The sequence below is a fragment of the Quercus robur genome, chromosome 2, assembly GCF_932294415.1.
Source record: "Quercus robur chromosome 2, dhQueRobu3.1, whole genome shotgun sequence".
Lineage (NCBI taxonomy): Eukaryota > Viridiplantae > Streptophyta > Magnoliopsida > Fagales > Fagaceae > Quercus > Quercus robur.
Genome location: NC_065535.1, coordinates 80,861,298 through 80,930,842, shown reverse-complemented (window position 1 = coordinate 80,930,842; position 69,545 = coordinate 80,861,298). Strand labels below are relative to the sequence as shown.

General features: G+C 36.4%; 5 protein-coding genes across 8 annotated transcripts; 2 read left to right on the top strand and 3 right to left on the bottom strand.

The window, feature by feature from the left end:
- The first annotated feature begins 12,631 nt into the window (after positions 1-12,631).
- On the top strand, positions 12,632-18,658 carry LOC126715272 (nudix hydrolase 20, chloroplastic-like). 2 transcript variants are annotated; one of them, XM_050415806.1, is made up of 9 exons: positions 12,632-13,209; positions 13,407-13,471; positions 14,315-14,501; positions 14,696-14,776; positions 16,432-16,557; positions 16,815-16,894; positions 17,015-17,130; positions 17,291-17,411; positions 17,521-18,337. In XM_050415806.1, exons 1-9 carry the CDS (start codon positions 12,898-12,900, stop codon positions 17,576-17,578), a joined length of 1,146 nt encoding a protein of 381 aa, XP_050271763.1. In that variant the 5' UTR covers positions 12,632-12,897; the 3' UTR covers positions 17,579-18,337. The 2 variants fall into 2 exon arrangements, with proteins under 2 accessions (XP_050271763.1, XP_050271762.1); XM_050415805.1 differs by lacking the exon at positions 17,521-18,337 and adding an exon at positions 18,353-18,658 and having other exon boundaries at positions 12,641-13,209.
- Positions 18,659-21,801: 3,143 nt separating this feature from the next.
- Positions 21,802-25,748, bottom strand: LOC126704096 (3-hydroxyisobutyryl-CoA hydrolase-like protein 3, mitochondrial). The gene is made up of 4 exons (XM_050403132.1): positions 25,665-25,748; positions 22,329-22,560; positions 22,031-22,158; positions 21,802-21,903 (listed from the first exon to the last, which is right to left on the bottom strand). The coding sequence occupies exons 1-4, from the start codon at positions 25,746-25,748 to the stop codon at positions 21,802-21,804; spliced, it is 546 nt and encodes a 181-aa protein (XP_050259089.1).
- Positions 25,749-37,123: 11,375 nt separating this feature from the next.
- On the top strand, positions 37,124-42,072 carry LOC126715273 (nudix hydrolase 20, chloroplastic-like). The gene is made up of 9 exons (XM_050415807.1): positions 37,124-37,517; positions 37,687-37,751; positions 38,626-38,812; positions 38,991-39,071; positions 40,695-40,820; positions 41,077-41,156; positions 41,264-41,379; positions 41,538-41,658; positions 41,760-42,072. Exons 1-9 carry the CDS (start codon positions 37,221-37,223, stop codon positions 41,827-41,829), a joined length of 1,143 nt encoding a protein of 380 aa, XP_050271764.1. The 5' UTR covers positions 37,124-37,220; the 3' UTR covers positions 41,830-42,072.
- Positions 42,073-43,077: 1,005 nt separating this feature from the next.
- On the bottom strand, positions 43,078-48,871 carry LOC126715271 (3-hydroxyisobutyryl-CoA hydrolase-like protein 3, mitochondrial). Of its 3 annotated transcripts, XM_050415804.1 has the most exons (11): positions 48,568-48,871; positions 47,908-48,009; positions 47,555-47,601; positions 47,250-47,300; positions 45,920-46,054; positions 45,723-45,819; positions 45,330-45,459; positions 44,551-44,729; positions 44,253-44,380; positions 43,992-44,093; positions 43,078-43,530 (listed from the first exon to the last, which is right to left on the bottom strand). In XM_050415804.1, the coding sequence occupies exons 1-11, from the start codon at positions 48,827-48,829 to the stop codon at positions 43,429-43,431; spliced, it is 1,335 nt and encodes a 444-aa protein (XP_050271761.1). In that variant the 5' UTR covers positions 48,830-48,871; the 3' UTR covers positions 43,078-43,428. The 3 variants fall into 3 exon arrangements, with proteins under 3 accessions (XP_050271761.1, XP_050271759.1, XP_050271760.1); XM_050415802.1 differs by lacking the exon at positions 47,250-47,300 and having other exon boundaries at positions 47,537-47,601; positions 48,568-48,870; XM_050415803.1 differs by lacking the exon at positions 47,555-47,601 and having other exon boundaries at positions 47,250-47,302; positions 48,568-48,870.
- Positions 48,872-63,859: 14,988 nt separating this feature from the next.
- On the bottom strand, positions 63,860-66,473 carry LOC126715270 (strigolactone esterase D14). Its single transcript, XM_050415801.1, has 2 exons — positions 65,998-66,473; positions 63,860-64,500 (listed from the first exon to the last, which is right to left on the bottom strand). Exons 1-2 carry the CDS (start codon positions 66,378-66,380, stop codon positions 64,053-64,055), a joined length of 831 nt encoding a protein of 276 aa, XP_050271758.1. The 5' UTR covers positions 66,381-66,473; the 3' UTR covers positions 63,860-64,052.
- Positions 66,474-69,545: the final 3,072 nt, after the last annotated feature.

The following is a 69,545-nucleotide window of genomic DNA, read 5'->3' as shown; positions in this document are numbered from 1 at the left end:
GAGGTACTCGAGGTGGACCCCGAGTTCATAGTTCATAAGCTCAACGTGGATCCCTTGCATCCTCCTAAGAAGCAGAAGTCGAGGAGATCGGCTAAGGAGCACGTCGATGCTGCCAGGCAGAAGGTCAAGAGGTTGAAGGAAGCTGGGGCCATAAAAGAGATTTTCTTCCTAGAGTGGCATGCGAATATCGTGGTGGTAAAAAAGAAGAATGGCAAATGGAGGGTTTGTGTTGACTTCACCGACCTAAATTGAGCATGTCTAAAGGGCCCTTTTCCTATGCCAAAGATTGATCAGTTGGTAGACACTACCTATGGACACCCGATGATGAGTTTTCTGGACGCTTTTCAAGGCTATCATCAGATCGCTTTGGCTGCCGAGGATCAAGAGAAAACAGCGTTTATTTCACATGATGCTAACTATCGTTATACTGTAATGCCATTTGGGTTGAAGAATGCTGGGGCCACATATCAACGGATGATGACGAGAATGTTCAGAGACAAGATCGGGCGTACGGTTGAAGTATACATTGATGATATAGTGGTGAAATGCAAGCGGGAAATAAAACACATCGATGATCTTAAAGAGGTGTTCGAAGTACTTCAACGGCATAGGTTGCGTCTTAATGCCGATAAGTGCGCTTTCGGAGTGAGGGCTGGCAAGTTCCTAAGATATTTGATCACCAACCAAGGAATAGAAGTCAATCCCGACTAGATTGAAGCTATAAAAAGTCTCAAACCGCCAGGCAGTCCAAAGGAAGTCCAAGTACTAACCGGTATGTTAGCTGCCCTTAATTGGTTTATCTCTAAATTCGCTAACCGGTGTCGTCCATTTTACCAGTTTTTGAAGAAGTGGAAGGGGTTCCAGTGGAGTGAGGAGTGCAACAAAGCTTTTCAAGAATTGAAAGAATATTTGATGCGTGCACCAATGCTGATTGCTCTAAAACCCAGGGAGGATTTGTTCATGTATCTCTTGGTGTCAGAACATGCCGTGAGCGCCGTGCTTTTGAGGGACCAGGGAGTGCAACAGCCAATATACTACATCAGTAAAACCTTAGTTAATGCTGAGACGAGGTACTTGCCCTTGGAGAAGTTGGTGTTAGCACTAGTGCACGCCACGCAGAAGCTACCCCATTACTTTCAAGCTCACACCGTTTATGTATTGACTGAGTACCTTCTGCAGTCGTTGTTGAAGAAATCTGACTTCACAAGAAGGATAACTAAGTGGGGAACTCGGCTAGGTTCTTTTGATATTAAGTATAGGCCAAGAAGCTCAGTGAAGGGTTAGATCCTCGTTGATTTTGTTGCAGAGTTCTCCTCGAGAGGGGGAAAGGAGATGGTTTGCCTTGTGGAAGTAATCCCGTGGAAGGTATTTATGGATGGTGCGTCCAGCGTATTGGGAGCCAGGGCAGGGATCGTGGTTACCACTCCAGAGGGAATAAAATTGGAACACTCCTTTAGATTAGGCTTTAAGGCCTCCAATAATGAAATCGAATATGAGGCCTTGCTGGCCGGGTTGAGGGTTGTATCATATCTGGGTGCTAAAGAGGTAGAGATCTATTCAGATTCTCGGCTGGTGGTTAATCAGGTATAGGTAAGTTTTGAAGCCAAGGATCTCCGGATGGTGGAGTACTTACGGTTGGTGAAGCAAACTATGGACCGCTTTCTAAGTATCAAAGTGGTTCAGGTGGCAAGGGGGCAGAACTGGCACACTGACTCTTTGGCCACGTTGGCGTCATCATCAATCGAGGCAATCCCTCAATTAATAAAGGTGGAGTTGGTAGTGAAGCCAAGTATCAGTGCAGGAGTAGGTGTCTCACTAGTGGCAACGATTGAGTCGTGTTGTATAGACCCGATCATCAGTTTCTTAGCCGAGGATCGAATCTCGACTGATGAGAAGGAAGCAGAAAAATTACGCCAAATAGCTGCTCGATATTAGTTGTCTACCAATAATAAGCTATATCGAAGATCTTTTAGCGGGCCTTACCTGTAATGCTTGCACCCTAGCAAGATTGAGGAACTCCTAGCCGAGCTACATGATGGTGTGTGTGGCAGTCAAATGGGGGGGACGTTCATTGGCTCACCGGGCAATGACCCAGGGATTTTGGTGGCCATGAATGCAAAAGGATGCTAACGAGTATGCATGGAAATGTGAGCAATGTCAGAGTCACGCCCCTATGATCCACCAACCGATAGGAACCTTGAATCCCATTAGTAGCCCCTGGCCCTTTGTACAGTAGGGGCTAGATATTGTTGGTCTGTTCCCTCGGGCAATAGGAAACCGAAGGTTTGTCCTGGTAGCCGTGGATTACTTCACCAAATGGGCGGAGGTAGAGGCGTTGGCGAATATTCAGGATGTGGATGTTTAGAAGTTTGTCTAGAGGAATATAGTGAAAAGATTCGGGGTGCTAGAGTCCTTAGTGTCAGATAACGAGTTGCAGTTTGACAGCAAAGCTTTCTGCGAGTTTTACAGTGGCCTCGGCATCACAAATCGGTATTCCACCCCGGCATATCCACAGAATAACGACCAAGCCAAAGCCACCAACAAGGCCATTGTAAAGGGGTTGAAAAGGAGATTAGAAGGTGCCAAGGGCAGGTGGGTAAAGGAGTTGCCCAGTGTTCTATGGGCATACCGAACTACCCCGAGAAGGTCCACAGGAGAAACCCTATTCTCCTTAACATATGAAGCGGAAGCAGTCATACCGGCAGAAGTGAACTTGTGCAATTCCCGAGTTTCAGGATTTGGCCCTGTGAGAGACCGCACCCCCGGCCCGTTGTTATGGAATGTTGGGCCAAACCCACGTGAATGGGTGGAGTCGTATTATTGCCTCTCAAAATGGAGGTTCGACTAGTTATATTTCCCCCTTTAGATTAAGAGTTTTACAATGGAGTCGCCACTTATTTAATTATTGGAAAAATAAAAAAATCATAATTGAAAAATTCTTCATTTTATTAATTTGAAATTGAATTTATATTGATCAGAGGAAAATTACATGACTTTGGTCCTAAATACAATCTAAGATAAAGTACATGACTTTGTTTCTTAGTTACAATCTAGAAATTGAAAATTACATGGATAAGCATTTGATCTACTAATCCTTGATCTAAGCTCGGAGGCTATGTTACAAAGTGGGAAGGTGTTAGGCACCCACCTTGCCTTGTGAAACCGGTCTTCTAGACTATGGTGGCCAACATTCATATCATATCATCTAATATGTCAATCAATTTACATGTTAAATTTAAAGTGTGAGTGTGTGATAAAACCCTAATTCAATTTATTAAATATTGCATTTGGATTGAAAAATAAATTCTAGTGAATGTGTGTGTATGATGATATCCTAGATTCAAGGACTTGAAAGAATTATGAAACAAACATGTTTTTCATATTTTTTATGTGGATTTAAGATTAAATCTAGTGATATGCATGAACATGTGATAAACAACCAAGAACATGTGAAGAACACAAAAGAACAATTAAAAACATTCAAACATATTCAAGGGAATTATCATGCTTTAATCTTAAATTCTCATCATGGCAATATAAACAAACAGTTAGGGAAGGGGATTATACCTTCACGCAAAATCCATATGGTGGAGGAAGGGACTCTTGATGAAGGTCCTAAAGGTGGAGGAAAAGAAAAGTTAGGAGAGGGAGAGTGAGTCTCACTTAATATCTTGAGTTTCAAGAAGACCAAAATATGACAAGACTACTCAACTTCACTAGAACTCAAGAGAAGAGAAGAGAGGGGGGTTTTTTTGTACTTTGGAATGAAGGAGATGGGGGGTTTATATAGTAGTGGTGGAGGAAATATGAATGGAAGGTCATTTAATGAGGGTTCACAAAAAATCATGAACCTAGACCTCATTTTAGTCTTGGGAGACATCTGGTACATTAAATGGAAAGATTGGTGGGAGTGAGGAGCAAGCCAAAATTCAGTTTTCTCGTAGCTGCTGTAATAGCCTGTAGAGCCAACTTCGAATAATCATATCTGACACAATTCTGAACGGAATTGTCTTGTTCTTGTGCTCAAATTGAAGCCCTGGATGTCTAGTTTCTGGGAAAATTGACCTCATTCACAGATTCAAAATATTCTGAGAGATATCGATGAAATGGTGAGCAGAGGTCTTTTGTTAGAAACTGATTTCAGCACAATTAATAGGTTCCAAATTAGCTCCCAATTAATATTAAATGGCTCCAATCACTCCCATTTCAGACTTAATTGGTTCCAAATTTACCCTAATTAAAAGATAATTGCACAAATTACTCATTGAATAATTGATGTTTAACTATCTAGTTAATTAGGTGTGTGCAACCTTACCATAAAATGTAGTCCTAACCAATCAAATTATGACACATCATCGTTCTCAAATTGATTATACTTATAACCAATTGAAATCAATTGTTTATAATCACATATAGTCGGACTTAATTTGTGATTGTGCATCTCGGTCATTAGAACTTGATTTGATGATAACTTTCAATCTGATGGTCCGATTAGGGCTTATGAATAGTCGATTTGATCGTTACAACATCAAGATCATTTTGGTGAAATGAGATTAAGGATCTAGTGACCAGAATCAAGATGCATATTTTCAAGGTGAAATTACCCTTTTACCCTTCATGTGAGGTTAAATGCGGGTTGCAAAATAGGATGTCAACAAGCCCCGTCGAGAATTCAGAGTTGATGCTGAAACAGTTGAACCTGTTGGAAGAATGCTGGGAATCAGCAACTATACGACTGGCAAAGTATCAGCAAAAGCTTGCCCAGAGATACAACAGGAATGTGAGGAAAAGGGAATTTGGAGCGAGAGATATGGTACTTCGGAAGGTAGTGGGGAATACGTGGGACATCAATGCAGGGAAGTTAGCACCAACTTGGGAGGGACCATATAGAGTTACCGCAATTGCAGTCGCATGGGCGTATTATTTAGAGGATTTGGACAACAGACCTCTCCTCCGGCCAGGGAATGTCCACAATCTAAAGAAATTCTACCACTGATTATCAGTGCACGGGGGTACATATTGAGTATAATGTTATGTGTGTGTGTTGTTAATTAATACAAAAGCGATGTTTATCCATGTAGGTGTATTCCTACTCATAATTCCATCGTTGCTAACTTATTAGCCCTTGTCAATGTACATGAAGAAGGCTAAGGCAAATTATTCTAATGACAGAAACCTATCCTTGGTTCAATTTTCATCACCGAGCAAGTGAAAACCTTGCCCTAAATTATTCTAAGGACAGAAACCTGTCCTCGGTTTGTTTTTCATCATCGGGCAGGTGGAAACCTGGCACTAAATTATTCTAAGGACAAAAACCTGTCCTCGGTTCGATTTTTATAACCAAGCAGGTGGAAACCTGGCACTAAATTATTCTAAGGACAGAAACTTGTCCTCGGTTCGATTCTCATCACCGAGCAGGTGGAAACCTTGCACTAAATTATTCTAAGGACAGAAACCTGTCATTGGTTCAATTTAATCACCGAGCAGGAGGAACCTAATTTTGAAATTTACCTAACAGTAATCTACTTCCCGGTTAGATCTCCATCACTGGACAGGAGGGAACTTTACATTAAGTTACTCCAAGAGTTAAAGTAAGCTTCACAGCTCCATTTTGATCACTGAACACACAAAGATTACGTCGAATTATTCATGGGGCTGAAACCACTCTCTCGAATACAACCCACATCACAAGGAGGGAAATTGCCCTACATTTTCCCGAAGAGTCAACATATGTTAAATTTAATTATTTTTCCTAAAAAGTCAACATATGTTAAATGTAATTAACGCCGAGGAGTCGATTCTTCCTAGACGGAGGTGGTTTCCTGCAGGCCAGTCCCGGCCACCATACATGCCTAGATAATACCCGACCTTTTGATGATAAATAAGAAAGCAGTTTCAATCACCGAACAGAGGCAAATCGGGATTAAACTGCCCGGTCATTTCAATATGTGTATGTATAAAAGGGAAATACAAGCAAAGAACATCATTGAAAGAATAACTCAGTAACAAACATTCATAAATACAATTGAAGTAAGCAAATGAAGATTAAACTAATGTTTTGTCACCACAGCCCGGTGACTATAGGCAAATAAAACTTAGGAAATTAAGAATTAAACCATTGTTCTGTCACCACAACCCGGTGACTTAGGCAAATCAAATAAATAAAAGGGAAAAATAAACATGCATCAGAAATAAAAGCAAATTGAAACACAAGTATCAGGCGAAAGGTTTGGTGGGCAGGAGCTGAGTGGTATCGCCAGCCTATTGCCCCAGCGCATCCCCGGTTGGTGGTAGCTAGCCTTTTACATCATCGGCGGCATTAAGATTGCTAGTAACCTCGAGATCAACGTTCTTTGCATAATCATCAATCGCTCAAACCAACTCTCTTATACTAGGGGTATCTTCTTCATCTACGGCACCAGCTTGGATTTGGACAGGGAGAGGTGGAGTTGGGTATGGGATTTGCGTAGGGTTCCTCAGTGGGGAATCCTTGGGCACTCCCATAGCTTGGAGGCCTGCCAACCACCCCTCCCCAAAACCATGAGACCGGGCTTGATGGACGATAGGCTCCACGGAGTTCTCAGCGTCCGCGAAGCCCTCGTCATACCACTTGTTCTCACAGGCTTCGAAGGCCACCTTCAGGTCAACTATTTCGTCGGCCTAAGCCAAATTTAGGCTGGCTGCCTCCACCAGTTTGAGCTCCATGTCCCCTAGCTTATCCTTCGCCTCAGCCAAATTCCTCTCTGCCACCAACCGAGCTTTCTTTGTGGATTAGGCCTTTTTCTTAGCAGCCTCGGTGGCTTTGCCCTTATCTTTGGCTGTAGCGGCAACAACATCCTTCAGGGCCTTCTCCCACTCGGCATCCTCAGCGAGCTCCTTCATCATCTCGTTGAGGATGTGAGTCAATTGGGCGGCCTGATATTATAGTAGTGGTCAGTATGAAAGAATAAGGAGTGCACACGCATTAAAATAAATGTGAAAGTAAGGTAGAAAATTACCGCTATGGTATGCCATTGTAAACGCCTTGCCAACAAGTCCTTGGTCCCGTCTGAAAAGAACTGGACATCCTCGGGCAGTAGGAGGCCGTGCACCAAGCTTTCTACCACCCTCCCCCCTTGGCCCTAAGCCCAAGCCTTGATGCTAGCTGACGTAGGTAGAGGCCCATTGCTGAACTTAAAGTTGGGCTGCCAGATGTTCTTGGGCCGGGATGAGGATGCCACGTCCGTACCAACCTTGGCGGATGGCCGGGGTTCGCCCACCGGTTCTTGGATCATTATCCTGCCTCTGGGAGGAGTCTTTGTGAAGGCATCGCTAGGGACTTTAGGGGGTTGGTCACCAATATGCTGTTTCTTCTTCGGACGACTTGCGCTAGGGGAAGGGGGAGCACGGTCCCCGCCTTGAGGCTGGGTCGGGGTTTGAGTGCCAGGTATGAACTGGTCAACGATCATCTTCCCTCTGGTCACCATAGCTGCGTCTTGATCGGCCTCGGCTTCTACTGGTTTGGCTACTTGGGCAGGGGCATCAGGCACTTCAATGGGCACGTGGACTTTGTGGCTTTGAGATACACGCTCTGCCTATTCGTCTTGCACCGGAGCACGGTCCTCTGCAATAGTATACCTGGGGCCAAGATCCTAAGCTTCACCAATGGTCAAGGATGGTGGAAGGAAGTTGGTGTGCCTAACGTCAATATAGGAGAGGAGGGGACTGTCAACTAGTAAGGTCTGGCTGAACGCTTGCCAGGTGATATATATAGGATCAACGTCGAGTATTAGGTGGGATGCTCAGAGCTGTTCGTTTGAGTGCACGAAGATCTCTGACCTCAGGACAAAATTAAGATCCCTCATGTGCGCAACTCTCAAGTTCAGTTTAAATCTTTTTCCTTCTGCAGTAAATCAATAAAAGAACTAGTTAGTCCATGTGAGAGTAAGTCGAACAAAAGTGGTAAACATAAAACAAGTAAAAGCGCTCGGTACTGACCAACTTCACGAGGTGAAAGAAGGTAGGGGAGTTCATCGGCAAACCAATTGCCGCTCACCCAGACAAATTCTCCCGCCGAGTTCTTGTTTGAATTGAGAAGGCATGATATGAGCCGTACCCACATATCCCTAGTTTTCAAGTAGTAATTGGATTTGATATTGCCGCACAAACTATACATAAAGTTTATATCATGGTGGTTTAGCTCTAGCCCAAATACTTGGTTTAGTCTACTAACACAACTCACCACTCGGTAAAAGTTGGGGGGAGTTGGTCGGGACACAAGCCGTAAAATCTAAGGGTTCATATAATGAGGGGATCTATGGGAAACCTAACCCCACCCTCAAGAATGGCTATCAGAGGGAAAAAAGCTACATTTGGACCGGCACGCCTTTGGAGGGTGATATCACCTTCGTGACAATAGGCGATATCAACATCCTCTAGAACGCCATAGGCTGCTCTAAAGGCAGCCAAAGGCGCTCCAGGAGTAAGAAGGTAAGAGTAACCCATTTTTAAAAACTAAAAGAGTAAAGGAAACTTGAAAGGAAAGGGAAGAGTGTAGAGGACTTACTGAAGGCTTTAAGGAATGATGATCTGGGCTGGAGAGTGTACGCTCAAGAAAACTACGCTTAAGAAAGGTGCTTGGCAAAGAGAAAACTCGAGAGGAGAGAATGTAAAAAGTGGAGTGGGAAATCAGGAGGCAGTATTTATAGGAACCAAAGCATTTAATGCCAAAGAGGTGGGAAAACCTTTCCTATCCCCTCAAGTAACTCCCACACGCGTGGGCTTGGTTCACGAACCGTCATATGGTTTGCGAACCGGCAATTCATAATTATTGCTAAACGTGACAGCCTGGCGCGACGCTTTTTTTAAGATGGCATTGATGGGCATTCGTATTACTTGACAACCAACGGTTAAGATTCTCGGGAGACCACTACCACTGTTTGATTGTCATTGATTTGTTCTTGGTAGAGGGGCACGAATCAAGGGGGGGGCTATTGTACAGGGATTGGGCCCCTGAACTCGAATTCCTTGGGCCCAAGCCCCACAGCACATCATATGATTGTCCTCATTCTTGGACCTTAAGCCTCAGCCCAGATACCTCCGAGCCCAATATGGGCCCAAAAACTGAAATAAGATTGCATTAACTTGAACACTGTTTGCTCACTCCCAAGTGCAGGAGATCGTAGCAATATAATTCTCGGAGTACCAAGATCGAACCACAAGGAGCAGGGTAAATTCAAAGACAATATAATTAAATAACACAATTTGGGTGAAGAAGAAAAATATTTTTGCTTGGTGAGTGTTAACAAGAATAATGATAAAAACTAATTTAAATCAATAATGTAAATACTAGGGCATCGGGGCGTTTCCCTATATCGATATGAAATTCTTTGTGATTTAGAAAAATATCTATTTCATAATTGATTGTTCTTGTACAATTAAAAACTTATGATTCGGTTGAACTGAGACAATTTAAGAACGCATGATAACCTCGATTAATAATGCGGTTAGAAAAGTTTTCGGAAAAACTCATTCACTTTAAAACCTGATTTCTATTTGAAACTATTAGAAATTCATCTAAACAATAAGAAAAACATGATTGAACTTATTTGAAGCATGGAAGAACTAATACATCAAAAGAAATCTAATTGAACAATCAAATATGTTATTGATAAAATCCTAGAAAGAATCACATTGAATATTCATACCATATAGAAGAAACATAACCCCTAGCCTTGGCAAAGCGTTTAGGCTGCCATTAGAGAAAGGAAAATACAATTTTTTCTCTCCAAAATTCGTTCTCCACAGCCTCCCTTCAAAACCCTAATGTCTAAGTGTCCAAAGAAAATAAAACATTTACTATTTTAATTTCCGTCCCGGTTTACAGTGGTAACTTGTGAGTTAATTTCGGCCTTCAAAAATTGAGAATTTCGAAAAACTCAAAATTGGAAAGTTGTAGATATTTAAGTCACAGTTCCAACTCATCTGGCCTTGTGTCAATTGGATTTTTGAGGAGAGAGATACGCCCAAAAAACTGATCAGTGCTCAAATCAGATTTTTCCTTTTCAGATTCTGCTTCTTTGATTTCTTTCCTTATTTGAAGCTTCCAATCATGGTAGACGATCCAAGCACTCCAGCTGCACCTCCTTATACATTTAAGCATGGTCTTTCAGCTCCACTTTAATTCTAGTTTGGCCTCCATTCTCTCATAAATTCCTGTAAACTCATCTTTCTCACATAATTTCCTGAAAGTAGAAAATTACACACAATGAATAACATTTTATTCAAGAAATTATGTAAAGATAAATAATAGGGACTAATGCAAATCATGGATTAATTATACAAATTAAGCATAATAATAAGGAGATAACGCCCATATAAATATATAACAAGTATACATTTTAAGGCATTATCAAACACCTCAAGCAAACACCCCCCTCCAATCATTTTTGACCTGGATGGGAGCGTTATTGCCCGGAGATGCCCCGTGCCCAACTGCCCAGTCATGCACTTGAAAACATCATTGCCGAGCAAGCGGCGAAAGTGGGAATCAATTCCAATGCCACTCCCACCTTTCCTGATGGAGCATCCACTTTAAGATGATGGAATTGGACCCCCATTCGCACTAAGAAGGAGAAGTAATTATAACTCCTCCACTCACCTTAGCCTATAAATAGGAGAAAAGAATGAGGAAAGGCGGTTGGCAATTTTGGAGAGAACATTGAGAGAAGAGAGCAGTTACTCTAAGGAAAGGGACGACTCTGTGAGGTAAAGAGAAGGGCTCCAGCAAACAGGAGTGTATTTAGGCTGTTGAGCAAAGGATCACCCATAGTAGGAAACTCAAAGCCCACAATACAAATAGATTGTGAGCCCAATTAGAGATTGAGCCCAACAACCCAAGTTTGGGTATGCACAATTATTTTATAAAGTTGTATGTAAAAATAAAAAATTATGATATTGGGTGTATTGTTAGACAAGTTGGTAAAGTAAATAAAGTAACTTTTTAGAGCGTAAAATAAGTTTTTTTTTTAGAAACCTGGACGTGAATACTCTTAGAGCATTAGCATTGGGGGTTGTAAAACCCCCAAATTGCTATTTTACAACCCCCAAAACATAAAAATAAATAAATAAATAAAACCTCTTTATTCGGGTGTGTAAATTTAAAATTTTTTACAACCCTGCTACAGTGAGTTCTTATATTTACAACTCACTGTGGTTAAGTTGTAAACTTAAATCCTATTATTTTAATTCACATTCTCTCTCCTCTCGCCCACGTTAGCCCTCTTTTTGCCTCTCTTTCTTTCTCTCTTTCACTCAGACATAGCTTGCATTAAATCTTTCTCTCCCCCTCTTTGCTTCTCTTTCTTTCTCTCTTTTGCATAGACACTCTCTCTCAAACTTCTCTCTTTCCTCTCTCATCCCTCTCTTCTCTCTCTCCCCCCCTCTCCCTCTCTTTCTCTCTTTCACACAGACACTCTCTCTCAGACTTCTCTCTTTTCTCTATCATCCCTCTCTTCCCTCTCTCCTCTTATTAGATAGGTGCCAGATTTGCAGATGGTGGTGGGTTTGTTGATTGGTGGTGGGTTTTTAGATTGGGTTTTTGTTGATTGGTGGTGGCTGTGGGTTTTCAAATCAGTGATAGTGTAAATGCCGAATTTGGTCGTGTTGATGGTGGTGTTTGGGTGGCAGTTTCAATTTTGGTTGGTTTGATTAGTGTTTGGTTAGTTTGATTTAGGTTTGGGTGGTGGTTGTATTACTGATGGAGGGGGATTGTTTTTGTAGCTAATGGGTTGCAGATTCCAATAGTGATGGTTATGGTGGTGGGTTTCTGCTGCAATTTGTGGGTTTGGCTATGGATTTTGCCGTGGGTTTAAGCAGATGAAGAGAGGGAGACACAATGGGCTGAGTTTTTGGTGAAGGATTGTGGTGGTTGTGGTGGTGCCGATTGTTTGTTGGTGGTGGTTTTGGGTTTGGGTTTGGTGGTGGGTGGCTGAGAGAGAGACAAAGAGAAACATAAATTAGAGAGAGAAGAGAGATGGGAGAGGAGAGATAGATAGTTTTATATTATTTTATTGTGTAGTTTATCTATATCTATACTACTATTTAAGGTGCTTCGCCTGTTTGAGATGAACATTTCGTTGGTTCAAAAATACCCTTACTCCCATGGGTTTAAGTAAAGACAAAACTAATGAACAATTCGGTAAAAATACATCTCTAACTCCTAAAATTAAATTCTTAAAAAAAAAATTATATAGAAAATTAAAATATATGCACGTTTACTTGTGAAATTTCTTCGTTGTTGTGTTTGGCTTGTTTGGTTAGGAAAATCAATTCTTTAATAATCAAGTTCAACATGAAACTCTAGTCTTTTATGCTCGAGTTACTACAGTGAACTCAAGTCTAATACACTCGAGATGTTAGTTTTCTAAATTGTTTATAAACGTTACTAACTAACGAAATTGTTTGAAGATTGATGTTAGTTTGCAATTTTTCCCTCAAATTTCTTTGCTTCCTCTATCTTATTTGGTTTGTTAGTACTTATTAGACGAAACTACAATTTATATCCTTTGAAAAAGTTTTGGTTTTATCCTTTAAAGTTTGTTGGGTTATGAGTTTTGCCGGTTAGAGAGAGATATTTAAGAGAGAACTCAGAAAAGAGAGTTTAAGAGAAGGGGGAGGAACGGAGACAAAAGAGAGAAAGAGAATAAAAATTAGGGATAAAGTTGTATTTTGAGGTCTAAATTAGTAAGTTTTAGAATGTTTTAGGCCGACGTGGTAGTATTATCACAGACCTGAGGGTAAGTTTGTGAAATTTACCGAAAGAGAACTAATAAAACGGCGTCATTCGAAAGCCTAAACTCGAATCGATTGCTAGTGAAGTCATTGGTCGTTACATACATCCTCCTTCCCTTGCGTGAAATGGCGTGCAGCACTTACAATTATCTTCACCTCCCTCACAAAATCCGATACTCACTCGCTTCTTCCCTCTTTATCTCCAAACCTTCTCATGCTTTTCCCAGTACATTTACCACACCGTTTCCTTCTCCATCTCACACTCCAATCAAATTTAATGTATCCGTAAAATTCAGTACCCAGTCAGTTTCAGTTTCACCCACCAATACATTCACCTGGGACGACGTCGTTCGGATTTCTCAACCGGATAGCGTTCCACATGATTCTTCGGACCTCTCAGGCTTCTTCCAGAAAGTCAAAATCTGCAATCGCGGATCGGTAATATTCTTTTGTCTGTGTATTTTTACCTCAGTATTAGTAATATTTAAGCTTAATGTTTGGTTGCTGAGATATTCTAATCAAAGAAAAGAATAGGAAACAGTTTTCAGTCGGACCGTTTGGTTCATTTCCTTTTGCTAAATAAGTTTTTGTCTGCGCTTCCAAACGCCCACACAAAATGTCTGAATTTGTTGCAGGAAAAGCAATTTGAGTTTCTTCCATTTGTCATTGAAGACCAAATCGCTGGTTATATTCATAATGGGTAAGGCAGGCTTAAAAAAGAAGTTTCTATTTTCATTGATTTGTCTTGGTTAAATTCATGAAAATGTTTGACAAGCTATATGTTAAAATATTAGTTAAATGTTTAAATTCATCCTTTCCTAACCGTTTAAAACATTTGGGATAACGGGTAGTTTATGGTGGTATTGGAACAATGGGTCCTGATTTAAAAGTTAAAACAGTGCCTTCACTTTACCTCCAATTTAAAAGGTTAAAAATCCCATTCGTTGGGCCCACTTATCATGGGAGAGATTGGGACTTTGGGTTCACGTGTGGGGAGTGTTAGAACTAAACTAATTCTACAGTTATAAACTCCACTTGTCCCAAAAACATAACGTGTTAAGAAAATGTGAATTATATATATGATAAGTAAAATTTAAAAGGAATATGCACCCCCACCCGCCACAATCTTGTACCAGGTAATCTAGGAGAACTCCTAGTGAGGATCAAACCAAGGATGTTAGGGTCTACAGCTCAAGCCAAGTTTCCAACCACTAGGCTTCAACCTGATGGGTTGGTTTAGTTCTAATATAATTTGGACAAAAAATGAAGCCATTTCTAATTGAAATGGTATTTTATTTCTATATATACTTAGTTGTTTAGACTTTAGGCTTATTTGACTAAACTGAAAAACAATAAAAACAGATTAGTTGGCCAACTTGGCCAGGTTCTATGACTTGCCAAACAACCTTTATGAATTGAATTGCTCAGTCCTTTTTTTGGGGGGGTGGGAGAGGGGGGTGTTGTATTACTGAATCCATTTTGTAGTTATATTATGCTTGAAACGAAGGAGTAGGTTGATCATGTACTTTTGAAATCTGTGCAGTTTTGCTAACCATTTAAGGAGGTTCAAGGATGTGTTTATATTTCCTCAAGATAATTCTTATGGAGGCTGCATTGGCAGCCATGTGACCTTACACCCGATGCTGAGGACACCCGATGATAGGACTAATGCAGTTGGAGATGTGGTCAAATTTTTGGGGGAAGAACTAATTCCAGGTATACGGAACGAGGTACTAGTTGTAATTTAGTGGTGCATTGATTCCCTCCTTTTTTAAAATTTTTTATTTTATGTGTCCTAGTGAAATGTGAATGTTTTTGTGTGTATGTGTGTACAATATGTGATTGAGATTAGATTCTTTGGGTCCAAGTTGTGGTAAGATCTTTGTTCCCTTGGCTAACTATGTATTCCACTAATTTCAATCAGCTATACCCTGTGACATCATCCTTTGGTGCACCAATCTTTTTTTCACTGGAACGTGCTGCAGCTCCTTACTTTGGAATAAAGGTGTGTTTTATGGAATTGTGGAATCTCTTTTCTTTTGGATATAATGTTGTATTGAGATATAGTTGACACCATTATCTGTATTCCTAATTTTTTTTAATTGCCTTTCAAATCTTTTTAGGCACTTGTAATTGGATTTGGTTCTAAATTTTTTAATTTAAATTTTGTCCCTCTAAAAAGAAAAAAAGAAAAAAAGAAGGTTGTTTTCTTTAGTTTTTATGCATTCGATTGAGTAGCAAACTCAATAGCGAATACTTGGTATCTTTCTGATGCTCTACTTGTAGTTTCTAGAAATAACTATTCCTTACTTAGTTATTTATTTATTCATTAATTTTTTATCTTTGTCGACTAAAATGCCTTAGACTGGCCTCAAAAAAGGTGTTTCTGTCATAATTCCTACTTATTAACGAAAATAAAATATGGTGAATGTTTATTGTTCACCTTTTGCTTATGAATTGTTTTCACCATTCACCTCAGCCAAACTCAACCATATGTTGTTTTTTTTTCCTCTTCATTATCTGCTAACATGTAAATACTCCTCACCAGAAAATTAGTATTAAAAAAAAATGTCCTCAAGGAAATTATCAATGAGCTCTACATTTACTACTAATTAGTTGAATATTTAATTGAATATGTTTTTCTGTGAAGCTAGGTAATTTATTGTGAGTTTGCTTCACGTGGGTTTTTTAGTAAAGTAAACAAGCTAGCGAATCAATCTTGTCAAAGAAGTCTGATGATAGTTTCAGCCAAGGGATTTTCAAAGATAAGTGACTATGAATTGAGTTTTTTGAAATAAAATTAGAGTGTGAAATTTATCTTATATATCTGGGTTTCTGCTAATCAAGCCAATCATCTTTAGGCAAAATGGCATCTCTTTACTCCATAAACACGGGGCTGGCTGTGAGGTCATAGTTTCAATTCTATGTGAGTGCACGTGAGTTGTATTTACCTATAAACATTTTTTTGATAAGTATTTACCTATAAACATAAAATGGGTTTCTGCTAACTAAAAAATGCACATACTTTTGAAGACGGTGAGCTCTTAGTGGTAAAGTTAAACTTCTTATTTTTACAGAGCTTACATGATGAGTGAGACCAAATTCAATCTCAACTGCATTGACAGCTTTCATATATTTTATGGACCGTCTGAATTTTAGGTGTTACTTATTTTTCTTTTCTCCTTTGTTTTTTCTTGTACACTCATCCTTTGTATGTCTTCCATGCACTAAGGTTGCACCCCCTTTTTGTGATTTTTAGTCATTCATTTACTCATATATATATATAAAAGGAGCAATTCACTGCATGCTAAGTAGATACAACATATGTGCTTTTTGACTTCTTGATTGCCTTTTGATTTATTATTAACTATGGGAATGTTGTCAATTCTGGTACATTGGTCCAACTGGCTTTGAACTTCTTCCTTTATTTCGTTTTTGGCACTATAATCTTTGGTAAGCCTATGGACGTGACTATTAGCATCTTATTTCGTCCCTGATTGTGTGTACCACTGATTGATGGCTGAATGATAATCAATCTTTGAACATGCCTAGCAATACATCCCTTTTCTTTTCTTTTTGATTGATGAATCTGACTCTATGATCATGTTACTGATGGATATAAGTTATGCATTCTTTTCTCTTATGTGTTCCTGTATACAGGCTTATGGGGTTCACATGAATGGCTATGTTGAGAAGGATGGGCAAAAACTTTTGTGGATAGGGAAGAGAAGTCAAATGAAACCCACTTATCCAGGGATGCTTGATCATCTAGCTGCTGGAGGACTGGTTTGTAATGATTGAATTATTGATTAAAAACCTGAGGCAAGTGGAAATCTGGGGATTTCTTCCTTGCTACATATTTTTGGAAGTAATTTACTTTGTTTTGTAGAAGCAATTTAATAGAGCTGAGTAACTTATGGCCATTGAACAAGAATAATAAACCATAAAGCTAGTGTGAATAAGCGATTCTACAACATATTTTCTGGTTCATATTACGTTCATTACAATTCAGTGCCCTCATATTTCCATGTTGGCAATGCTAGCCTTATGGGATTGCTTGTGGTGAGAATCTTGTGAAGGAATGTGAAGAGGAAGCAGGAATACCCAAATCCATTTCTAAAGAGTAAGTTTTCATTTGCCATTTCATTATCATTTCATGTTACCTTGCTGTGGCAGATGCCTTTGATTGAGAATGGATTCTCTCTCTCTCTCACTAATGAGATGATAAATGCTTCTCTTATAGGGCTATACCAGTTGGCGTTGTTTCCTATATGGACATTGATGGTTACAGATATAAGAGAGATGTTCTATTTTGTTATGATTTGAAGCTGCCTGCAAGCTTTAGACCTGAGAATCAAGGTAGGCCAATCTCTGCCTTCTTCAATTGCTCTTATCAGTTCCTAAGGTCAACTCTTGTCATTTGATCTCAGTAATGACTAATGACCATTTGTTTTATTTGATTTACTGGGTTTTCCTATAGAGGATTTTATTCATTTGTAAATGTCTTGTTGAGTGACAGATGGAGAGGTGGATAGCTTCAAGTTGATTCCTGTGACACATGTAGCAAACGTCATACAGAGGACACAGTTTTTCAAGTCAAATTGCTCTCTTGTCATCATTGATTTCTTGTTTCGACACGGGTATTTCTCTTAAGCTTATTTTCTTACTTTTTAGCAATTGGTTTAACAAAAAAAGTAACACACATATTCTTTTCTATGCACTGACTGTACCACTACCTGACAACTGCAGCAATAACAATGATTTTTCTGCCAATAGCCGTATACTAGTTATGGAACAGACATGGTAACTAGTTGCCATCTTGCCCAATATCCATCATTAACAAATTATCAAAATGAATATTTCTCCTGATTTTTCACAACCAAGCTCACTTCATCTGTTCCACCCCCACCCCACATTGATTTGTTACTTCATTTTCATTTGTTACAGCTACCTTGAAAAATGGGGCATTTGTTTAAAGCCCTTATATATGGGAGAACTAAAACTTTAAGCTAATGCTGAATTTGACTAAAGCTTTCTTATATGCCCTAAATTGTCAGAACTTCACATATGAAGGTTGTTTGGGGAGAGTGTGAACCTTAGCAGATCTAATTCTTGACAAATTAAAAAGGCCTAGGGAAATCTGAATATGATTGCAAGTGCATCCCCAGTGGCCTCTTCACATTCATTGGGCCCTTAAATGGTTCTTTCAGGGTTGATTGTTTCCTATGAACTTCCCTTGTGTGTCAAATGCCATTTGGGAAGACTCAACAAAATTAACTTTTGGTTCAATACATTGATGTTAGTAGTGGGAAAAAAGGAATACAAAGGCAGCCCACAGCCCCAGTGGCATCACTACCACAATGAGCAAAATCTGGTCTAATTGACTTTGAAAAATAATATGCGCCATTAAGTTAATATATCTCTTCTAATTAATTGCCTCGTTTTGTCAATCTGCAGGTGTATGAAATGGCTTTTTAATAAACAGACCTATAGTATAGTTTCTTAATGAACTGCTATGAGTAGTACATCTACAGCATAATTTTAACCTTAAAACTCTAACTTTTATATTCAAAATTTGCAGGTACATGAGTCCTGAACATTTTGGATACTTAGATCTACTACAAAGTTTGAGGAGTGGGGATTGCTCCTAATCATACTTTTTAATTGTAATGTTTTCCTTTGTTTTTTTAATATCTATTTTAACTTTGGCTAATTATAGTCTTATGAAGGAAGAAAGGGTTGGGTGTTGTAAGAATCAATTTTTTATTAGTAGCTTCCTGTATCTTTTGGGTGAAACTTGGGCCAAGACATTTTGTGAAAACGAAAAAAGTTCATGCCACCACAATTACTGAATGAGAGATATGGCACTACCGACGTTTGTTGGAAAGGTTTCTACAAAGGGTATTAACAATGTCTAACGTGCTCTTTGCAAAAGGGTTTTCATAGGTTATGCGTCATGGAAAAGCCACATATTAATCCACAGAGTCTCAAAAACCTACCTGAAACCACCTCCACTCACCAAATTCTACACACCAGCCCCAAACTGTCAGCTAGCCACTAGCAAGCCTTCCCTTGAAAACCGTCTTCCCCACAACTCAAAAACCCAATGCCTTTTCTTTTAGCCACGATTTGAAACCCCTGTGATGCTGCCTCAATTGGCAAGGTAGCCATGAACTGATTGTGGTTGAGCGAGCTATTGAACTCTACAAGGAGGCTGTCTGAGACAGTGGCGTAGTGTATGTTGTGTAGCCCCCCACTTGAAACCATTGCAACGCCATCATTGCTGTTGGGTTGGGCACTAGGTTCACCCAACTCACTGCATTGAAAGAGAGCAAGAAAGAAAGATTTGTTGGGTTAAATAAAAAAAAAAATAGTAGCAAATTCTTAAGCTTTGCTACAGTACTCAATCATCAATGTTGAATTATAGTAACAAAACAGAAAAGAAAATTGTTTTTTTTTTTTGGGGGCGGGGGGGAGGAAGTAGGGAGCCGAAGGAGCTAAAAAATGGGTTTAGCTCACCAACAATTTGAAAAACGGGAGTTTGTTGAGCTCATTGTGAATGCTGTAACGAATGATTTTTCTATTATCCTATGTCTATAAGATAAAAAAATTCAGGAAGACTATACAGCCTATATTGCTGATGCATTTACATTAGGGTTGTCCATCTCACCTGCCCACCTGCCCAACCCACCCGTGCCCAACCCACTACAACCTGATCCGACTGCTTCGATGGTCTGACGCAGGTCCCGATCTCCAAAACCTGACGCCGGCAGTTCGGTTTTGGGTCCCGTCCTTTAAAAACCATTCAACCCGACCCGCCTAAAGAGAGAACAACCTGCTGCGAATTCAAGCTTTCCGATGAGTTTTCCAGCACGATTTGGTAGATTTCGGCGACCAAAACACCAGATTTGGCGATTCTCAGCACGATTTAGGGGAAAAAGCATCGGATTTGGCGAAATTTCTGCCAGATTCGGCTAGATCGCACCGGATCTTGGATGGATTGGGAGAGATCTCATCAATTTTCTCCTTTTTTCAGTGGTTTCCGGTGGGTTTCAGCTTCACTCGAAACCGATGCTCACCCGATGGGAAACAGACCCGTAAAACCCGATCTCTAGCGGTTCGGTTACGGGTTTGGCACCTGCCTACTCGATCTCCGGCGGGTCGGTTGCGGGTTGGGCACAAACTCGACCCGCCCAACCCGTGGACAACCCTAATTTACATGATAAATCGTACAAGCTTGAGTGAAGCCCCACTTGTTTTTTTTTTTTTTTAGTTCTATTTTTTTTCCCTAATTATTACTTTCGCATAAAATCATTTCAACATTTTCAAATAGGTTATTTGTACCCTGATTTTAAGAGAGAAACAATACATGGATCAAGAAGCATTCACAATCACTTGTAAGGCCTAATGTAACATATATGAACTCTCGGGGCCCAAAATATTTTTCAACATCACAAATTCTATCATCAGTCACCAACATCATGAAGAAAATACCATACACAAAGTTGGATAGCTTTTGCTTACGTAAAATCAACTTATTTTTTGTAGCTTACAGGAGATTTCAATATTATCCACAATCTATCTTACTGATGCAACAGGGAAATACAATGGAGGTTGCCAATGAACTTAAATCAACTTATTTTTTGTAGCTTACAGGAGATTTCAATAGTATCCACAATCTATCTTACTGAAGCAATAAGGAAATACTATGGAGTAGGGCTGTACACGGGTCGAGCGGGTCGGGTTTGTGCCCAACCCGCAACTGACCCGCCGAAGATCGGGTAGGCAGGTGCCCAACCCGCAACCGAACCGCCGGAGATTGGGTTTTACAGGTTGGTTTCCCGTCGGGTGAGCATCGGTTTCGTGTGAAGTTGAAACCCGCCGGAAACCATCGAAAAAAGGAGAAAATCGACGAGATCTCTCCCGATCTGTCCAAGATCCGGTGTGATCTAGCAGGATCTGGCAGAGATTTCGCCAAATCTCATGCTTTTTCCCCCAAATCGAGCTGAGAATCTCCGGATTTGGTGTTTTGGTCGCCGAAATCTGCCAAATTGTGCTAGAAAACTTGTCGGAAAACTTGAATTTGCAGCAGGTTGTTCTCTCTTCGAGTGGGTTGAGTTGAACGGTTTTTAAAGGACGGGACCCGAAACCGAACTGTTGGCGTCGGGTTTTGGAGATTGGGACCCGCGTCCGACCATCAGAGTAGTCGGATCGGGTTGGGTACGGGCGTGTTGGGCGAGTGGGCAGGTGAGATGGACATGGAGGTTGCCAAAGACCTCAAGGTCGATTGGCAAGTCCGGTTCATCCCTTACATTTAAAACCCACTGGGGGCAAAGCCCACCTTATATAGCCCAAATAAAAAAGGAAATAACTATGAAAGTCATAATGCATCAGTCACACTCTCAACTCCTCAACTTCTGGACTCAATGGTTCAAAGAAAGTTTCCACTTCACCGTGATTTACTTCCTCCAAACTTCCAGGACTCCACTTTGGGTTTTGCAAAGATAATCATGAAAAAAATTTGAGCATAATACATCTAAGATGTTCTAAATGATTACCATCAATAGAAGAAACTTAAATATAACACTCAAAGATCTATAGAAAATGCTCCTAAGCATGAGCATAAACTGCTTAGTCTGTTGGGGTGAATGCCCCAGGCAACTGGTTCGGTTGGGGTTAGTTCCAGGTAGGTGTTACTAGCTAAAGATGAGTCCAAAGGGCTCTTCTATAAAAAGATTCCCTGTGTTATTTATATAAATAATAAAATCATTTAAAAAAAAAAAAAACTTGAATGCTGAAAATATGGTTTGAATGTATGAAATTATGGTCCGTTTAGGAGAGGAGTTTGAGTAATGTTGTTTATAGTTTTTTGAAATACGTGTAGGTGAAAAAGTGTATGGAAATATGTGTAATGTTATTTAAAAACTGAAAATGAGTTGTTTAACAACTCTACCAAACGGACCTAATATTTTCACATATTTCTACAGTAGAGAAGGGGACTTCAGAGACTAAAGATAGAAGTCATAGAACCTAATCCTTGTCCACCAAAACTGCCCGGACACCTTCAGCAAAATCATTTCGTAGAGAAGACCTTATGGCAATGCGATATTCGGTTTTCATCACAGCGCTTAGCTGGACGCAACCAAATGCAGGAGTACACATGTTACTCTACAAATTTTCCTACAATACTAAATCCCCATCCCCCATAATTTTTTTTTTCCCAAAGGAAAAAAACAAGGGAAAGGAACTCAAAACTCACTGTGGACAATTCATTGCCAGTTTTTCCATGTGCAGAGGCAACTTTAGAGAAATAATTTTGTGTTAAGCAAAGCGAAAAAGGGGCACCTTTTCCAAGACCTTGAAGGGCTTCATTAGCCCACTCTACCACTGCATAAAGAAAGAATGGGAATCAGCCAGCACCATATGACAAACTTGAGGAAGCAAAAATTTTGAAAACCCAACTGACATCCACACGAATCAGTCTTTGGGAGCACCAAGAAAATGTATACACATTTCATTCAGACAACAATAAAAAACCAATTGGTACTTAAACATACCAGCTGCTTCACCACTCAGCTGATGCTTTTTCAGTTCCTCAATTGTCTCATTAACTGATTTACTTGCACCGAAAGATGAAACTATACGAGGTAAAAGCAATTTTAATTGGGACTCAGACTCAGGGTTACCACTGAATCTTGCCAAGAGTGCTTTGATGTCTTGATGTGGATCCTCTGAACTGAAATAACAAATGGACAAAAAGATTTTCAGCAAGAAACCATGTACATATTGCTAAAAGAACATCTTCTGTGCAGAACACCATTTTCATATACTTGTAGTCAACAATATGAGAGGAAATTACATCCCGAACGACAACGTATATGCACTACAGACTTCATCACAAATAAACGCTTGAATTACATAGATTAATGTTATCATGTGGCTCTAGCCCCACCTTAAATAAATAAAGTATCAAAAATTAAAAACTGCAGTACCCAAAGTCATGGAGTTCTCATTATTTGTACATTTTTAACTAACAGACAAAGTATTAAATAATGTTTTCTTAAATTTTTTTTATTTTTTAAATTTTAGAATACTAAGTATTTTAACAAACACACCAAAAAAGGGAGAGAAGGTTTTAAAAAAACTGACTGATATATATTTAAAAAACCTTATTCTCTTAAAAAGTTGAACTTTTTAAATAATAATGAGTACTCTACATAATCTAAGTCTTCTACAGTCCCCCCCCCCCCCTCCCAAATTGTTATTTTACCAACCAACATGCAAAATCATGTTTACCTAATTATGTATTGCTATATTTTTTTAGCAACAGTGAATTGTAAGTTCTCAAATATACAACCTACCGTAGTCACGGATGTAAAATGAAATATATTATTTTATTAAAAATATATCGTCTTTCTCTACGCCTCATCACTCCTTCTCCCTCTTTCTCTCTATTCAATCACGCTTCTCAGTCTTCTTTCTCTCCCACTCACTCCTTCTTCTTCTTTCTCTCCCAATTACAGAAACTCTCCCTCCCTTGTGCCGCTCAATCCATTGCTTTAACACTCTATCCCTCTACCTTTTTTCTCTTCACCTTATTGCTCTCTCCACAAACAAAAGATTTAAGGGATTGTTGGTTGGTGGGTTTTGTTTGGTTCAGACTGAAGCTCCATCGATGGCTAAGACTCGATGGTTTTGGTGGCTGGGGCTTGAATCGGTAGTTGTGGGTTGCTAGTAGAGGGTCGCTTCGGTGGTGGGTATTCTTGGTTGGGTATAAGTTTCAGTGGTTGTGGGTTGTTGTTGGTGGATGTTTCAGTGATGGGTATTTTTTTTTTTTGGTTTGAATCAGTGGTTAGGCATAAGTTTCAGTGGTTGTGGGTTGTTGTTAGTGGGTATTTTGGTGGTAAGTATTTTTGGTTGGGTTGAATTGGTTGAAGGCAAGGTTGTGGCAGTGTGTACTTGGTTGTAGGTGAGGTTATGGTGACGGCGGGTATTTGAGATTGGTTGCGGGTTGTGGGTATTTGGTTGTGATTTGTTATGTGGGTTCGAAAATAGTTGGGTTTGGATTTGGGAATTCATTGGGTGTGATTTGGGATTTGTTGATTTGGTTTGGTGTTCCAATGGTGTTTCAAAGGTGGTGGTGGTGTTTGGTTGGATTATGTTAAGACATATGTTATGTATATTGGCTAATCCTTTGACAAAACGCACTTTACTTGTAATTTGGTAGATTTAGGATGAGTTTAGTACTTCAAGGAACAAGAGTTCAAGTTTAGTATTGAAGCAAGTTAAGAAGTGTTGTTCATTAAAACTCGACAAATATCTCGACAGAATCATATCTATCGAGGTTTAATGTAGAAGCTCGACAGTAGCTGTATCTGTCGAGAATTACGAAATTAGAATTTTCAGATCTAATTTCACACATATCCATGTGTATTTTTATAGGAGGTTTTTTTTTTTTTTTTTTTCTCACAACTCTAGACATATATAAGGATTATTTTAAGGGCCGTCACAAATGATGCAACTTGATGCAAAGTGATTATACATGCATATTGTGACCGGAGACAATTTGCCCTAGTTCATCTTTCTCTCTATAGAAGCTATTGCGTCTTTGCGCCAAGGGTTTTGTAACCAAGAAGCTTCTTGATCTTCATTGTTGGATGAACTGAAGAACTTTGCAGCCGACATCTTTCTCAAGTTGGTGTGTTAGTTACGTATTGAGATCCATGCATCATTAGTTAGTCACGTACTAGGAGTCGTGCATTGAAAGGAGAGATCGCCGCTACATTACAAATCCAATTGGGTATTGAGGTAAGGGTTCAATTGTAGGTTGGTATTAGGTATTAGGTATTAGGATTCCTTTTACTTGTAACCGCTTGTTTTGATAATAGTGGATTCTCGAGAGTGGTGACCTTAAATTCACCCGATGGGGTTTTGTCTCAGTGGTTTTCCCCATTCGTAAACAAATCACCTGTGTCAAATTTATTTTCTATTGCATTTAACTTAGTTGATGATTTGTTTGTGCTACCACGCTTATTACATGTAATTGAATCTAATTAATTTCACTTGGCTAATTGATTGATTAATTTACCAAAGGGGTCAATACATTTTTTTCTATCAAATGGCATCAGAGCGGGCACGCTCTAATTTGGTTTAATCTTTACTGTGTGATCTATTGACTCCTGTTTGTCATGGATAGAAGACAATCTCTTATTATACCTCTTTTATTTGATGGCACTAACTATGCATACTGGAAAGTACGCATAAGAGCTCTCTTGCAGTCTTTAGATGAAAATGTCTGGCAAGTTGTGGAGATTGGCTGGACTAAGTCAAAGGAAGCACTGACTGAATGGGGTGATGCCAAGATCAAAGTGGCAAACTTCAACAGCAAAGAAATGAATGCACTATTTAGTGCGGTGACCAATGAGGAGTTCAAGAAGATATCATCAACTGAAATTGCTAAGGAAGCATAGACTATCCTCCAGACAACCTATGAAGGGACTAAGGCTGTCAAGAAATCAAAACTCCAAAGGCTCACTACTAGCTTTGAGGAGATAAAGATGGAGGAGGATGAGTCTTTTGATGAGTTTTATGCCAAACTGAAGGACATAGTCAATTCAGCCTTTAATCTTGGAAAAACTATTCCTGAACCCAAGGTTTTAAGAAAGGTGCTAAGATCTCTGCCTAAGAGATTTCATACCAAGATCACTGTCATTGAAGAATCAAAGGATATTGACTCTATTCCTTTGACAGAGCTGGTTGGCAATTTGCAAACTTATGAATTGGGTTTGACAAGAATTGGGAAAGGAAGCAAAAGTAAGAGCATGATACTGAAGGCCAAAAGTAATGAGACAGATGAGTCTTCTGATGATGAAGATTCCAAGATGAAATCTTACATCACTAGGTAGTTCAAGAAGTTCATGAAAAATGCCAATGCGAAAGGATTTGATAAGAACCATAAGCAATCCAATTCTTCTCATTTCAAGAGCCAAGACAGAGGAATGAAGGATGCTAAGGATGGTGATTAGTACACTATTCCCTCCAGACCAAAATGCTTCGGATGTCAAGGTTTCAGACACATGAAACAAGAATGTCCAACATATATCAAGTTAGTTGGGAAAAGCAAGGCTCTTGCTGCTACCTTGAGTGATACCGAGCTGGAGATTGAGTTAGATGACAGTGATGACGAGGGAGTTTTAAGTGCTTTCACTGCTACAGTTGATCCTACTGAAGGGGTTACAGAAACAGAAGATGAAGAAGAGGACTTGGTGATATCTAAGTTTGAGAAAATGGATGAACAAGATGACATCCATACAGTCTATGCAAAATTGTACAAGGTTTCTGAGAAACATGAGAAACTGTATAGGCTGGCCACCAAGAATCTGAGTGATGTAGAGCTAAATCGAGAGGAGCTCTCTATAAAGGTTGATGATGTGAATTAAACTATTGAAGCTTTGCAGTTCAAGAACAACTTCCTTGCTGAAAGGATAAAGAAGCTTGAAGTTGAACTATTCTAGGTTAGAGCTCAATTGGAGAGGACTTCCAATGCAAAAATTGATGAGATGCTAAGCTTTCAGAAAGTTGCTTCTGATAAAACCAGTTTGGGGGATGATTTCTCTTCTCCTAATATTGCCTCATCTAGTACAACTGTGTTTGTCTCACCTGCTAATAATGTTAATTCTAAAAACAATGAATGTAAAATTGAAATAGCTAGTGTTCTGTAGACAAGGACAAATCTATTCTAGAAGCACCTCATAAGGTTGAAAAGAAAGGGACTAGAAACCTTAGGACTAAAAAGGTTAACAACAAAAAGTCTCAACTGAAAAAGCCACATCTCTGTCATCACTGTAGAGCTTTAGGGCATACTCATCCAAATTGCTACAAGTGGTTAGCCACTCAACAAAGCAATAGTATGCTCTCGTTCGGAAATCAGAACCATTTTTCATCCTCTTTTGCTCCTCATGGAGATCTTTTCAAGGCCTTCATGTTTCTTTCGAACTTGAACGGTTTCAATTTTTCCCTTTCACCATCGGATCAAAGGTTCACTTAAAGGAAAGGTTCTTCTAAGGTGTAGAAGGAAAAATGCTCAAAGTGATTTAGTCACTTTTTCTCTCCCTCTCCCCTTTTTGTTTATGCATTACTTGTTTGTTTTGCTTTCTTGTTTTGAGTCACTCTAGTTTTATGCTTTACTTTGTTTAACGTGTTTTTGTTTGTTTGTTTTTAGTTTTGCTTTATTTTTTTTCATAAAAATTAAAAAAAAAATTGAAAAATCAGAAAAATACAAAAACAGTGTGTGTTTGTGTATATTGGTACTTGTGTACCTTGGATGACCATTGAAACAAAATTTCTTAACTTTGTATCTTTTGTAACTTAAATGAGCATCTCAATGCACAACTAAGCAAATGAGCTTTGTGGCTCGTATTTGTGATGAGTACAATTAAGTAATCTTTTATACTTAACACTCTTATCACTCTTTTTAACAGGAAGGACAAAAAAATCCAAAGAGAAAGGTATAAATAACCATCTCAACAATAAAACCCGCCAATCATGTATAACATCTGTATGCTTCGGCATAGCAAAATTGTGATGTTTAAGTTTACATAATTAGGTATTTCTTCTCTCTCCCTTATATGCCCATGCACGATATGCTCAAAAAAATAAAAATATGCAAAGAAAAACAAAAGTAAATAGAATCAAATTGCTTTTAAATATGGTTGCAAGTGTGTTTTTAGGAGATGTGGAAGTTATAGGATGTACCTCAAAGGTAATAGTTCCCATCAAGCAGTTATGATTGTGTGCGAGTGTATTTGATTTTCTCATATCTCAAATCGTCATAATATGAGACACTTATGCACTCGTGCTATGTTTCCACACACAGCACGTAAATTCTTTACTACTTTTGATACATGTGCAAGTACAATGTGATTTGGCCATCACAAGGAATACATGTGTTAATGTATGCTCACTAAACTGTCATAACTTGTTTTTTGAAATATAAAATTGATTAGGCTTGTTTAGTGTGCGTGTGTGTTTTGGATAATGAATGCTTTGCGTTTTTTTGTTAAGAGATGTTTTTGAGAGTTGAACATGTTGATTGGATCTATGTTTGAGTAGCTTGCATGTTGCATTCATCTCTATGTGTTTTTCCTCTCTTTGAAAAACTCATTTTCTTCAAGCTTGACAGCTTCTCGACAGATCCTCAATAGATTCACATCTATCGAGCCCTTTTTTCTTATTTTCTCAACAGAAGTTAACACAATTTCGATCCATCAAGCTTTCTGGAATTTGTCTCGATAGCTTCTCGACAGTTTCTTGATCCATTGAGAAAATTTATGTCTGGTCAATAGATTCTTGACAGCTTCTCGATCCATCAAGGTACTTTTGCCACCGACAGATCCTTAACAGCACCTCGACAGATTCATTTCTGTTGAGAATTAGTGCTCGACAGATCTCGACAAATACTCCGATCCATCGAGTTGCGATTTCTATTTAAGGGTTGAATGCGAAATTAAATTTCATTTTCTCTTCTCTCTCTCGGCAGAAACTTTTCTCTCTCGCCCCAAACACTTCTCCCTCACTCAAAAACTTCTACCCGTGTGTTCTTCGGCCTAGATCAAGATCAAAACACTTGGTAAGTGTTCTAATCTTCTTCTTTTTCATGCATTCATGCTTTTTAGACCTAGGTTTTGGGGTTTTTAAATTTTTTTGGGTTTTTTGAGTTTTTCTTGAAATTTTTGGGTTGGGCTTTGTGAATTTGATGATATATGATCATGCATTGCATTTCATTAGCATTATAACAATGTTTCATGCATTTAGATGTGTGCTTGATTATTGTTAATGTGTGTTGGTAGGTTTGGATTGGGTTTTTACCTATGCTACAATTTCAATTTTGCCCATCACATGCTTATGCATATTTCATGCATACACATCCTTTCTTTTCTTTTTTTCTTTTTTTATTTGTTCTGTTTGTGATGTGTTTCTCTCTCTCTCTCTCTCTCTTGGGTAGACTACAAAAGGCACCTAAGCGCAAATCCACTATGGCTCGAAACCCTCTTGGTTCTAGGTCTTCTTCTTCTTCTTTTGATACACCCCCTCTTCATGTTCGGTTCTGTGATGGGAAGGCCCAGAAGAACTTCCTTGACAACTTTCAGAAATGTGGTGTTCAGCCAGAGCGCCAAGTCATTCTGTTGGACTTTTCCGACACTCCTCTACTCAGTGTCATTCGGACTCAAGGATGGGAATCTCTTTGTGAGATACCCTTGAGGTGCCTAATCGAAACCTCTGTACCTTAGTTTGCCATGACATTCAAAGGTACACGTATCATAGTCACTCCGGATCTTATATTTGAGATACTACATGTCTCGAGAGTATCGCATCCTGATTACCCCGGTTGTCAGCGTCTGAGGACTGTGTCCAAAGATAAGCTTTTGTCTCACTTCTGTGAGACACCTTCCATATGGGGTGAGCGTCAAAACATCCCATACTCGCGCTTTGCAAAAGGTCCGAGATTCCTTAATATGGTGATGGCATTTGTTCTTACTCCACTTTCTTATTATAACTCTATCACAGAGCCTCATGCTCGAATTTTGTCGATCCTCTTAGAGGATCTTACTATTGACTTCCCCACTCAGTTCATCACTTCCATCATTGATGTTTATCAGGATACGGCGACCCGTGATAAGCTCATCTTTCCTTCGGCTATCACGCGAATCCTTCGCCATTTTCCATCCCTATTCCTGATTCTCCTTATTACACCGTTATGGGTGCCATTAGCGCAGCTTTTGTTCAGCGGAGTGAGGCCTAACTTCGACCGAAGCGGCCTCGGACGAAAACAACTGATCTTGCAGCTCTTGCTATTCCTTCCACCTCCGCTCCTTCTTCCTCGGATGGTGGTGTGACTCTTGAGGCCATCATGGTGCAGTTTCAGCGCATGGATGCTCGTCTTGACACTCTTAGTGATTAGTTGTGTCAGGTGAACACCCATGTCGGTCATATTGCACGACGACAAGCTCGCCTTGGTGGTTTCATCGCTTCTCCCTCTCCTTCTCCAGAGGCTTTGGCAGATGAGGATGGCGATGATGGTGTTGACAATGATGATGAGATGACGATCCCGCGGTGACTTACCCATTGTCATTCGTAACAAAAAGGGTGAGTAGTTTTGGGATGATGAGAGTAGTCTTGTTTTTAGGGGGAAAGTTAGCATAGGATATTTTCGTTAGGGGAAGTGTTAGATTTTTTAGGGATGTAGTGAGGATTTTATGTACTTTTCTTTTCTTTCTCTTTAGTTACATTATCCTCTTGTACACCGGTCTTGTGACCATTTATTTATGACATACATTGTATTTATTTTCATATATATATGATGATGTATGTTGTTTTTCACCTATCTTTCCATATGTTGTTTCCTTTCTCTCTTTATACACATGTTTTTTTATGTATGCAATCTTTATTTCTGTTTCACACTAAGATGCCTTGATGAGTTTTGTTTAAAGTGTTTCAGAAAGACAGGTTCTGAAAATCTACCATGCCATGAACTCTCTTTTTGCAAAGTTTTTCAAGAGCTTGTGTTAGGGTTAGATTTTTTTGTAATTCAACAAGTGAATATGAGTTTGGTGATTTAAGACTTCTCTCATGGTTCATTTGTTTGTTGTGGTTTTATCACAGATTGTCAAATGGGGAGATTGTTAGGACATATGTTGAAATTGTTAGAGACATATGTTATGTATATTGGCTAATCATTTGACAAAACACACTTTACTTATAATTGGGTAGATCTAGGATGGGTTTAGTATTTTACGGAACAAGAGTTCAAGTTTAGTATTGAAGCCATGCAAATTTGTCCAAGAAACAAGTGAAGAAGTGTTGTTCATTAAAACTCAACAGAATCATATTTATCGAGGTTTAATGTAAAAGCTCAACAGAAGCTCGACAGCAGTTGTATCTGTCGAGAATTACGAAATTAGAATTTTCAGATCTGATTTCACGCATATCCATGTGTATTTGTATAGGATTTCTTTTCTCACAACCCTAGACATATATAAGGATTATTTTAAAGGCCGTCATAGATGATGCAAAGTGATTATACATGCATATTGTGACCAGAGACAATTTGCCCTAGTTCATCTTTCTCTCTGTAGAAGCTACTGCGTCTTTGCGCCAAGGGTTTTGTAACCAAGAAGCTTCTTGATCTTCATTGTTGGATGAACTGAAGAACTTTGCAGCCAACATCTTCCTCATGTTGGTGTGTTATTCACGTACTGAGATTCATGCATCATTAGTTAGTCACGTACTGAGAGCCATACATTGAAAGGAGAGATTGCCGCTACATTACAAGTCCAATTGGGTATTAGGATAAGGGTTCAACTGTAGTTTGGAATTAGGTACTGAGATTCATTTTACTTGTAACTGCTTGTTTTGATAATAGTGGATTCTCAGGAGTGGTGACCTTAAATTCACCTAGTGGGGTTTTGCCTCTGTAGTTTTCCCCATTCGTAAACAAATCGCCTGTGTCAAATTTATTTTCCGTTGTATTTAACTTAGTTGGTAATTTATTTGTGCTACCACGCTTATTGCATGAAATTGAATCTAATTAATTTTACTTGGCTAATTAATTGATTAATTTACCAAAGGGGTCAATACATTTTTAGCCTATCAAATTGGTGTTTTAGACTTTCAATGGTTGCTAGTTGGTTTGGTGGTGGCTGGTGTTTCAATGTCAGTTGGTTGTTATGGAGAGAGACAGAGAAGAAAGAGACATCAATATTTTTTTATATTATTTGTTTTTTGTAGTTTATATTATTTTATTAAGTTGTTTGTAAAAATAAGAATTAAGATGTTGAGTGTATTGTTAGTCGAGTTGGTAAAATAGATAAAGTAATTTTTTAGACTGTAAAATAGGTATTTTATTTTAGAAACCCGGACGTGAATACTCTTAGAGAATTAGCATTAGGGGTTGTAAAACCCCCAAATTGCTATTTTACAACCCCAAAACATAAAAAATAAATAAAACCTCTTTATCCAAGTGTGTAAACTTAAAAAATTTTACAATCCTTCCACAATGAGTTCTTATATTTACAACTCACTGTAGCTAAGTTGTAAACTTAAATCCTATTATTTTAATTGACATTCTCTCTCCTGTCCCCCATGTTAGCTCTCTCTCTGCCTCTTTTTCTTTCTCCTTTTCACTCATACATAGTTTGCGTTAACTCTCTCTCTCTCTCTCTCTCTCTCTCTCTCTCTCTCTCTCTCTCTCTCTCTCTTTGCTTCTCTTTCTTTCTCTCTTTCGCGTAGACACTCTCTCTCAGACTTCTCTTTTCTCTCTCATCCATCTCTTCCCTCTCTTGTACCTCTTAGTAGATAGGTGCCAAATTTAGATATGGTGGTGAGTTTTGAGATCATGGGTTTGCCAATCAATGGTAGTGGGTTTGTTTATTGGTGGTGGGTTTTAAGATTGATTTTGTTGATTAGTGGTGTTGGTGGGTTTTTCAAATCGGTGATAGTGTGAATGAAAAAATTGGTTATGTTGATGGTGGTGGTTGGGTGGCAGTTTCAATTTTGGTTGGTTTGATTTGGGTTTAGGCGGTGGTTGTGTTGTTGATGGAAGGGGATTGTTTTTGTGGCTGATGGGTTGCAAATTCCAATGGTGATGGTTGTGGTGGTGGGTTTCTAGTGCAATTTGTGGGTTTGGCTATAGATTTTGCCATGGGTTCAAACAAACGAAGAGAGAGAGAGAGAGAGAGACGATGGGCTGAGTTTTTTTGTGAAGGATTGTGGTGGTTGTGGTGGTGCCGATTTAGTATATTATATAATATATTATTTTTAGCAATTTGTTTAAATAAAATTGCACTTTGTCCCCTCAACAATATTATTGATATTTTTAAAAGTTATAAAAAAAAACATTAGTCCAACAGCAAAAATTAAGCCCAAACATTACCCCTAAAACAAACACATGCAAAAATAAAAATAAAAATTCAAATCTGATTCTAACTAGCCTAGGAGTTGGAGAACACCCAACTTACGGCAAGACACACATATAATAAAAGGGAAAAAGAAGGGGATTTCTAAGCCACTCAAAAAAAGAAAAGAAAACCTAACTTATGGCAAAAGACCTTAAACTTGAGGAGTTGGGTAGTGGCACTGCAGTAGGACACCAGTGTAGTAGAAGCAGAAGCAAACTAGCACCAATGCACCACACCTGACGCCACCACTAGTCCACTGCAACACCGTCCAAACCTGGTAATTATATCTGATCTCCTTTTTTTTTTTTTTTTAATGAGAATATTTTATCCCTCTCATATCTGAATCTCTAATGCTTGGTTGATTAACTTAGAATTAATTATATGTGTTGACAGTGTTGTGAAGAAAATTGAAAGAGAGGTAGAGATGAGAGACTCCACATCCGAAAATAGAAGAGACTAGAGAGAAAGAGTCAAAGAGAGAGGTAGACTCTTGACTCCATCTTTCTCTTTCTCTCTTTAATAAAGCCTAAAGGTTATATTTTTTTTATAAATAATAGTGGTGTCTTGTCTCTTGTGACTAACAACTACGTAACACAACACCCATGCCTATGTGATGTTCTGTGCATTTTATTGTAATTTTGTCTGTTAGTGTTTTTGTCAATTAGTGTCTTTTAAAAAATTAAAGAGATTATTTGCAATTTTGAAATTTATTGGTTAGTTGTTGAGTGCTTGTGTGCATAGTGCTTGTTGAAGATTAAAAAAAATGACAAGTTCCATTTTCATAAATAATTGCATTGTAATATCTTAAAAACAATAATTTTGTGTCTTTTTCTTTGTTGATGGTTTATTAAATGAATGTTTATTTTGAGTTTCATTTTTTTTTTTTTTTACTTCTGCCTTCCCTAACTCCAAATCCTGGTTTCGTCCCTGTCGATTGTAGTTGTTGGTGGTAGTTTTGGGTTTGGGTTCGGTGGTGGGTGGTTAAGAGAGAGACAAAGAGACATAAATTAGAGAGAGAAGAGAGATGGGAGGGAAGTGATAGATAGGTTTATATTATTTTATTGTGTAGTTTATCTATATCTATACTACTATTTAAGGTGCTTCGCCTATTTGGAATGAACATTTCGTTGGTTCAGAAATACCCTTACTCCCATGGGTTTAAGTAGAGATAAAACTAAATGACAATCTGGTAAAAATACATCTCTAACTCCTAAGATTAGATTCTTAAAAAAAATTGTATAAAAAATTAAAATATATGAATGTTTACTTCTTTGAATATATATATATATATATATATATATCATATTCACTTATGACAATAAATATGTAAAATTGTGTTCCATTTTAAAATATCACTAACTCATGTTTCTTATTCACTTACTTTTTCAGTGTTAAAAAATTTATTAAAAAAAAAAAAAAAACTACTTATCAGTTATTATGTACGTGTTATTCTCAAAACTTTCCACAATCATTAGCTATAAAACTCACAACAAAAAATATATAATTTTTAATGTTAACCACTACACACTTTTGACAAAGAGAAGGAAGTTACTCTATGAGAAGAAAGTGGTAGATTATATCAAATAGAGAAAAAAGATAAGCAATAGGATTCAAGAATTTTTGTGGATTGTTGCCTCAAATTTTATGATTATTTCACCGTGAGTTTCAAGACTTTTGAATTTCTTTTGTTGATATTTTTTTTTTTTTTTTTTTTTGGTTTGGGTTTGCTTCTTCTTTTTATTTTACAATATTGATGTAATAAAAATTTATCTTCAAAGTCTTTTCATGCTTTCTTTTCAATGGAATTTTTCATCCTTTTTTAGCACATTTTTTGCAATTTACTTCGTATATGTGTGATTACTTTACATGTTGAAAATTATTAATTTTTGAAGAAAAAATAAGAGGAGGAGCATTTGAACACGCACGTGAGAGCATGCCAAAAGGCTAGTACTATTTTAATGTGTTGTATGTAAAGATAAAAACGTGAATATTGGGTGTATTATAAAGTCATATGGTATGATAGGTAAATTATGTTGTTAGATGGTAAAATAGGAACTTTTATACAAACCCAGATGCTAATACTCTTAGATCCTTGTACTTAAAAAAAAAAAAAAAAAAAAAAAAGTTTCTTTAAGTGAAATTTTATGTCCACAATATTTTTACAACACTTTCATAACAAATCTTAGATGGTAGGTTATTACTAACTGTTACTAGTAGGTAAAAAAAGTAAGGGTTTAGTTAATGTATGCTGTTAGGGCACACATTAATCATCTATTTTTTGAAACATTTTATGGGAAATTGAAAAAACTGTCAAAAAAATTGGTAACTTATTCATTTTTTCATAAAAAGTTTCTTAAAATAGTTTACTAATATATGCCCTAAGAGTATACATTACTAAAACCCCAAAAGTAATATCAATAATGGATTTAAATTATAATCAATAACAATTTACTATTATGAAAATATTGTACAAGTGTTGAGGTTCTTTTTAATTAAACGCTTGTCCCTTCCCCCTTGTGTTTCCCTCCATCCAAACACTACCATGATTCTCCTACTAAAATATGCCTATGGCTATGAGATCTACAAGCCTACAAGCCATTGCCACATATAAAAATAAAAAATAAATAAAAGGCAACATTTTAAGTTTGAACCAAATAGAAAAAATTATGGGAAATTTTCACAAACCTACCTTGAGGAGGTAGGTTTGTGATAATACCAAATAGGTTCAAAACATTCAAAAACCCACCAATTTGGTCCTCAAAAGACAACTTTGTCCCTAATTTTCTCTCTTCTTTCCTTTTCTCTCTTCAATTTCCATTCTTCCCCTTCCCCCTCTCTTAAACTCTCTTCGTCTCTCTCTCTAAACCCAAATAAGAAAATATCCATTTCAAAAACCAATCTTCTTCATCTTCTTCTTGCTCGCCAAAGATCACGATCTACTGGCTGGTGGCATCAGAGAGATGTTGGCAGGCTTAGCGAGGTTGGAATCATTCTTCTTCGTCTTCTTCTTGCTCATTGGAGATCATAATCAACTGGCTAGTGGTGTCGGAGAGAGATGGTGGCAAGCTCAGCAAGGTTGGGTCTAGGAAATCGTGCCATGAACGAAGCGCGGTGGACAGGGATTCGGTAGTGGTCGACATTCTTAAGGACAAAATTGTAAATTTACAAAGTGAAGATGGTTTTGGTTTTGCTAGCTCGCTCTTTGGATACTTCTTTGGGTCATTTCAAGACTCAAGACTCAAGTTTCAAGGCTTGATCTTTGGGAGATGAACAAGTTAATTTCTTTTGAGGTTCCTTCCGATTGTTGACCACCTTCATATAGTCAAATTTCTTTGCTTCCTCTCTCCTATTTGGTTTGTTAGTACTTATTAGATGAAATTGCGATTTATATCCTTTGAAAAAGTTTTGGTTTCCTTTAAAGTTTGTTAGGTTGTGCATTTCATCGGTTAGAGAGAGATTTGAGAGAGAACTCAGAAAAGAGAGTTCAAGAGAGCGGGAGAGGAACAAAGACAAAAGAGAGAAATAGCAAGAAGAGAATAAAAGCTAGGGACAAAGTTTTCTTTTGAGGACTAAATTTGTAGAATTTTTTTTCCATTTAACTTTAAATTTCTTAGAATATCGTTAGTGGGCATGTTGGCAAAACAAAGTAGGAAAATAGCATCTCGAGTTTTAAAAACTTGAGTTCAAGGTGGAGCTCAAGTCTTAACTCCTCGAGTTTTGGAGCTGGGAAACACCTGACATGGACAATTTTCCACATGGAACCACGTAGAACTTGAGTTTTAGACACTCAAGTTTTGTTTCTTCATTTTCTCCTTTCTTCCTTTGTTCTCCCTGTTCTTCCTTTTCTCCTTGTACTTCACCCACAGATTCATCGCTCCAGAGCAAAAACCCAAACCCAAAAATCACGATCTTGGTACCGGAGACGCTCCCTAAGCTTGGGTTTATTGATCTCGGCACTGGAGCGCACTTGGGTTTGATGTTTTCGTTTGCTATTGTTGCTTGGTTTTGTTGTTTTCTAGGTTTGTTGTCTTCGGATGTGGGTTTGGGGTTTTAAGAGTTAGAGAAATTGTTGGCCATGGTGGTTTGAAGAGAACAGGGTGAAGGGGAAAACAGAGAAGGAAAAAACAGAACTTGAGTTCCACATGGATTTTAAACTCTATCTTAGCTGTGCCAACATATAGAACTTGAGTCTTTTAGGCTTGAGTTGCTACAGTGAACTCGAGTCTAAGAGACTCAAGATACTATTTTACTGAATCGTTTCTAACGCATACTAACTAACGATATTTTCTCCCAAATGCATGCTAATTGGAAAATTACCTCTAAATTTGTAAGCTTTAGAATGCTTTGGACATATGTGGTATTATCACAAACATCAGGATAAGTTTTTTGAAATTTACCCCAAAAAAACTAATAAAACGGCGTCATTCGAAAGCCTAAACTCGATTGCCAGTGAAGTCGTTAGTCGTTACATACATCCTCCTTCCCTTGCGTGAAATGGCGTGCAGCACTTACAATTATCTTCACCTCTCTCACAAAATCCCTTCCCTCTTCATCTCCAAACCTTCTCATGCTTTTTCCATTACATTTACCACACCGTTTCCTTCTCCATCTCACACTCCAATCAAATTTAATAAATTAGTAAAATTCAGTACTCATTCAGTTTCAGTTTCAGCCACCAATACATTCACCTGGGACGACGTCGTTCGGATTTCTCAACCGGATAGCGTTCCGCATGATTCTTCGGACCTCTCAGGCTTCTTCCAGAAAGTCAAATTCTGCAATCGTGGATCGGTAATATTCTTTTGTATGTGCATTTTAGCCTCAGTAATAGTAATAGTAACAGTATATTTAAGCTTAATGTTTGGTTGCTGCGATATTCTAATAAAAAAAAAAAAGAACGGGAAACAGTTTTCAGTCTGAGTTGCCAAACGCCCACACAAAATGTCTCAATTTGTTGCAGGAAAAGCAATCTGAGTTTCTTCCATTTGTCATTGAAGACCAAATCGCTGGTTATATTCATAATGGGTAAGGCAGGCTTAAAAAAGAAGTTTCTATTTTCATTGATTTGTCTTGGTTAAATTCATGAAAATGTTTGACAAGATATATGTTAAAATATTGGTTAAATGTTTAAATTCATTTTTTTTTATTGGTTTAAGTATTTGGGATAATGGGTAGTTTATGGTGGTATTAGAACAATTAGTCTTGAGTTAAAAGTTAAAATAGTGTCTCCACTTTACCTCCAATTTAAAAGGTTAAAAATCTCATTTGTTGGGCCCACTTGTCATGGGAGAGATTGGGACTTTGGGTTCATCCATTTGGGGGAGTGTTAGAATAATGGTTTTAAGTGTAATGATTAAATTCACATTTTCTTAACACATTATGTTTTTGGGACAAGTGGAGTTTATAATTGTAGAATTGGTTTAGTTCTAACATACGCAACCCTTCCTGCCACAATCTTGTACCAGGTAATCCAGGAGAACTCCTAGTGAGAATTGAACCAAGGATGTTTGGGTCTACAGCTCAATCCAAGCTTCCAAACACTAGGCTTCACCCTGATGGGTTGGTTTAGTTATAATATAATTTGGACAAAAAATGAAACCATTTCTAATTGAAATGGTATTTTATTTCTATATATATATTTAGTTGTTTAGACTCTAGGCTTATTTGACTAAACTGAAAAACAATAAAAACAGATTAGTTGGCCAACTTGGCCAGGTTCAATGACTTGCCAAACAACCCCTATGAATTGAATTGCTCGGTCCTTTGTTTTTTGTTTTGGGGGGGGGGGGGGGGGGGGGGGGGGGAAAGAGGGGGTTTTGTATTGCTGAATCCATTTTGCAGCTATATTATGCTTGAAACGAAGGAGTAGGTTGACCATGTACTTATGAAATTTGTGCAGTTTTGCTAACCATTTAAGGAGGTTCAAGGATGTGTTTATATTTCCTCAAGATAATTCTTATGGAGGCCGCATTGGCAGCCATGTGACCTTACACCCAATGCTGAGGACACCCGATGATAGGACTAATGCAGTTGGAGATGTGATCAAATGTTTGGGGGAAGAACTAATTCCAGGTATACGGAATGAGGTACTAGTTGTAATTTAGTGGTGCATTGATTCCCACCTTTTTTTTTCTTTTTTTTTTGGTGTGAAATGTGAATGTTTTTGTGTGTATGTGTGTACATGTGATTGAAATTCTTTGGGTCCAAGTTGTAGTAAGATCTTTGTTCCCTAGGCTAACTGTGTATTCCACTAATTTCAATCAGCTGTACCCTGTGACATCATCCTTTGGTGCACCAATCTTTTTTTCACTGGAACGTGCTGCAGCTCCTTACTTTGGAATAAAGGTGTGTTTTATGGAATTGTGGAATCTCTTTTCTTTTGGATATAATGTTGTATTGAGACATATAGTTGACACCAGTATCTGTAGTCCTAATTTTTTTAATTGCCTTTCAAATCTTTTTAGGCACTTGTAATTTGATTTGGTTCTAAATTTTTTAATTTAAATTTTGTCCATCTAAAAAGAAAAAAAAAAGGGGGGTTGTTTTCTTTAGTTTTTATGCATTCAATTGAGTAGCAAACTCAATAGCGAATACTTGGTATCTTTCTGATGCTCTACTTGTAGTTTCCAGAAATAACTATTCCTTACTCAGTTATTTATTTATTTTTTATTATTATTTTTAATCTTTGAGGACTAAAATGCCCTAGACTGGCCTCAAAAAAGGTGTTTCTGTCATAATTCCTACTTATTAACGAAAATAAAAAATGGTGAATGTTTATTGTTCACCTTTTGATTATGAATTGTTTTCCCCATGCACCTCAGCCAAACTCAACCATATGTTGTTTATTTTTTCCTCTTCATTATCTGCTAACATGTAAATACTCCTCACCAGAAAATTAGAATTGAAAAGCCATGTCCTCAAGGAAATTATCAATGAGCTCTACATTTACTACTAATTAGTTGAATATTTAATTGAATATGTTTTTCTGTGAAGCTAGGTAATTTATTGTGAGTTTGCTTCACATGGGTTTTTTAGTAAAGTAAACATGCTAGCGAATCAATCTTGTCAAAGAAGTCTGATGATAGTTTTGGCCAAGGGATTTTCAAAGATAAGTGACTATGAATTGAGTTTTTTGAAATAAAATTAGAGTGTGAAATTTATCTTATACATCTGGGTTTCTGCTAATCAAGCCGATCATCTTTAGGCCAAATGGCTTCTCTTTCCTCCATAAACATGGGGCTGGTTGTGAGGTCATAGTTTCAATTTCATGTGAGTGCCGTGAGTTGTATTTACCTATAAGCATAAAATGGGTTTCTGCCAACTAAAAAATGCACGCACTTATAAAGACAGTGAGCTCTTAGTGGTTAAGTTAAAATTCTTATTTTTACAGAGCTTACATGATGAGTGAGACCAAATTCAAGCTCAACTGCATTGACAGCTTTCATATATTTTATAGACCATCCGAATTTTAGGTGTTACTTATTTTTCTTTTCTCCTTTGTTTTTTCTTGTTGGCTCATCTTTTGTATGTTTCCCATGCACTAGGGTTGCGCCCCTTTTTGTGATTTTTAGTGATTCATTTACTCATATATAAAAAAGGAGCAATTCACTGCATGCTAAGTGGGTACAACATATGTGCATTTTGACTTCTTGATTGCCTTTTGATTTATTATTAACTGTGGGAATATTGTCAGTTTTGGTACATTGGTCCAACTGGCTTTAAACTTATTCCTTTATTCATTTTTTGGCACTATAATCTTTGGTAAGCCTATGGACGTGACTATTACCATCTTATTTCGTCCCTGGCTGTGTGCACCGCTGATTGATGGCTGAATGATAGTCAATCTTTGAACATGCCAAGCAATACATCCTTTTTCTTTTCTTTTTGATTGATGAACCTGACTCTACGATTATGTTACTGATGGATATAAGTTATGCATTCTTTTCTCTTACGCATTCCTGTATACAGGTTTATGGGGTTCAAATGAATGGCTATGTTGAGAAGGATGGGCAGAAACTTTTATGGATAGGGAAGAGAAGTCAAATGAAATCCACTTATCCAGGGATGCTTGATCAGCTAGCTGCAGGAGGACTGGTTTGTATCGATTGAATTATAGATTAAAAACCTGAGGCGAGTGGAAATCTGGGGATTTCTTCCTTGCTACAAAATTTTGAAAGTAATTACTTTGTTTTGTAGAAGCAATTTAATAGAGCTCAGTAATTTATGCACATTGAACAAGAATAACAAACCATAAAGCTTGTGTGAATAAGCGATTCTACAGCATATTTTCTGGTTCATATTACGTTCATTACAATTCTGTGCCCTCAAAGTTCCACGTTGGCAATGGCAGCCTTATGGGATTGCTTGTGGTGAGAATCTTGTGAAGGAATGTGAAGAGGAAGCAGGAATACCCAAATCCATTTCTAAAGAGTAAGTTTTCATTTGCCATATCATTATCATATCATGTTACCTTGCTGTGGCAGATGCCTTTGATTGAGGATGGATTCTCTCTCTCTCACTAATGAGATTATAAACAGGGCTATACCAGTTGGCGCTGTTTCCTATATGGACATTGATGGTTACAGATATAAGAGAGATGTTCTATTTTGTTATGATTTGAAGTTGCCTGCAAGCTTTAAACCTGAGAATCAAGGTAGGCCAATTCAAGCTCTGCCTTCTTCAATTGCTCTTATCAGTTCCTAAGGTCAACTTCTGTCATTTGATCTCAGTAATGACTATTTGTTATATTTGATTTACTGTGTTTTCCTACAGAGGATTTTATTCATTTGTAAATGTCTTGTTGAGTGACAGATGGAGAGGTGGATAGCTTCAAGTTGATTCCTGTGACACATGTAGCACACGTCATACAGAGGACACAGTTTTTCAAGCCAAATTGCACTCTTGTCATCATTGATTTCTTGTTTCGACACGGGTATTTCTTTATAGTGTAGTTTCTTAATGAACTGCTATGAGTAGTACATCTATAGCATAATATTAACCTTAAATTCCAACATTTATATTCAAAATTTGCAGGTACATGAGTTCTGAACATTTTGGATACTTAGATCTACTACAAAGTTTGAGGAGTGGGGATTGCTCCTAATCACACTGTTTAATTGTATTGTTTTCCCCTTTTTCTTTTCTTTTAACTTTGGGCCTTTGGCTAAGTATAGCCTTTTGAAGGAAGAAAGCTTGAGTGTTGTAACTTGTAAGAATCAATTTTTTATTAGTAGCTTCCTGTATCTTTTGGGTGAATTAATTTTTTAAGAATCAATTCACGCACTGTGCTGACACTGTTCACGTATTAAAAAATATTAAAAATGGGTCCTACAGTACTATTTACACATTTAAAAATTATTTTGCTACAGTATTTTCAGTTTTCAGTTTCAGCAACAATAAGTTCAATCCAAACGGACCCTTTGTGAAAACGAAAAACGTTCATGCCACCACAATTACTGAATGAGAGATATGGCACTACAGTCGTTTGTTGGAAAGGTTTCTACAAAGGGTATTAACAATGTCTAAAGTGCTCTTTGCAAGAGGATTTTCATAGGTTATGCATCATGGAAACGCCACATATCAACCCAGTGTTAAAAACCTACCCAAAACCACCTCCACTTGCCAAATTCTACAAACCAGCCCCAAACCAAAATTCAAAATCCAAATCCAAATCCACACAGCCCCAAACTGTAGCTAGCCACCAGCAAGCCTTCCCTTGGAAAACCGTGTTCCCCACGACTCAAAAACCCAAAGCCTTTTCTTTTAGCCCCGTATTGAAACCCCTGTGATGCTGCCGCAATTGGCAAGGCAGCCATGAACTGATTGTGGTTGAGCGAGCTATTGAACTCTACAAGGAGGCTGTCTGAGACAGTGGCGTAGGGTATGTTGTGAAGCACAGCAACCCCCACCCCCACCCCCCCCCCCCCCCCAAAAAAAAAAAAAAAACCTCTAAACCACTGCAACGCCATCAATGCCGTTGGGTTAAATTTTAAAAAATAATGGGTTTCCAACAATTTGAAAAAAAAAAAAAAATTGTTTTGGGGTTGGGGGGGGTAGCGAACTTGAAAGAGCTAAAAAATGGGTTTACAACAATTTGAAAAATGGGAGTTTGTTGAGCTCATTATGAATGCTCTAACGAATGATTTTTCTGTTATCCTATGTGTCCATAAAATAAGAAATTCAGGACTATACAGCCTATACTGCTGATGCATATACATTATAAATCGTACAAGCTTGAGTGTACTTCTTTCTGATTATTACATTTGCACAAAATCATTTCAATATTTTCAAATAGGTTATTTGAACCCTGATTTGAAGAGGAAAACAGTACATGGATCAAAAAACATGCACAGTCACTTGCAAGGCCTAATGTAACATATATGAACTCTGGGGGCCCAAAATATTTTCCAACATCACAAATTCCATCATCAGTCACCAACATCATGAAGAATACCATACACAAAGTTGGATAGCTTTTGCATACGTAAAATCAACTTATTTTTTGCAGCTTACAGGAGATTTCAATAGTATCCACAATCTATCTTACTGAAACAATAAGGAAATACTATGGAGATTGTCAATGACCTCAAGGTCGATTGGCAAGTCCGGCTCACCCCTTGCATTCAAAACCCACTGGGGGCAAAGCCCACCTTATGTAGCCCAAATAAAAAAGGAAATAACTACGAAAGTCATAATGCATCAGTCACACTCTCAACTCCTCAACTTCTGGGCTCAATGGTTCAAAGAGAGTTTCCACTTCACTGTGATTTACTTCCTCCAAACTTCCAGGATTCCACTTTGGGTTCTGCAAAGGCATAATCATGGAAAAATCTGAGCATAATACATCTAAGATGTTCTAAGTGATTACGTAAATGAGTATCCTTTTAAGGGCTCGAAGACAAAAAGGACTAATGCATTTATTAATGTTGCTAATAGAAAATCAGCACCATCAACAGAAGAAACTGAAATATAACACTCAAAGATCTAAAGAAAATGGTCCTAGGCATGAGCATAAATTGCTTAGCCAGTTAAGGGTGAATGCCCCAGGATCACCCAGCAACTGGTTCTACTAGTGGGGTTAGTTGCCGGTAGGTTTTACTGGCTAAAAGTGAGTCCAAAGGGCTCTTCCATAGAAAGATTCCCTATGTTATTTATATAAATAAATAAAAACTTGGATGCAGAAAAGATGGTTTGAACGTATGAAACTAATATTTTCACATATTTCTACAGTATAGAGGAAGAGACTTCAGAGACTAAAGATTGAACCTGATCCTTGTCCACCAAAACTGCCCGAACACCTTCAGCAAAATCATTTCGTAAAGAAGACCTTATGGCAATGCGATATTCGGTTTTCATCACACTGCTTAGCTGGATGCAACCAAATGCAGGAGTACACATGTTACTTTACAAATTTTCCTGCAATACTAAATCCCCATCCCTCCCCTCCCCCCCCCCCCCCCCCCCCCTTCCCCCTTTTTCCCAAAGAAAAAAAAAAAGAAAAAAAAGAAAAAGGAACTCAAAACTCACTGTGGACAATTCGTTGCCAGTTTTTCCATGTGCAGAGGCAACTTTAGAGAAATAATTTTGTGTTAAGCAAAGCGAAAAAGGAGCACCTTTTCCAAGACCTTGAAGGGCTTCATTAGCCCACTCTACCACTGCATAAAGAAAGAATGGAAATCAGCCAGCACCAAATGACAAACTTGAGGAAGCCAAAATTTTGTAAACCCAATTGAAATCCACATGAATCAGTCTTTGGGAGCACCAAGAAAATGCATACACGTTTCATTCAGATAACGATAAAAAACCAATTGGTACTTAAACATACCAGCTGCTTCACCACTCAGCTGATGCTTTTTCAGTTCCTCAATTGTCTCTTTAACTGATTTATTTGCACCGAAGGATGAAACTATATGAGGTAAGAGCAATTTTAATTGGGACTCAGACTCAGGGTTACCACTGAATCTTGCCAAAAGTGCTTTGATGTCTTGATGTGGATCATCTGAACTGAAATAACAAATGGACAAGATTTTTCAGCAAGAAACCATGTACATATTGCTAAAAGAACATCTTCTGTGCAGAATGCCATTTTCATATACTTGAAGTCAACAATATGAGAGGAAATTTTATCCTGAACAACAAGGTACATGCACTACAGACTTCATCACAAATAAACACTTGAATTACATAGATTAATGTTATCATGTGGCTCTAGCCCCACCATAAATAAATAAAGTATCAAAAATTAAAAACTTCAGTACCCAAAGTCATGGAGTTCTCACCAAATTAGTTTGATAGAGCAATTTCAACTAAAGAAACAAAGTGTCTAATTTACAAGACGAGTAATGGCTGTTACTAGAACCAATTTAAAAAATCAAATTATAAGAGATTGAAAATTCCTAAATTATAATCACTCTTTTTTCCTATTGGTAAGTTTCACACCCAATGGATCTTAAACCCATGACCTCACCATCCACTTGCTCTTACAGGGAGAGGAGATGCCATTTGATAAGTTAGAATGCAAATTTCTAAATTAGAAATTACAGAATAGCCAAACGGATTCCAATAAAATGAAAAATAGCAATCAAATATAGATCAATGACATACAATGTAATTCCCAAAAGGGCCTCCTTCAAGGAAACCAAGCTCCCAGATGGCACAAAATGTGTACCAAGACCCACGTATAGTGCATCAGAGGGTGTAGAAATCCTTTTTCCAGTCATTCCAAGATAAGCACCTGCAAAAAATATTTGAAGAAAAGAATCTTATAAACCTATAATTAAGGAAGCTACTTATAACAGTTCAATTGATATTGATGATTATGTCTCTTGACTTCCAAAATGTTTTCCTTAGTTTTACTTATAACTACTTCCTATGCAGCCATGTCCTTCTCATGCTTTTTGTAAACTCCCATAACAAGATCAAGACTGAAAAAAATATATAGTTCCATTACAAGAAGAAAAGGAAAATAAGTACTTTATGTAGCAACAAAAAGCATACCAACTGATCCTCCTCCTGGACTTTGTGCTGCTATATATGAAAAACCAACATCTGGGAACAAGCCAATTCCGTTTTCTGGCATAGCAAGAACAGTCCTCTGAAATGCATAAATACAAGGAAAAAGGTAAAAAAATAGAATGACAATAATATATAATTGTACAAGACTAAATGACCTTTGTATATCAAGGCAAGCATACCTCCGTTATGATCCGGTAACGACCATGACCAGATAGGCCTATTCCAAAGCCCATTGTTATGCCATCCATGAAGCATATATATGGCTTCTTATACTCAGAAATTTTGCATATTAGAGAATATTCAGCAGTGAATACCTGAGAAATGTGAAGAAATATAACGCATATTAACTTCGTGCGACAAAATTATAGGTCGTGCAAAAACTTAAGAAGCAGACTACAAGGACACATAATACAAATGGAAGCTTATTTTAAGAAATTATATGCAGTCCAACTGACTCAAAAGACATTATATGAATTACACAAGCATCAAAGTATACCACCAAAACTAATTAACCACTGTGAACTGGCCAAAAGAGGTCAAGTTTAGGTCCCAATACACAAACAATGCATGTGTTGAAATTTAAATATACAACCTTCAACATGCACATGCAGTGAACAGAATATCAATACATGTATGCTATTTAATTTATACTTGAAAATTATCAAAGCACCTAGAAACACTAGAAAGAACTCATATGTTGAAAGTTAAATTCAAATCATGATCACAATATCTTTCAAACGGTAGAAATAAGAACATGTCAAATGGTTTATAAACTTTTATTGGAGAACCTAAAAGAGGTCCAGAAGCAAAATTCAGTTATCCTGCTCAGTTCTCAATCAGAATAAGTGAGATCTCCCATCTCATGATTATAATATGTAAACTGGTTGTTAAACTTTCCAGTGAGTGACAATTGATTTAATAAGAAGTGATTGAGGATGCATCAAATACACATATAAAGAAGCTTTAACAAGAGCCCCACATTTCTTTTTAAGGTTTTAAAAAATAAGATGGTTGGAGAATTAAGGAGAAGACACTAGTTCAAAGTATGGTCAAAAGTACTTTTATCAGTAATGGTGATATTTATTGATAATTTGATAGTTGCAACATTGGGAGAGGGGGGGTTTGGATCCTGGTTTTCCTCATAAAGGTAATACTTATCTAATAGAAAAAGAACTCAAATTGCTAAAAATATTCTCCCTCCATAGAAAAATATATAAATTTCAAACTTGCCCTTATAAACTTTTAAGAATTTAAACCTAAACAAAATAAAGCACAGGGTTCTATTGGGAAGTCAGTTGATTAATCAGCATGACCTTCAAGATTGGACAAGTATTTTAGGAGAGCCAAAACTAGAACACTCGACAAACAAAATGGGACGAAGGCAGTAGCTGACAATCATCTCGTAATAGTGTTATTTTTAACAAAGTTTACAACTTATTGATTTGGCGATACATAAATTTTTTTTTTCATTTTTTATGAGAAGTAATGATACTAAAAGGACAACAAGACCTCAATCATATCTGATACTTGGTTTTTGGTTGTGATCTGCTTCACATCACCCCCTGCAGATAAACTAAGATATGTATTATCATCTAACTAATAGACAACCGCTAAGCAAGTTAACTTACTAAAGAAAATGGCGTATATAATACAACAAAGCAACATAAAAAGAAGAAAGAAAAAAAGAAAAAAAAAAGAATATAGAATAGTGCAAATAATGCAGATCAATAACCACAATCAAATAAGCAACCATGCAAGGAACACTGATAGCATAAAAGAAGCCTTATAAAAGGAACCTTCTGCACAAGAGGTGTATTTTTGTCCTTTTGAATCTCAGCGACAACCCCTTTAATATCCATTCCTGCATTGTCCATCAATGGTTACCCTCAAAACCTTACCTAACACTTGGAAACCAAAAACAACTCCAAAAGAAAAATCCAAATATAAATGGAAAAGATATGAATGAGAAATCAAATTCAGAAAATAGCACTAAAAAGCCAATGAGCTCTAGCTTAATTGGCACCTCCTCCACTTATAAGTTCTAGGTGGAGGGTGAGGTCATGGGTTTCAAGACCCATTGGGTGCATGCGTATCAGTACCTTGCCAAAAAAGCACACAAAAAAACAAAGAAAAAATGCATGAAGGACTCTAATTTTCTTTGCGTTACCTGCACAAAACGCACGAGCTGAGCTACTATCAACCAGAACACATTTGACCCTTGGGTCCGATTCCCATTCATTGAGAAATTTTTTATATCTTATATCCATATCTGCATTATCAACAGGTTAATGTTAAATACATAGCCAAAAAAAAAAAAAACCAATAGTATTCATTTACATCAAAAACAACATTCAGCATTGACTTTGAAATTAAAACACCACAAGTTTTTGCATTTCCCTTATCAGTTAATCAACTAATTCAACAAAACAGTAACACTTAAAATAAAGTTTAATTTCATTATTCATAAATCATAACTTGACAACAAATGCAATAGCTTTCACTTAGCATAAATGCATAATATGATACAGCTTTAATTTCATGGGAAAATGACCACATTTCCAAAACTAATTACAAACAATGCCCTTCTTTCCACGCATCAATTTTTCACATTTTTAGCACACAAAATCATCAGTTAAGAACAACGAATTCCAATCACAAAATTCCTCTCTTTTTTTTTCCATTCCACAATTTCAAGCTATAGAACTCAAATTCATCCGAAATTGCACGAATTTCAACGAATCGCTTTTAGCTCATACTTCAATAGAAGAAACAAGAAACGAAAGAGAGCGAGAAGTAATAAAATTTGGATGAGGAAAGTGAAACCAACCTAGGTTCATTGCGTTGAGAGCCTTGGAGCGATCGAGTGTGATCACTGCGACGCCGTTTGCATTAACGCTTCCTTTTACGAATTCGTCCGCACCGGCCATGATCGCGAACGTTCTTAGTCTTAGAGAGACAAAGGCTTTTGAGGTTGTGAAGAGAGGGAAGCTCAGTCGCTGAGTTTGAGAGTGAGAGCGAGTGGTTGAGTTCGCGAACAGTGACGATGATTTGAAGATGAGTTGGGAAGCTCCTCCGAGTAAGCTTCTCATAACGGTTGAAATGAAAATTGGAAATGGGTGAGTGATAGCGAGTGAGAGATATTTTACAATTTATTGACCGATTTACCCTTTACCATTTTTGTTATAATTACCCATTGTGAATTACGGTTTTGTTTTTTGTTTTTGTTTTTTTTTTTTTTTTTTACCGCATATTTCTTATTCGATAATAAGAAACTTTATCAATTGAGTTAACTAATAATTCAGTAAGTGCCAATTACTCTATAAGAAAATCAATAAATTTATATAATACAAAATTGAGACATCCTCACTATCCCTCAACATGCACTTTTTACAATGTTGCTTTGCTTACCGAATTAGAGCTCAACGCATATTAAAAAACTGTGAGTAGTTCCATCATTTTTGTCTCAATTTTTGTTTCATTCTACCTTCTTCAGTCAAAAAATTTTTTTGTTTCGTTAAAATTTTTTCAATCTATCACTTTACGGTCTTCAATTATGAGAGAAGCATGAAATATATAGGGTTTCAATCAAAAATAGGTCTGGTTTAGTCTGGTCTAATTTATATTCAATTGTATTAGAATGGAATGAGAAGAGAAAATGAGAGAGTTAGGTTATTATTATTTTTTAAAATAAAAAAAGTGTAGCTTTATAATATATTAAAAAATTATATGTAAATAGATCGGTCCAGTCTAATCTTTTTTTTTTTTTTTTTTTTTGCAAAACAAGGTGCGAGAGACCTACTCTCAAGAAAAAAAAAATGTACTTGGTACCTCTTTTGGGGGTTTTGTGGAGTCAATAAGAAAAACTAAAAAAAAAAAAATTACAAAAGTGTATAACTAAATGTAAGGACTGAATTTGGATTGGACCCAGTATAGGATTGGGTTTTAGCCCAATCAACCCAAACAATGAATTTGTACAGTGTGGATGAAAGAACTAGATCTACTCTAGAAGAAAAACGATAAAATTTGCTGATTTAAGATCATTAAACACAAGTAAGATAAGAAAGTCTGTTCTCGGCGTGGCCTGAGGAATTTATATTATAATGTCTTGTTGATAAACAAAGTTACAAGAGTTCACAGTATTATTACAAAAATTTCTTGATTTTCTCCGATCACTGGAATGATGCAAGAGTTGTTTCAACTTCCCTTCTCGGACTAATTGGTCCAGATGGTCCCAAAAGTTTCTGCAATTCTCGGTAGTGTGTCCATGATCCTGATGATATTAGCAATAAAGGTTCTGGTTGCGTTTCATAGGATCTCCTGCCATTTTGTTTGGTCATTTGAAGAACGGCTCATTCTTAATCTTCTCTAGCACCTGTTGCACTGGCTCTCGAAACACAGCGTTAACCACCTAGGTGTTGGCAGATCCTGGCTGCCCAACAAAGTCTTTCCGAGGTCGGTTATTATTATACCGGCCCGACCTGAAATCCCTCCTCTCTTGAAGGATAACCTTAGCATTTCCTTTCCCCTATAGTTGGTCTTCTTCTACCCTTCTGTACTTGTCAATCTGATCCATCAATTGACGTACACTGGTAACAGATTTACCAGTTAGAGATTTCCTCAAATCATGCTCAGCTGGAAGACCAGTCTTAAAGGTGCTAATGGCCACATCATCGTACTCTCCTTCTATTTCGTTAAACATCTCCCAGTATCTATCTGAATAAGCTTTCAGAGTTTCACCCTTCCGCATGGACATAGATAATAAGGATCCCAAAGGCCAAGGAACCCTGCTACAAGTAATAAAGCGAGCACCAAAGGCCCGGGTGAGTTTCTTAAAGGAGTCAATAGAGTTCGCCTTTAAACCGTTGAATCACCTCATCGCCACTGGGCCCAAGCTAGATGGAAAGACCTTACATATCAAGACCTCATCTTTGAAGTGAACGGTCATTCTTTGACTGAAATGGCTGACATGTTCCACTGGATCTGTTCGACCATTATAAATGGTGAACGTGGGTTGATGGAATCGCCGAGGAAGATTCGCACCTTCTATGTTACGTGTGAAGGGTGATTTAGAAACTTGACTCAGCGCTTTGTTCATGGCATCGTTCCCCAAGCCTTTGCAAGACGGGCTTTTGTATCTACATCTATGTGGTACTCCTCGTCATAGGAAAAGGTCTCGTTGGGCGGAGTTCTGGATCTTCGTCTATAACTAGCACCATCTATCTCTTCAGAGGACGACTCGGAGGTAGGCAACGAACATCTTCGCCGAGCATGACGCAACTCCCTCCTCAATTCATCGATTTCACATTGCATGTCTCTGCCATCCTTTGCATGGGAAACATGGCTTTTCCCTCGAGATTGACTTTTACTGGTATGAGTTGTGTGCACACTTCCCTCACGGCCTCCTCTCTGTTCAAGGCTTCTACGCGGATTGCTATGCTGAGAATCCTTTGATTTTGCTTGATGTAAATTAGCATCTACCTGGTGTGGTCCTGCTGCTGCCTAGTGTGGACCTGCTTCCTCCATCGTGAACGTTGTACCCGAATCTCCTTCAGAATAGATCAAGCTCTCCCCATAGACGGTGCCAATTGTAAGGACTGAATTTGGATTGGACCCAGTATAGGATTGGGTTTTAGCCCAATCAGCCCAAACAATGAATTTGTAGAGCGTGGATGAAAGAACTAGATCTACTCCAGGAGAAAAACGATAAAATTTGTTGATTTAAGATCATTAAACACAAGTAAGATAAGAAAGTCTGTCCTCGGTGTGGCCTGAAGAGCTTATATTATAATGTTTTGTTGATGAACAAAGTTACAAGAGTTCACAGTATTATTACAAAAATTTCTTGATTTTCTCCGATCACTGGAATGATGCAAGAGTTGTTTCAACTTCCCTTCTCGAACTAACTAGTCCAGATGGTCCCACAAGTTTCTACAATTCTCGGTAGTGTGTCCATGATCCTGATGATATTGGCAATAAAGGTTCTGGTTGCGTCTCATAGGATCTCCTGCCATCTTATTTGGCCATTTGAAGAACGGTTCATTCTTAATCTTCTCCAGCACTTGTTGCATTGGCTCTCGAAACACAACGTTAACCACCTGGGTGTTGGCAGATCCTAGCTGCCCAACAAAGTCTTTCCGAGGTCGGTTATTATTATACCGGTCCGACTTGAAATCCCTTCTCTCCTGAGAAATAACCTTAGCCTTTCCTTTCCCCTACAGTTGGTCTTCTTCTACCCTTCTGTACTTGTCAACCCAATCCTATACTAGATCTAATCCAAATTCAGTCCTTACACTAAATAACATCGAGTTCTCATTAATATGAACATTTACAATTGATAGAAAGCAACTATATATAACTTTGGTCCTAATTATAATCTAAGTAAAGAATTACAAAGCTTTTTTTTTCTTTCCTAGTTACAATCTTTCAATAATAAAAACTACTCTACAAACCTAAGATCTAGATCCGGGGGCTAGGTTACAGAATGGGAAGGTATTAGGCACCCATTCTACTCGAACGGAGTTTGATCTTCTAGACTTATGAATTACCAGTTATGTACCCATTAAACATACAATGCAATACAGTGATTTTAAATGCCACATGTGTTTGGGTCAATGATAGATCTAAGATTAAGTCTACGATTAGATTTTATAATCCATTATTTTTTTAAAGAAAAGGTTTTGTAAAAATATTTTAGATCTATTTTTAATTAAAAGAAAATATTAACTTTGAGAAAATATTTCAGATTTGATTCTTATAAGAAGAAACCAATAAATTTATCACAAAAACTTCAAAAAAAAAAATTGTAAGAAGAAAACAATAAATTTAAAAGAAAAATTCTAAATCTGTTTTTATAAGAATAAAACAATAGATTTAAAAGAAAAGTTCCAAATCTATTTTTATAAAAAGAAAACAATAGATTTAAAAGAAAAGTTTCAGGTTTGTTTTTATAAGTAGCAAACAATGGATTTGAGAGAAAAATTCCAGATCTGTTGTTTTTTTTTTTTTTTTTTTTTTTTTGTGAGAAGAAAACAATAAGTTGGTAAATGTTTTTATCAAAAGAAAACATGAGATTTAAAAAAAAAAAAAAAAAAAAAAAAAAGGTTTCAGTTTTTAGTGAGCAGGAAACAATAGATATATAATAAAAAAAACTTCATATTTGTTTTTTATGAAAAGAAAACAATGGATTTATTAAAAAAAAAACTTCAAAAACCCATCTTAGATCTATAATGAGTCTCATTTTAATGCATGAACAATGCTACATCATTTGATTACCATATGAACAAATTAATCACGAACATGTAAAGGAATGATGTGAACAAATTTAAACAATCATGCAAAGCAATCAGATAAACAATCAAAGTATAGAAAGAAATTACAAACTACTTACTTGCATGAATGATTAAAACAAATGGAATTTCCTTTAGAAATTAGAGAGAATAGATCTCTCTAAGGTCTAAAGAATTGTCACTAACAAAGAAGAAAATCCTAAAGAAAAACTTCAAGAGGTTCTTTTACATTAGGGGAAGAGGGGTGCTGAATCTTGGGTAGTCTCCTCTATTTATAGAGGTGTTAGTTGCTTGAAAAATAAGTTAGATCAGCCAAAAAAAAATGAGCAAAAAATGTATGAAGAAAATCCTAAAAAAAAAATAAAAAAGAGATTTAGATAAGAGTTAAACTGATTTTTCATATCTAAACATGTTTTAGTCTCTCTACTCAAATTTGGATTTAGCCGAAATTATGATAGCTAAAGGAAAATTCGATTTCCTACAACTTTGCAAGAAATAGCCTAGTCTGAATTTTGATGTTTACTATGCTAAAAATGCCCTGGAAAGTGAATCTGAAAACTACTACTTGACTAGCACGTTTTTGAAGTGTATTCCAAGTCTAAAACTGTATTTGGACAAATTTTAGAGTTATTTTCATGATAAACTTCATTCCAAAGTGATAATTAAGATTTTTAAAATAATTATTTTTAAGATAATTACTCCAAAAATTCAATTATTAGTCCAAATTTAATATTATCGGCTTATTTCTTTTATTCTCATGCAACAAATCACATTTTAATGAGAATTTTCCACCAATCACAAAATTCATTTAATTAGTTTTAATTATTAACCAATCAAAATTAATTTCAATTAATCACGTATGATAGATTCCACTCATATGAATGCATGCAGACTGTTAAAACTTAATCTTATGACACCTTTCGATCCAACTATCCGATTTGGAAATTGAAAGCATTATTGTGATTGTTAGAACCTCAAGATCATTTTCATGATATGTGATGAATGAGTTAATGACTAAAATGCAACCATGATTTTTGGGTACCTAAAATTGTCATTTTATCATCTTCCAGGGTTAAATTATGGGTGTAAAATTGAGTGTCTAAACAAAGATTAGGACCAAAACCTGAATTTTTTTAAATAGAGGGAAGAGACTGATTGGATCCCTTAGAAGACCAGTGTTGGGGAGATAAACACCTTAAGGAGCTTTTTTGAATAATTAATATAACATATAGAGACACATTTCACCCCAAAAAGCCTAAGCCCAATGGATATATACTCAATTATGTTATATTAATTAATTATTCTTCTCATCATTATTTAATGTGGGACTTCACTTACACGTGGATACCCAACGGTGTCCCCCTCATGTGTGAGTCTCTGCTTTTTTGTGGGCTTTAAGATCTCTCTATGGGTCATGAACAAGTCCTACTCACTCCCCCTTGCCTAGTGGGATTTTTTCTTTACTAGTGCATCATCCATGGGCTTCCACATATTAACCCCGCATGTCCTTTTATCCTCCATGGGAACCTCCGTTGTCTAGCACCATTGGCAATAATACTCTTTTGTTGGGCTTTTTCCAAGATCGTTTGTGTGGGCTTTATGGGCTTGCTTGGTGCAATATACCGTCCCTACTCCAATTGCAAAATTGACCCATCCCTACTCCATTTACGAAAGGGCTTCAAGTACACACACTTTGTTCCTGCTCCAACTGCAAAAGGAACCTTAATAACCTTTCCACCTTTGCCCTACATCACCATGGGATCTAATACCACTTGTTGGGATATAAACATCTTGAAGAGTTTCCTTGAATAATTAATATAAGGGATAATTACACTTTGCCCACCTGTGATTTGCCTCTAATTCTATGTACCGACCCGTGGTTTCAATTTTGACACTTTACCCACTTGTGATTATCACCGTGAGTGTGCCGTAACCCACCTCTGTTAAAATTAAGGGTAAATAGGTATTTTTGTACAAGTTTTATGTCTCTCTCCTCCCAAAACAAAAAAATAGCACAAAAATGCAAGAGAAAGAAGATCAAAAAGTGGTATTTGTCTCTCTTTCCCTTCACACAAATCTTGAACATGATGAACATACCCAAAAAAAAAACCCAGATCAACCTATCACTGACTTAATGAAACATCTACAAAAAATCATTAAGCTTTAAGATTAGGGTTTAAGATTAGCATGTCACAACTCTTTAAAATCAACACATCAGATTTTAATTTTATTTTAGTGTTAAAAATTTTTACAAACTCATATCTGAACACCCAAGACACAAAAATCAACAAACACAAACCCAGGACAAACAATCTCAACAAGCACAAATAAATCACAGATCTCAAGTCTCAACTACTCTCAGCTTCAGCTAAGAACAACGACTTTTCAAGTTTTTCCTCGTGTGACTACCCACCTTCTCTCTCTGATCTATACAGTAAAATTGTATACAAAGATGCATTTCATTTTGCGCAAAGTTCAAAGAACTGTTTTTGACTTAACACAGAACTTCTAAGATATTGCCACGTGAAAAGCGGCAATCTATGGCGCTTGAAAAGCTTGAAGAATTATTTTTTGGTTGTTGAAGCTTCTAAGAAATTGCATTGTATATTCGGGTCAAAATGGTGGTGCTTAGAAAGTTGAGAGTAGTAGTTTATTTATGTATTTTTTTTTTAGAAAATAAAGCTTAGTGGTTGAAACTTGAACACACGAAAGCAAGTCTAACTATTTCAAAAGACTCCTAGTATGTGTCTATCCTCTTCACTTTCCTCAACCAAACTAGCGACCCTATTATCATCTATTTATTTCCCATTTCAATCACTTTTTTTTTTCTCTCCTAGTCCGTTTATATCTTCTATTTCTGTGTGCTCATCAATCCCGATGGCATGCACGATCAAAACCCAGGTTCAATACCCACGATCAAAACCTAGGAGCATGCACGAATCAAAGCCCATTGTAGGATTTGCCATAGCTGAACAGAGGAGCAACGGTGTCTTTCTTCCTCGACTCGGATCTGCCACAGTTGTCTCAAGCGAGTGGGAGTGAGTGAGTTTTAGGAGTGAGAGTGAGTTTTGATTTGTTTTGGGATGTGTTTTTTACTTATTTGGTGTTAGAGTAACAGAAAACATTGAGGTGGGTTACGGAGCACTCACGGTCAGAATCATAGGTGGGCAAAGTGTCAAAATTTAAACCACAGGTGGGCACATAGAATTAGAGGCAAACCACAGGTGGGCAAAGTGTAATTATCCCTTAATATAATATATAGAGACACACTTTAACCCAAAAGGCCTAAGTTTAATGTGTACATGCTCAATTATGTTATATTAACCAATTATTCTTGTTATTATTATTCAATGGAAGACTTCACTCACACATGTATACCCAATAACCATAACAAACAGGATTTTCGGTTCAGTTTATTCTAAACATTTTTTTATTATTATTTAGAGTCCTAGATGAAGATTTCGCAATTTCAAATTCTAAAAATATGTAAACCCAAACCAACATCCAATCACTTGAGACTCAACATCCCTTTCACACAAATCACCAATGAAAACCACTATCTCACCCTATCATGCTTCCAATTGAACAACACCTCCACACAATACCCATAATCTAGCCTTTAAAATTACACAATCAAAACCATATAAGTAATTGGACTTTGTTTCTTATAAAACTTTAATCCAACTCACAAAGCTCTAAAACCCACATCTAAATCTTTATTTTCTAAGTTCCTTTCAAGTCTTTGTTTCTCAATAGTGAATAAGTATATGTGTTTTGGTCAGTGGAGTTGGATGACGATTTGGGTTTCGATCAGTCTGCTAACCCACCCATAAACACACTCAAATTGAATAAACTCATTCCAAACCTTTAATTAAGTCATCCACCAATCATCCCTACACCCATAATGCCAACTACAAATCGTTGAACTGTCGCCATCAAACCCTAAAGACCCGCAATAGCCATAACCAACATTTTCCCCACATAAGCTTCTAATTGCCTCAATCTTCGATTTCACTCCTACATTTGGTTGGAATTTTTTTGAGAATAATTTATAATAAGGTCCAATGAAATTTTCCACATATTATTTCAAATAAAGTCATATGAGGCACAATTTGGGGAAATCTATCAACAAAGTGTTAAACATAGTTTTTATAAGAATAAGGTAGTTGTGGTGGTAGAGATTATGAAGGTTGTGAGTTAAAATTTGGTGAAATAGAAAGGGGAAATTAAAATGATGTGTGTGTAGGTGAAGAGAGAGGGGGAGAGAGATAATTAACGTGATTCAACTTGACAAGTTACGTCCACAGTGGAAAGCCCTTGAGTGGATACATCTTTAATGTGTTGAATTACGTATTACAATGAACCCAATGTAGGATTGATATAAAAATACATAAGACTTTGTACATTAAGCCTAAAACTGTAGCAACTCATGGTATTACAAAACCATGATAGTCTAGGGTATTCAATAAAATCATAGTCTATGATATTTATGGAAATATCTTGATATATAATAACATAATTTATTCTAACATCACCCCTCAATCACAAGGAGGGGTATGTTTGCTAAGAAAATTATTCAATGCAAGAAAGGTTTTTAAAAAGCTCGTGAAGTGTATGATGCATGTAAAAAACATGGAAAGAGCTCTAGAGGGAGAACGCAAGTAGATGCATCTCCAATGCATGTATTGTGTAGATCGAGGATCTATGGAAGCTAGATAATAGGTTAAGCGATGAGTGAAACTAGAAGGAAGTGCATGATTACGATTGAGGTGGTGCAAAAGGGTGTGTGCTACACTGAAACAATGATTTTGAAAGGGTTTGGAGTCTTAGGAGTTAGGTATATATGAGATCTCATGGATCTAGATCTTAGGTGTAGACTTTAATGTTGACATCTAAAGTAATAATGAAGGTTGATGAAGAACTGGTAATGGCTTTAAAACCATGTTGAAATAGGAAGAGCAAAATAAAATGATGTGGAGAGAGAGAGCAAGAGAGAAAATTAACGTGGTTTAGCCTAATGACTTATGTCCACAATGAAAATATCTTACGTGACTACTTTCTTTAATGTGTTGAATTAAGCATTAAAATGAACTCAATATAAAATTTATAAAAGACCACATAGACTTAGTATGGTAACCCTACTTGTGGTATTGTAAAATTACGATAACCTGTAGTATTATGAAAAATCATGTCCTATGTTATTCATAGTAATATCTTAATATATAATATATTAATATATTCAAACAAAAATAATGGGTTTTATCCTTTTGTTTAGGCTTTAACAAGGAAACCGTGGTGGTTTAGAAAGAGAACCATCAATAACCAAGCAATGCCATGAAATTTGTATGTCTACTCATACATCTAAAAAAAAAATAGAACATGGGAAATCATACTTGCAAACAAGGGGAAGACTTCACAACATTGAAATTGTGTTTTGGGAGGAAGATTTTATTAGTAGTGATACTAAAGATGACAACAACAGATAATTGAGATAATGAAAAAACCTTAATAGAAAGTAAAAAATTCTCAATGACTTTTGTTAGTAAAGATCTAACATGGGGCTTTGGATTTTTAATCAACATGGCCAAAATTAAGCCACTTTGCAGGAATCGTATATTAATTAATTGTTAGTGATATTAGTCTCTATAAATTCAAACTATTTTTCAAAATTTATTGAGTAATTTTATTTTATTTTACTACTACTACAACTATAGGCTATTAGGATAATTTGAAATGATGTTAGTTGTGAATCCCTTTGAAAATGGGACTAAATTATGAGAAGTGTTGTGAATTTGAATGAAAATGTAAACTCAATATATAAAAATAAGTAAAGAGTGAGCCTACATATTAAGTTATGAGAAATGTTAAAGACAAATCCAACTACTCACCAAAATTGACAACATGCTTAAGTGTCACCTTGTGATTGGTGCACTTAATTTTTTTTTCCCTACAAATCCCTATAGTGGTCTTGTGTGTAAGTCTTGAAATCTAATCATAAATTGACACCTAAGTGTGTTGCAAAATTGGATGTGAATTTGAGTGTGTTTGTAGGTAGACTCATAGGATATTGAGCAATGCAGTAACTAAGGCACAACTTTTTTCACAATTATGTTAGCAACTTGTTAGAGCATTAGAGCACTAGCATCAGCTCTCTTAAATGCTAAATTTTTAGCATTTAACACATCAAACATAAAAAAATATTGCTATATCAAATGTGCCAAATGCTAAAAAAAATTTACTGTTTGTGTTTGCATGCTTTTATTAGTAGAAGCGTATGAAAACCAATGCTAAAAAAATTTATTATTTATTCAATTTCTCACTTCTCTCCTAACTTTCTTTACTCTTTCTTCTTTCTTGGCCTCAAACCTGAGACCTCACTCTCTCTTTCTTCTCTCTCGGTCTCCAACCTTGCTATGGAGATCAAACTCAAATTGAAGGTTCTGGATGACCCACAATGGAGAAGGTGACCTATGACAACAACCCACCACAACGGAGACCCACCACGACGGTGACCTAAGTCCTCAGATTCATAATCATCCATTTCTTTTAATCTCTCTTTTGTTAGAGGATTTGGGTTTTTTTTTTTTTTTTTTTTTTGAAATTTGTTGGAAGATTTCGGCAATTGTGGTTGTGATTTGTGGTGGACGATATCATCATTGATGGCTATGGGTTTGTTGTGGGTAGGTGGCTGGATTTAGTTAGGTTTATTTTGAGTTGTGTTTTGGGTTGTGGAGGATGTCATGGTTGTTAGTTGGTGGCCGCTGTTTCATCTCATAGTTGCTTGTTGGATGTATTTTGTTTTAGGCAGAGTTTTGAGTTAATATTATTTTAATATGTTGAATTGAAGAATAGAAGATGTGCTAAAATAATAAAGTAGTTTTTTGATGTGTTAAGATGACATATTTTTAGAAGAACTTATGCTAATGCAATTAGCATTGGATGTGCTACATGTTGAAAAAAATGCTATTTTAGCACACCAAACAAAAAAAGCTACATTGGATGTGCCATATGGTAAAAAAAAGTAGCATTGCTATAGTTAGTAGTGTATTGTAGCAATATTATTTATTTATTTGCTTTCAACCCTCATTATCTCCTCTATCCAACTCTCTTACCATCTCCTCTCTGTGACTTTTTGACTCTCATTCCTCTTCTCTCTCCTCATTGGTGGTTGCTATGGGTTTGTTCTATGGCAGTGGTTATGGTACTGATTGCTATGGGCTATTGGTTTATTCTAGGCGGTGGTTGTGGTTTTGATCCATTCGGGTTTATCATGTGAAGATGATTGTGGCGGTGCGGTCACCGATCTGGGTTATGGTTAGGTTAGGGTGGGTTGTGATGGGTTTCCTTCACTAATTTGGGTTTGGTTGGGTTGTGTTGATTGCAATCATTGATTCGAATTTCGGTTGGGAAGACATTGTTGGGTGGTGGTCAATGGGTGATACTAGTTAATGGGTTGCGTTGCTAGATGGTGATCGATGGGCGATGCTAGGTTACTAGGTTAGGTTTGAGTTTTAAAAAGGGTATTTGGTTTTTCTAATTTTGGATTGGCTATTGGGACTTTGTTGGATTTTCTGGGTTGGTTTGAAGGATTTTGGCAAAGGAGAAGGGTCTTACGGTGGCGGTGGGTAGGAGTTGTTTTATATTATTTTAATGGAAGATGTATTAAAAAATAAGATAATGTAGTGTGCATTGTTAAATGCTATTCTAAAAGAAATAAAGTAATTTTTTTGGTGTGTTAAAATAACATTTATGCTAGTACTTTAAAGGTAATAAGTGATGATGAGAAAAGTTAATGGACGTTCCAAGTGTATTGGTTATGCTTAAAAAGTTTTATGAAAAAAGTAATTGATTTTTTTAACAAATTTTTTTTTTTTTATATTTTCCATAAAACTGATATAATTTTTTTTAGATGATTTATTAACAAATATTCTAAGAGCATTTATTAACTAAACTAATCATAATCAGAATTTTTATTTTTATTTTTATAGGAATCCACCAATATGACACTGTTTTATTGTGCCAAGCACAATATGACATGACAATTCACGTGTAATTAAAAATAAAATACCCACCTTTTACGTACTGTAAGTTATTTTATATAATGGCATTAATGACATTAATGGTGTAAAAGAAGCTACAGGTGCTAAACTTTTTTTTTTGGGGGGTAGTATCAAAAAAGGTACCAAATTAACTTTTTTGCAGTTGGGTTATAGCTAGCCTCACTTTCAAGTTTCAAGGTGTTCATTGTTGTTTCTCAAAAAAAAAAAAAAAAAAAGGTATTCATTGTCACCAAGTTGGAAAGAGTCAAGGACAACTTGAGGAACTTTCGGTGAGTCATTTATGGTATAGAATGACTGTGCTTGAGCTGGGTCGCTTTCTGTTCCTTATTAATGTGGGTCAGTCATGGTCGGCTGAATCAACTTCAGCTGGGCCTGTGATAAATAGTTTTGTTCTTTTCCATTATCTCTTTTATCTTCCTTATTTTCTCTTATTTTGCGCTTCAGGAACTTCAGTAAAATCCTTTGAACCCATGATATTCATGCTTCCTTCCTCAAACGTGCTACACACTTTCAACTACTTTTGACTCTTTTTTTTTTTGGGCTAGAAAAAGTATGTCATAAATAATCGGTTCGAAATTAATTAATGTCCAACCTCATCAACTCTTCTAAAATTTCTTTCTCAAAAAAAAAACTCTTCTAAAATTTTATGGAAGTTCCCCTCATAAATTTCATCAATTTGGAGAGGCCATAATATCTTCAACAATGAATGAGTACTATGGTCACTTGGGATCTCTGAAATGAAATATTTGATTCAAATAATTGTAGTCCTGAACTTTGATACATATAACATTGATCTCTTCCAATAGCATGCTGATACGTTAGATCCAAGCAGACATGAAGCAATTTCTTTCCACCAATTTCTTTACAATAATGAAAACTATTATGTTGGGTTTATTCTGACCCAATTCAATTAATCAATTACTCAAGTTGATTAATTAGTAAAATTATGCAAATGTCCAGTTTAGCATGTGATAGGGACTAGGGCTGGAAAAAAAAAAAAAAAAAAAAGGACAAATCGAATGGACTGACCAAAAGGTCGAAAACCGCACGAACCAAATCCAATTTTTTAGTTTTTTCTCAATTCGGTTCGGACCTGATTTTAGTGAAAATTGTAGTGAACTCAATTGAAACTAACCAATATATATATATATATATATATTTATAAGTAATTCATATTACGTAAGTTTATATTTCCTTAGTGGTTAACCTGCGTGTCTTCCCTCCCCCTTAATTGTTTCCCTCTCTCCCTCTTCACTCTTCCTCTCTTTCTCATTCAGTCGCCCCTTCCACTTCGTTTTTATCTATTTCTTTAGCCACCATCTTCATTAGGTTTATAGTTTGGGTTTGTTCTCTGTTTCTTTGTTCTAGTTTATTTTCTTGATTATTTCTTTTTTTGATTTCTTAGTGAGCGTTTGGGTAGAAATTATCAACCTTGCGTCTGCGTTTTTGGCATTTCACGCCTTTTTTTTTTTTTTTAATGCACGCGTTTCAGTGGGTTAGAGACAAAGTGCACTGTTTATGCACTATTTACACACGGTTTCTGTACTGTTCACCCACTATTTACGCATTGTTTATGCACTGTTCATGGGACCCACAACCACTTTATTCAAAAAAATATTAAAAATGGGTCTCATGGCATTATTCACACATTTAAAAATTATTTTACTACAGTATTTTCAGTTTTCAGCAAAATAAGTTGCATCCAAACGGACTCTTAGAAAATAGATGATGTATGAAAATTGAAAAAACTGACCACACCAACCATTGCTTTCACAATCGGTTTCTTGCAATTTTGTTGTTGTATCGGTTGGTATTGATTTTGGCAAAATTGAGAGTCTCGATTTGGGGCAAAATTTCACCTTCACCCCAACTGAACCTAATCGATTTCAACCCTAATAAGGACAATCATACTGCAAAAATAAAGTATAGCGAAAATGAATTTGACACAACATCAGCAATATGGTTACAATGGGGAAAATCTTAACAAGGAAAACCCCAATGGATAAAATATAGGTCACCACTCTTTGAAGAATGCACTAACAAAGATTGAGGTTATACATATAAAAAATATTTCTAATTCCGAAGTACCTACATACAATAGAACCTACTGAGATATCCAAGCACAACTCCAACTTATTTGAACTACTCATCTTAGTGACCTTCTTCAATGTGCATGGATCTCTAATCGATGACTAACTTTGCAACAAGAAGTTTGTGATAGGTACTATGGCTTCAACTTCTACTTAGTTGATCTTCAGATCTACTTGAAAGTCTTTGGTGTGGTAAAATTGTGAGGAACTTGGTTACACAAACCCTAGCCTCACAAACCGAGTTCTCTCTCCCTCTTTGCAGCCTCTCTAGGTATGGCTTATAACGTCGTTTAAATAAAGCAACAAGTGAGGCTCAAATTGGGCTTAAATAGACAAGTTATGGGCTTCTTATCGCTGTCATTTTTTGTTGATTCTTATGCCTTGATAGATTGACTAGAGTCAAGCAAGAGCCGAGGAAACAAAAACTTTGCTGTTTTAAGTAGATATTCTTGAACTGTTTTCTTTTGTCTCTAGCATAGATCTTTAAAATTATTTTATAAACTAAAAACTAATACTCAAATACACCAAAAAAATTGTGTTTTGGCTCAGATTTGCCAACACAACAAGATTTGAACCTAACATGTATTCATTAAAGCATAATAAAAATAAAAGAAAATTGAATGCAGTGCATAGCTTCTCTCTCTTTCTCTCTCTCTCTCTCTACCAAAATAAAGTTCACAAAGTTCTAACTACCAACTATTCAAACTTTATTAAACACAAAACATTACATTGTACAAGTACATACCCACTCCTACCTCTATCTCATGAACTTATGAACACACATGCCCACAGGACATTTATTTCTGACCTTGCTTTCCTACCATTCAAATGAATAGGGGGAGAAAAAGAAGAAGCATGGAAATTTCAAACTGTCTCTTAATTATGACCAAGATCAGAGAAGCCCAGGACATTCCCTAGCACCTGAAGGAACTGGAGGTGCGCAGTTAGCTGTGGAAAATGGCCATCAGTTTCTATGATCTCCACAGTGGATTTTCCCTTAATTTTGTTTTGCATGTAGAATGCCACTGACTTTGGGACTACGATATCACTGGTGGTCTGAATGATTGTGCATGGGGTCATAACCTTGTCAAGAATGTCTCTTTCATCGCTGTAAAATATGATTTTGGCTACGGGAAGTGCCGCTTCAGGTCTCATTCTTCTCAAGCATTTTGTGAACTTATCCACTGAGAGGGGATCTTTTTGATCCACTACAAGGGAAGCAAAGGCTGTAGCCCAATTCTCATAGTTGGATTCAATGTTCAAGATAATCTGCTCAACGTCCGATTTCTCAAACCCACCTTCATAACCATCGATATTTATGTACCTATATGAAGTAGCATGAGAAATTTTTAGACTTTTTTCATTAGGATACTTTGCAATTTGAACTGCTAATATGATAAGATATAACAGATCACAGTCAGTTGATATATAAAATCTCACGTTCTACTCTTAATGTTCAATTTATGCTCCACTAATTATAAACTAGTATGACCAATTTTTTTTTTCCTTGTAAAGTAACTAAAATTTAAAATGGAAAAAGAAAAAAAAAATCATATACCTTATATGTAACATTTATATTTTAATGTTCCACTAATTGTAAACTATGACAAATTTTCCCCCATATTTATAAAGCAACTAAAGTTAAAAAATAAAAAATAAAAAATAAAAAATAATAATAGTAATAATATCATACACCTAACGTATTACAATCATATTTAAATTATGCTATCTCAATCACTCTCAAACTGCCAACAAAAAGTCAAAATAGAAGAAAACGAGAGGAAAGGAAAACTTGAGGTTTTAATCTTTTATGTAATCCAAGATCGTGCTTGTCCTCAAACTAATCTGATAATTTTTATTGGGATTTACTAACGTGTGTCTTTAGGACATGTATTAGTAATTCATTTTAGAAAAATTTGTATGAAAAAACAAAAAAATAATTAACTGTTTTGACAGTTTTTTTAAATTTCCATAAAAAATTTTCCAAAATAGATAGTTAAGAGCACACATTAACCGGGCATCTTCATTTTATTTTGGACAAAAATACCGACTAAAGATCCACACGTATATAAACCAAAATAAGATCAGTACAAGACAAACAAGACAAATAATGAACCATATTTTGTATCCACATGTTTGATTTGGTTCTTTGTAATACTCTATTAAGGTATATAAAATCACAAGAATATTCATTTGCACAGTAAAAACAGATCGTTAGGTTTAGTGCTAGAGGTCAGGGTTTCAGCTCTTCTAGATCGAAATGATCCACGTTCCTGAAAAGCAAGGACTTGTGTAGTCCACAACTCTGGTGTACTAAAACTATCAGCGGTTAATTAGTTTCTTACTTTCTTTCACCACAAAAAATTGAAAATTACAAAAAGAAAAAAGAAGAAAAAAATAGGAAAGAGAACAAAACAGAAAAGAGAGCTTGCTCCCTTAATCGTATTTGGTGTTAAATGAAGGGCAAGGCTTGTGTCTAGTGAAAATTTTTACTGGACACGGCAAGATTTGGACACATGTCAAAGACTATATATGTGTCCAAAATCCAACGAGTCTAGTGAAAACTTTCACCGGACTAAATGAAAAACCAACCTGATTTAAATCTAGAAAAAACACGTTTTGCAATTAAATGGATTTTACATGAATAATATTCCCAAAAAAGAAAAGAGAGAGAAAAACAATAATCAAATAACATCCAACCATAAACAAATCCACAACTGCCCAAAGTATTTTATGTGTGTGTGTTTATTTTTCATTTCCCATGGGAGATAAAGCAATGAAGTAAAAGAAAGAGAAACATTTTATGTATCTTTATAAGCACCTTGGAGAAGCTCCAACGAGTATAAGTCTCTTAAAAAGCTCAGGCCTTTTGATGGTAGCAATGCAACCAATCATACCAGACATTGAATGGCCAACAAAAACCACAGATTGCAGGTTAATCTCATCCACAAGAGCGATTAAGTCATTCGCAAAAGCCTCATAGGAAGTGTATTTGACAGGATCGAATAGGTTTGGATCTTTAACAGCACCAGAAAAGGTCCAGTCAAAGACAAGAACGCGGTAGTGTTGAGCCAGATGGGGCAGGATTTTGTCCCAGACAGACTGGTCTGCTCCATATCCATGTGCTAGAACTATGCCTTCACTGCCTGAGCCAATGATTTTTGCGTTCATGGCAGTTGAGAGGCCTTGTTCTAACACCACCATGTTTGGAAGAAAAAGAAGTACAACAACAAACAAAGCAGCAAAGAACAAGGGTAGTAGGAGAGTTAAAAACTGAGCTGTATTTGGTTTTGTTTGCTGTTGGTGTGGACACTATTATATAGGAAAAAAAGAGTGGCTACTTTTGTTAATGGCCGTTAATATTTTATATTATCATAACTGATTTTAATGTTATATATCAAAAAAAAAGAAATCATAACTAATTTTAACAAACATATATACGGCTCGAATCCTTTTCTTTTTTACTCTGAAGCACTTTGTGCATGATTATTATACCTGATTTTAATCAACAGATATACCGTATCAATAAGGTTACTTTTTAGGTTATATATATATATATATATATATACATATATTACTGAATAATTGAACATTTAAAAAGAAGAAGATAATTATAATGCGTAAACCTCGCAGTCCAAACCCAATTCCCTCTAAATTCGAAGCACTTTGTGCATGAACGGTTGAATTAAGATTTTTTTTTTTTTTTTTTTTTGATGAACTAGTTGGTGTTGCTATCTACTATTATATCCATTACTTCATTGTTTACCAAAAATTTCATTGAAAAAGAAAACCAAAAAATCTTTCTTTTGGGGAGGGGGGTGGCAAAAATGAAAACCTATGCGAGGGAAATAAGCATGTGCTTGTGCCACCCAAAGATAAAAATTATGACAAATTGATGCTATATGATAGCTTAAGGAAAAAAAATTGATAAATTGTCCCAGAAAAAAAAGGGTAGTTCAAGGGTTAAAATAAAGATTAGGGGTAAAATTAATATATATGTATCATGTTTATTACGGAGTTAACCGAAAAAATGTCATTTCTATAAATTTTGGAGTCATTATTATTTCCTTATACGTCAAAGGTTTTTGGCAAAAAAATTTAAAAGAAAAAAAAAAAAAAAGAATCGCCTTTGCCACTTTTACCCATCAACAAGTACATCAATTTTTTAAAAGATAGGATTTGAAACTTGCTGCATTCATTCCATAATTTTTTTTAAATTCTTTTTATAATTTGAAAATTACCAGGAGAAGATGAGGTTTAAAACTTAAAATGTTTTTGTTGGAAATGCCAGGAGTTGCAAGTTGAATTACAAGTTTCTAGGCTGATTATTATTATTATTAATCAAAGACACAAATGATATATTTTTTTTTATTGAAAATGAGATTCGGATCCAATTTTTTTGTTTTTGTTTTTATTTTGATGAACAAGTTTTTTATTCAATAATGAGAAACTTTAATAATTGGTCTAAACTTTCTAACAAGTATAAAACTTTATTGTTGGAGATCTTAAAGGAAAACATTTACATTAATTCTAGAGACAAAAAAATTCAAAGTTTTTAAGGTGAGAAGTTGTTAATGATAAACAAAAAGGTGATATTAATGATGAGTATTGTTAAGGTGTAGCAGTAGTATCATTAAAACGTTTTCACAATAAATCTAATCTGATTGATTATTAATGGCTATAATTTGAATCTATTACTTGCATTACTTTTTTTTAAACATGCCTAAAAATATTACAAAATGTAGCATTTTTCTTAAAATATTTATGAGATTGTCGTAGAACGTTCTCGTTGGATCCAATAATGTCTGGGGAGTCAATCTCGCCACTCGACTTGCAGATCAGAACGAAATAAACTTTTTGGATAAGCTTGAGATTAAGAGTCTGTTTGGATAGAACTTATTTTGCTGAAACTGAAAACTGAAAACTAAAAACTGAAAACACTGTAGCAAAATAATTTGTAAATGTGTGAATAATGCTGTGGGACCAATTTTTAATGAAAAAGTTGCTGAAAAGTGGAATTTGTGGGTCTGTGAACAGTACATGGATGCACTGTTCATCATGGAAAAGTCAACAAAACTGGCTCAAAAATAAATCAAAAAAAAAATTGCTGAAAAACGTAAAATGCAAAAGTTGAATTCAAACCCAGCCTAAGAAAAACTTTAAACTTTATAAGAGCAAGTTCAATTTATTGTAGCCGTTGTGATCATTTATTGACTTTTGACTTTTGAGGTATAGTGCTAGGAGGTCCACAGTTTATTAGTAGGATGCACCAGTAATAAGAAGAAGTGCTTAATTAGCCCTATAGCTTAGATTGATGGAATCTTATACTCTTTTACTTGATTTGCTAATCATATATAGGATCCTAAATGATAGAACCAAAGGTTTGACAAGTTGAAGAGTCTGTTTGGTGAGTAATGCAAACTGTACCAAAAAAAAAATATTGACAAATTTTTTCACACTATTTAACTTAGTAAGTTTTCATTAATTAGTTTTCATTTGAGTTTATCATTTGACATCACTTTTATATATCACTAACAATTTGTTGGATGTCAATTTTTTTTTTTTTTTTTTTTTTTTTGTCTTTAAACTTTCTTGTTGCATAAATTTTTGGATAAAGATGAGCACTGTTTTTAGTAAAATCCGTTCTATGGTATTAGTCAACAACTCGTGTTTAACTAATCAAAGTTGAAAGGAGCTACGAAGTAAAGTATGGAAGTCGCACCTTCATGAAAGGCTTAAATTGTTATTATGATTTGTGACGAATGGTTTTCTATACCTACAATGGTTAAACTAAAACAATTTTGGGGTGTGAATGAAAAATGTACAAACAATTCCCTCTGTGTTAAGCATATAAAGATTAACCCTACTTCCTTGCATTTGTTTTACAATTGTGTTTTCACTAGAGTAACTTAATTGGTTTAGCAATTTTAATTTGGGGTTTCCATGCTGAGAATATAGATGCAAGCAGCAGTAAAACTTTGTTAAACAGATTGTAAGCTCACCATCCAACCTCTTGTTTGCACAAGGCAACAAAGAAAAGATCAGTTTGAAGGCTGTTTTGATTATGGATTTTATATGAAAAATAATAAGGCGGTAAACCTTGAGTCATTTCCATTCAAGATTCAAATGAGCTTGCTGCTTGCTTGTAAAAACACAGCTTGTAAATTAGGGTACGTTTGACTAATTAAGCTATACTTTAAAAAAAAAAAAAAAAAAAAAGAGAGATTTTTTATTATTATAAATTTTTTAAAAAGCTGTATGTAAGAGAATTAGTTGAGTTAATTTTATTGTTAAGCATATGAAGATTAATCCTCCTTCCTTGCATTTGTTTTATAATTATGTTATCCTAGTGAAAACAAACTTTCAATT

Excerpts from the sequence above, each read along its gene's own strand:
- LOC126715273 (XM_050415807.1), top strand. The coding sequence starts at position 37,221 with ATGGCGTGCAGCACTTACAATTATCTTCACCTCTCTCACAAAATCCCT. Across the intron at positions 37,752-38,625 it reads GCTGGTTATATTCATAATGG|TTTTGCTAACCATTTAAGGA; the intron begins GTAAGGCAGGCT and ends AAATTTGTGCAG. Across the intron at positions 41,380-41,537 it reads CTTTAAACCTGAGAATCAAG|ATGGAGAGGTGGATAGCTTC; the intron begins GTAGGCCAATTC and ends GTTGAGTGACAG.
- LOC126704096 (XM_050403132.1), bottom strand. The coding sequence starts at position 25,748 with ATGAGAAGAATTGGATTGCTTATGGTTCTTATCAAATCCTTTCGCATT. Across the intron at positions 22,159-22,328 it reads GCTGAGTGGTGAAGCAGCTG|TGGTAGAGTGGGCTAATGAA; the intron begins GTATGTTTAAGT and ends TTCTTTATGCAG. Across the intron at positions 21,904-22,030 it reads CTGGCAATGAATTGTCCACA|CTAAGCGCTGTGATGAAAAC; the intron begins GTGAGTTTTGAG and ends GGTTGCGTCCAG.
- LOC126715272 (XM_050415805.1), top strand. The coding sequence starts at position 12,898 with ATGGCGTGCAGCACTTACAATTATCTTCACCTCCCTCACAAAATCCGA. Across the intron at positions 14,502-14,695 it reads TTCCAGGTATACGGAACGAG|CTATACCCTGTGACATCATC; the intron begins GTACTAGTTGTA and ends AATTTCAATCAG. Across the intron at positions 16,558-16,814 it reads ATCTAGCTGCTGGAGGACTG|CCTTATGGGATTGCTTGTGG; the intron begins GTTTGTAATGAT and ends TGGCAATGCTAG.
- LOC126715270 (XM_050415801.1), bottom strand. The coding sequence starts at position 66,380 with ATGGTGGTGTTAGAACAAGGCCTCTCAACTGCCATGAACGCAAAAATC. Across the intron at positions 64,501-65,997 it reads CTCGTTGGAGCTTCTCCAAG|GTACATAAATATCGATGGTT; the intron begins GTGCTTATAAAG and ends TACTTCATATAG.
- LOC126715271 (XM_050415804.1), bottom strand. The coding sequence starts at position 48,829 with ATGAGAAGCTTACTCGGAGGAGCTTCCCAACTCATCTTCAAATCATCG. Across the intron at positions 47,301-47,554 it reads AGATTCAAAAGGACAAAAAT|GGTGATGTGAAGCAGATCAC; the intron begins ACACCTCTTGTG and ends TTATCTGCAGGG. Across the intron at positions 45,460-45,722 it reads TCCAGGAGGAGGATCAGTTG|GTGCTTATCTTGGAATGACT; the intron begins GTATGCTTTTTG and ends TATTTTTTGCAG.